The following is a 72,089-nucleotide window of genomic DNA, read 5'->3' on the forward strand; positions in this document are numbered from 1 at the left end:
TTAATAATTTAATAAATGTAATAATTTAAAAGTTAATATTAGGGGTATTAGTATACTGGCCTTTGAAATTATCGGTATCTATCGGAAACAAAGTAAATTAATTTCCATAAAAACTGCTCTACACAAACACTACGTCTTTTTTATGTTAACACAAGCTTAACAGTAATCTTCCAAACAACACTCACCCGTAGTCAAATTTTGAATAAATATTGTTATATCAACAGCCAGGACACAACCAATCGCTCTCCAGCAAAATCAGTGTGTTTTGCGTAAGTGCACAAACACAAACGTTTGCGCTGAGAAAAGTACCCTAAACTATTACCGACCCTGAAAATAACTTAAATTACACTTTCAGTTTTGATCGTAAAGATAAGAGCAGTACATCAATCGAATCTATAAAGGGTCTACTTTTTTGTATACAGACATACAGTAATAACAACAAAACTTTGTGCATTTATAAAATAAAGATAACAACAAGGTTTGCTGTCTGCAGCCTTGGTCTGCACTTATCTTCATTTACAAATGCGTCATTAAAATGAACTTTAACTCCGTGAATACTCAACACGGAGACATGAGAGAGATACAGTATCTATCTATAGATATATCGGTAGCACTTTATTTTACAGACCTGTTCCTCATGTACATACTATGTACTTATTATAGTAATTACAATAACTATGTAATAACTAGGTACTAACCCTGAACCTAACCCTACCCCATGTAGTTACCTTGTATTACCAGAACTTTCTTAAATAAATACACTGTAAGTACACTATAAGTACATGTAAGTACACGTACTGTAAAATAAAGTGCAACCGATATATCTATAGATATATCTTTTATTTTTTCACCAACCAGGCATAATTGTTTTTTTCTCAAAAACACAATCATGTACATACATGCTGCTCACATATTATTATAGCCCATATTATTTGTGCTTATTACAGTGAGATTAGACTTTAGCCATTTAGATATTTATAAGAAACTGAAAAAAGCACAAATGTCAGGGCATGACAAGACTTCTCCTGGCCCCAAAAATACCCTTAGACCTCAGAGGGTTAAAACAGCAACAGGTATCTGAGACACATTTATATGTTATAGCCTAAACCATATATCAATCCAATAGTTTGCCAATAACCAAGCATACATAAGGTAAATAAATCCTCATCATCCACATCAGTACAAAACCTAAAACATTACAAATAGTAAATATTTGAGTTGTCCTGTCTAAGCTACAAAATAATCCGTCTTTGTCAGAAGACCTCATCCCATGTACTTTCCCTTTACATTTGTACAAGAGAATTAAAACTCCAGCAGAGGGGCTAGAGCCATTGCTACAATATTTACCCATTGATTTTTCCAAAACTTTTACATCCATTTCACATCAGAGTGTTTCCTAAAAATGGATTATCAGACTCTCTGCTCTTACAAAATTATATGTATACCCAACAAACAAAGAGGATAAAGAGAGTTGTATGGTCCTGCCCAGCCTAAAGCCTTCTTTATATAGAAACTGATTTCTCAATGCCATAAATACTCAAATGCTCAGCTGCGATGTTCAAACATGAGCAGTGCAACAGATTCCCACGATAAGATACGATATTTACCATCTTGACCACCCGAGCACATAAATGACTGAATGAAAAGTCAACCGTGACATGATTAAAGGTGAAGCCATGACAGAGAGCCGCATGTGAACCATCCATCACTATTAAAGCGGCAGTAGGTAACTTTTGTAAAAATATATTTTTTACATATTTGTTAAACCTGTCATTATGTCCTGACAGTAGAATATGAGACAGATAATCTGTGAAAAAATCAAGCTCCTCTGGCTCCTCCCAGTGTCCTATTGCCATTTGCAGAAACTCCATCGCTCCGTTAAGAAACAACCAATCAGAGCTGCGGTCCGTAACTTTGTTTGTGTTCAAAATGTAGACATTTTTTTATAATAAGCGAGTACACCATGAATCCATTTTCCAAACCGTGTTTTTAGCTTGTCCTGAATCACTAGGGTGCACCTATAATAAGTGTTTATATTCTGACTATTTTAGATTGCTTCGGGGGTACCGCGGCGGAGTAATCCAGTACCTTTGTGATTCTTCATAGACATAAACAGAGAGAAGTAGTTCTGGCTACGATGTTCTTCCGCAAGACGCAAGCAGTTCTGTTTATTAACCGCTAGAGCGTCATAAGTTACAGACTGCAGCTTTAATCAGTTCCAGACAGAGATAAGTGGAGGTTACCTCAACCTTGGACACATTTACCGTCTGCTTTCATTTTACAGTTGATGGCTGCTCCCTGATACTGCTGACCCAAATCATTTTCCAATAAAGCATGAGAAAATCTCACATGCATGTCCTCCAGTAAGTAATATCGAATCTACTGAAATGCAGAAATGCAAACATTATATATCATGAAATCCATCTTTCTTTGCTGGTGCAGAAAGGCTTGGCAACTGATGATCACAGATGATGATAAATTTTCTCTTTAAAAAACTAATTTCTTTGCACTTGAGGTTGCGCATTCACAGGTTTGATTGCATCTTGTTTCCCACGCTGCATTGATTTGATCAGTAAATGCTGTGAAAATTTTCCAGCAGTGAAGGTTGAACTAGTGAAACAAACTCAATGTTTTGTGTACATTTTTAATTGTCATTTCCAACCTTAAATGATTTATTTGAAAGTGCCTCCAAACTGTTAAAATAGTACAATAAATATTAATTTTTACTTTCATTTTCAATGATTTTAACCTCATTTTTTGAATATTTTTTTATCTATCTGTCCTAACAACATGCTAATCATGCTAAAATCATGATAGCAACATGCTAGTCGCATGCTAATCATGGTAGAAACATGGTAGCAACATGTTAATCATACTAAAATCATGCTAGCAACATGCTAATCACATGCTAGGCATGCTAGAAACATGCTAATCATGCTAAAATAATGCTAGCAACATGCTAGTCAAATGCTAATCATGCTAGAAATATGATAACAACATGCTAATCATGCTAAAATCATGCTAATAATGCTAGCAACATGTTTGTCGCATGCTAGTCATGTTAGCAACATGCTAGCAATATGCAAGCAAAATGTAATTATGCTATAAAATGCTAGCGACATGCTAATCATGCTAGAGACATGCTAGCAGCATGCTAATCATGCTAAAATAATGTTAGCAACATGCTAGTCACATGCTAATCATGCTAGAAATATAACAACATGCTAATCATGCTAAAATCATGCTAATAATGCTAGTCATGTTAGCAACATGCTAGCAATATGCTACCAACATGCTAATCATGCTATAAAATGCTAGCGACATGCTAGCAATCATGCTAATCATGCTAGAAAAATGCTAACAACATGCTAATCATGGTAAAATCATGCTGGCAACATGCTAGCAACATGCTAGTCACATGCTAGTCATGCTAGAAACATTCTATCAACATGCTAATCATGCTAGAAACATTATAGAAAAATGCTAATCATACTAGAAACATGCTAGTCACATGCTAATCATGCTAGAAACATGCTAGCAACATGTTAGTAATGCTAGAAACATTCTAGCAACATGCTAATCATGCTAGAAACATTATAGCAACATGCTAATCATACTAGAAACATGCTAGCAACATGTTAATCATGCTAGAAACATGCTAGCAAACGTGCTAGTTGCATGCTAATCATGCTAGAAACATGCTAGCAACATGCTAATCATGCTAAAATCATGTTAGCAAACATGCTAGCCGCATGCTAGTAATGCTAGTAACTTGGTAATCATGCTAGCGTCATATCTAGTCACTTGCTAATTATGCTAGCGACATGTTAACAACATGCTAATCATGCTAGAAACATGCTAGTCACATGCTAATCATGCTAGATACATGCTAGTAACTTGCTAATCATGCTAGCAACATGACTACTTGGTAATTATGCTTGTGACATGCTAGATACCTTGTTAATCATGCTAAGTACATGCTAGTCACTTGCTAATCATGCTAGCAACATGCTAGCAACTTTGCTAATCATGCTAATGACATGGTTAGTCACTTGTTTGTAATGCTAGCAATATGTTAATCACTGTCTTTTTTAAACTTCTTAAACTTAAATCTTTTTAAACTTTTTAAACTTTTCACATTTTCAAACTTTTCAAACTTTCTAAACTTTTCAAACTTTCTGGTCAAGCTTTCTCAAGCCAATTTTTCTCAAGACAAACTTTTTTATCTAGTTCATATTTGCAGCACAAATTAAGACATTGACATTATTTGGTCAATTGACAAAAATAAGGCAGTAATGTTTAGATCTAAATTTAAGATTAATGAATTTAAATTGCATTGCAATGATTCATACTTTTAATTTTCTTCAGTGGGCAAACAATACATTTGATTTACAGATAATTAAATTATGCAAGCTGATTCTAAACAATTTGAATGAATGCATTTTGAAAACAGAATTATTTAAATTACATCAAATGCAAGTCAGATGCAAATAGTTAATAAACTTTGGCATGAACTTTTATAAGTCTAGCGAATATGAAAAAAAAAAAAAAAAAAAAAAATATATATATATATATATATATATATATATATATATATATATATATATATATATATATATTATGCATTTTATGCAATTGAACCTGACTTCAGTTCTCTCACAGTTGCATGAAGCCCATGCAGTTTCACTGTAAACCCCTTGTTGGGAAACTCTGCAGTGTAAAAACACTCTCAAAATAATGAAACACTCATGTGGCAATCTGAACACATCCGACCACTAATGAGAAGTTAAGGCTTGAAACAAACTCTACTCAACCCTTGTGCATCAATTTAAAAAAGTTACACATAGGTCCATAGTGGACAAAAATATCCATGTCAAAAAGTTGTCAGCACAGAGTTAATTTGGTCTCATTTTAAAGAAGACCCATGGCAAATTATTGTTGAAGTAAAAAAAAAAAAAAAAAAAAGATATAGAGGTTTAAATTTATGAAAATGGTTTATGAACAATATTTTATATAAAAAATATATTTTATGAAACATGTCAAACTCTATAACTGCTAGAAAATCAAATCCATTAATCTAAACAAGTTCAATTCCAAATTTGAAGTTGATATCTTAAAAAAATAGCTTTCAGTAAGATTTTGTTTGGGCGCAGTACCTAATTTTCCTCATTAGATGCCAGCAAAACTCTGCTGATGCACACAGTAGTTTGATTTGTGATTTGCAATAGAGTTTTTCATACACACGCACACACTTTTTTAAATATAATATAACACATACAAACCAACACACCCACACAATTGTAGCTGCATTATTTTTCCAATTGGCTCTATAATATGCAGAAAACAGGAACCAAGCAAGTATTTGCTTTATAGGCCAAACCTGAAAAAAATGAAACCATCTGGTAAAAAAGGTCCTGACGGGAACAATTTTGTGTACCAAGTGCAAAATAGATTTATTAAAGGAAATGGAACTAAAATAGTAAAATTCCCATAAAATATGCAACTGTGCCAAAATGTACGCAGTTGGCAAAAACACATGCAAAATGTTCAAAAAAAAAAAAAAAACAACCTGAAAAGCACAAAACTGGACAAAAGGTTGCACAAGTGTTAAGCACATAAAAGCAATGCATGTTATGTAATAGGAACTTTGATTCACTGATGTGTTTTATTGGCATTTTTGTATACCTTTCTGTCTGACTTTCTAATTGGTTCACCAGTAAATGCTACAAAGCAAAAGCCACATTTCATGATTTATTTTCCCAAAGGCACTCATTAGTACATTTGATGTCATGTTTTGCACAAGTATTGATGTGATCACCATGACAACACAGAGCATGAGTACGATTACCGTAATATCTTGGGATGTAATGTGTGTGTTTGTTTTTGTGACATATCAGGACACAACTCTGTATAATGACATGTTCATCATATTTTCAACACTAGATCAATCGTATAACCATTTATAATGGTACAAAGTTTTTGTGTGATGTTTTGTAAAAATTGCATCTTTCTTTACAATAAAAGACTTTTGTTGTGATATTTTATTTTTTATAATGCAATGATATTCACAAAGTTTTATGTGTGACTGAAGTGTGTCTAAATATTTTTGGGGGTCACTGTATGTCTTATAAAGATGCCATTTGTTCATCTTGTTCTAATACTTTGAGAAAATTGGGTTTCATTTTCATTTAATATCATCAGTATGGCTTTGATTCCAGTCATTTTGAGGGGGTTTGATATGTTGATAGAGTTCTGTGTGAAAGCAGTATTTTACGATCAGATAAATCGTTGTTGTTTAATCTCTGGCATCACAATCAATTTCACATCTCACATCTCACATCTCAATTTTCAACCAAATTCAATAAATTAGTGTTTCATAGAAGTTCATGATTTGCCATCGTAGATGACAGATTCATCTGAGCAGCAGTAGATATCCATGTTTTTCTTTCCTAAGACATCGTGATTTACAGTTTTCACACCTTCGAAAAGAGCAAAAGCCTTTGTTGACTGTCCTGTGATGAGTAATCAATCCTCATTAAACCCATTTGAGTTTCTTTATATGAGTTTCAATATGATTTCTGACTAAAGCAGATGTATTGCATTATTAATAATAATGTGAAAAAATTCATAGTAAGTTCCAAAAAAGTCGTTATTCACTGAAATCTTACTTTCCACCACAACTGTCAATCTCATTCAAATTGAAAATGGTATATAGCACCAAATGTAACATCAGTGAAATTTTTGTTGCTGTCTTTTTTGGAGCTTTCCATTGAAGGAGGAAATTCATGCAGGTTTGGAACAACACAAGTGTGAGTAAACAATGACAGAATTTACAGTTTAAGGTGATGTCAGTCTGTATTCCTTGATCTCTCTGTGTCTTTTCATATTTTTGGCAACTTGTCATTTGTCACAGTGAAAATCAGCTCCAGTTGATCGATAACGAGTCAAACCGCAGCTTACAAAACACAAAGGCACATGTTCACCCTGTCACTGTCTGCTTACGGTTGATGTTCTTTCTGCTCCAGTCTTTTATTTCGCTCTTGTTCTTTGGCCTGAGCCGGAGCGAAACCGTTCTGCTGTTTGGGTTCCTCGGGATAGTGAGGCAGACACGTGAAGCCAGTGTTGGCCTCCATTGCTGTTTTATCTTCCTCCATCTCCTCCTCGTCCTCTCTTCTCTCTTCTCCCAGAGTGACGTTGCTGCTGTTGCTGCTGAGGACATCGCTCAGCCTGCTTGTGTCCTCCGGGATGTTCCTGTGGAGATCTCTGCTCCTGTTGCGCTTGGCCAGTTTGGTAAGCGAACCTAAGCGGTTGAAGATGTTCTCCTCGGAGGACGCCTGCTGTTCACTGTGCTCCGCCTTCAGTCGCAGGTTGTTCAGTTTAGTGTCGATGCTCTCCTGTGAGGAGGTTTGAAATCGCCTGGTGTCCAGACTAGCGAAAACGGCACGCTTTTCAGGTGACAGCATGTCTAGCGACTGCGCCCGCTGCTCCAGACCCAGACGTCTGCGCTCCATGCTGCGGATGGTGGCCGCACGCTGAAGTTTGTCATGGATCTCGCCGCTGAGGCGTCGCCGTGTCTCGCGTAACTCTGCCCGAACATTTGCTTTCCATTCTGCCGCATGGGCCTTAAACTCTCCGACCTGCGTGAGAGTGACATTTAAAAACTTGACCTTACATTAAAACATCATTTGCAACTAAATTTACCATTTTAAAGCTAATCTTACTACTTGAATCAAATGTAAAACATTGCTTGAGATTACTAATTGTTAATTTATCATTAAAGTAAAGGTAAATTAGCATGTGCAACTAATCTTACCATTTAATGTCAACCTAAACCATTATTTGCGACTAATTGTGTCATTTAATGCCAATGCAAAACAACATTTGCTACAAATTTTACCATTAAAGTCAACCTATAAAATAATTTGTGCCTAATTGTATTATTTAAAGCCAATGTAAAACTGCAATTGCAACTTATTTTAACATTTAAAGTCAACATTAAAGCATTTATTAAAAAATAATCTATCTATCAATCAGATCTATCATTATTTGATATTATTGCCATGACCTTTATTGCACTAACCAGCATTAAATGAGTGCATTAATAACTATTGACTAGAAAGGTTGCATTAGCAACTCCAGCCAAATCAATGCCTTCTGGTTAGCATTAACCAATAGTTTACACACCCTAGTTATCATCAGCTGAAAAGGAAAGACCAGGATGTGTAGCACAAAGTAAATATGGCTCTGATGCTGTGAAACAATGCTGTATTGTATATTGGACATCATGTTTGAAATATCATACCTCTTCTTTTGTTTTCTTGGACAGAACTCTGAGCCAGTCTCCAATCATGCTCAGGACCGCTGCGAAATATGCCAGACCCACCAAAATCCAGAACCAGACCAGAGGCTTGTACCATTTCATGTATTCTATTTTGCGATCTCCTCCTATAAAATAATGAACGTTTTAATCCCCAATTATTCCATTGGAATGGAGTGTCCAAAGCATTCTGCCCAATTCCATTCCAAAAGGTCAAAACAAGGTCTGAACAGGGACAAAAGATGCAAAATTGCCAGGAAAAGTATTTTGAGAAGCTGTCAGGTAAAAATGACATTTACATTTATTCATTTATGTTGATGCCTTTATCCAAAGCAATTTACACTGCTTTTGATATGTTCATTTGATCAAAATGTGACTTCTCTAGCATTCACACCAATGATTATGGTGCCACTAGCACAATACTCCATCAAATGGGTTATCAAAATTTAGCGACTCTTGACAAAATTATGAAAATTACCATTTAAAACTTAAGGCAGCAGTTTAAACAAATTTGAACAAAGACTACGGAAAATGCCATTTACCATTTTAAAGTCAACAAAAAACTGAATTTACGATTTAAAGTCAATGTAAAGCGGTATTTTCAACTAATTTTACCATTTAAATATACATAAAACAGCATTTTAAGTCAAATTTACCATTTAAAACCAATATACTGTAAAACAGCATACTGCTTAAAAGTCGACTTAAAATAGTATTTGCAGCTGATTTTACAGTTTAAATTCAACTGAATTTACATTTAAAATCAACAAAGCAGCATTTGAAGCTAAATTTACCATTTAAAACAAATAAAAACTGAATTTACCATTTAAACTCAATGTCAAGAAACATAAGCAGCAAATAAATTCAAGATAAATCTGCATTTACTACTTAAAATTAAACTTAAAATAGCATATACCATTTAAATTAAGTGTAAAATAGCATTTAACTCTTTAAACTCAACATAGCATTTGCAGCAACTTTAACCATTTAAATTCAACATAAAACTGTGTGTACATTTAATTTCAACATAAAATAGCATTTGCCACAAATTTTACCATTTGAAGTCAATGTAAAACAGCCAGGACAACATAATATAGCATTTGCTTAAAAACTCTTGACTGTACAAAATTTATAGACAAAACTTACCATTGAAAGTCAACGTAAAACAGCATTTGCTATAAACAATTAAGCAACTCTTGACTATACTAGGCAAAATTATGTAAAATGCCCTCATCAGTGCTCCTACCTGCTACATAATCTCCAATGCCGATGGTTGTGAGAGTAATGACAACAAAGTAAATGGATTCTAAAGTACTCCATCCCTCGATGTGTTTGAAAATCACTGCTGGGATGGTGACAAAAATGATGCAGCCAGCAATGATGAAGAGTATAGTGGAGGTGACACGGATTTTAGTCTGACTGATTTGCTTGTGTTTTTGCTATAAAGGGAGGCAGAAGAAATTTCAGGTGAACTGAAGTATTTATATAACCAGTAAATAGTTAACTATCCTATAACAAGTCGACTCACCCTGAAAACTTTCTCCACCTTCAGAATGCTCTTCATAAACATGGTCCCTAGCTGATCACCGATCCCGGCCAAGAGGAAGCCAAACAGAGGGATGCCAAATATGGCGTAAAGGATGCAGAAAATCTTGCCGCCCTCAGTACTGGGAGCGATGTTCCCATAGCCTGTAGACGTAGGCGGAAAAGACAAGAGGTTATTTAATCGTTATAAAACAAACTGCTCTAGTTCACCCCCTCTATTAAAACCACATTCATAGATCCAGAGGGAGACAATTGGTGGCTTCTACTGAGAGAACATGGCAGTAATTATAGATTGTTGAACAAAAGGGAAGATCAGACAACGACAAACTAAACAGTTTCAGTAAGAGATGAGAACTGGGCTGAAAGTCTCATGTGTTGTGCAGTTACGCTTAGGAATGTCAGTGCAAATCTTGTTGGAAGTAAAACATGAAAAACAAATGTATTGTTTAAAGTAGGAAAAAAATTTTACCATTTAAAAACAATTTGCTGCAATTTTTACTGTTAAAAGTCAACACAAAACAGGATTTAGCATTTAAAGTCAAAGTAAAACAGCATTTGTTGTAAATTTTACTGTTAAAAGTCAACACAAAATAGAATTTAGCATTTAATGTCAAAGTAAAACAGCATTTGTTGCAAATTTACTGTTAAAAGTCAAATCAAAACAGAATTTACCATTTAAATTCAAAGTAAAACAGCATTTTTTGCAAATTTTACTGTTAAAAGTCAACACAAAATAGAATTTACTATTTAAAGTCAAAGTAAAACAGCATTTGTTGTAAATTTTACTGTTAAAAGTCAACACAAAATAGAATTTACCATTTAAAGTCAAAGTAAAACAGCATTTGTTGCAAATTTTACTGTTAAAAGTCAACACAAAACAGAATTTACCATTTAAAGTCATAAGTTAAACAGCATTTGCTGCAAATTTTACTGTTAAAAATCAACACAAAACAGGGTTTAGCATTTAAAGTCAAAGTAAAACAGCATTTGCTGCAAATTTTACTGTTAAAAATCAACACAAAACTGAATTTACCATTTAAAGTCAAAGTAAAACAGCATTTGTTGCAAATTTTACTGTTAAAAGTCAACACAAAACAGAATTTACCATTTAAAGTCATAAGTAAATCAGCATTTGCTGCAAATTGTACTATTAAAAGTCAACACAAAATAGCATTTACCATTTAAAGTCAACATAAAACAGCATTTTCTGCAAATTTTTAGCATGACTATGTCAAACCTTGTACTTCCGCTCAATTTCAGTCAAGAGTTTGGTATTACCAGTAAAACATGAAAAACAAATGCATTGTTTAAAGTAAGAATTTTTTTACCATTTAAATAAATTTGCTGCAAATTTTACTATTAAAAGTCGACACAAAACAGCATTTGCTGCAAATTTTATAAATGTAAACACAAAACAGCATTTAGCATTTAAAGTAAATGTTTAACAGCATTGCTGCAAATATTACAATTAAGAAGTCAACATAAAACAGCATTTGCTGACCATTTAAGATGTAAAAAAGTATTTGCAACTAATTTTACTATTTCTCATAATGTTCACATAAAGTAAAAGTTGAACTATTTCTCATAATGTGCAGTATTTTTAGAGGCATCAGTGAGATGCATTGCTGTTCTCTTCTGAAGGTTAGTTTATTTTACCTATCGTGGTGATGACGGTTCCAGCAAAGAAAAAGCACTGCTGAGGTCCCAGTGGCTGGAATTATAAGGACGTGTCTCCAATGGGACTCACGCCAGCGCTGACCGCATCTACTGCATGCTGGGAAAAGATGCACATACAGAAAAAGACTCAGACAGCCAGTCTGGAAATGCTTCATTGACAGTAAGTGAGCAAACAAAATTAACAAATCATTTCACAAAGCCATTTCCCCTGAGTCACCCCGCACAATGGCAGCCACTTTAAGAACATCACGTTTCTCAAAGTAATTCATTAGACTCGGATTTAATTATTAAAAGTGATGTCAATATGACGTCAAGCCACCCACTTTGTTTCATTGTCTAAAAATCCCGCACTGAAAATCAGACTGCTCAGTTAATTTGATCAGTTTGTGTGGCTCTTCTATTCTTTCTATTTAAAGAATAAGTAGTATAAATGGATTAAGCTGAGTAAATGTAGTCAATATATCGATAAGTCCTGTCTGAGCAGACTGTGGTGATGATGTTTTTATGTTAGTCACCAATCCTGAAGTAGTACAAGATATATCTGTACCCAGAGAAAGAGGGATATATGTAACAGAAAGGTAAAGGAGTATAAGTTAACGGTGAGCAATCGATCATTATAAACTACAGCAATAAATAAGTTAGATGATATGAAAGATAGACACAATAAACAACATGCTGTCAGCATGATAGGTTTTTTTTGAGTAATGTTTTTTCTGCTCCGATTGGATTCGACAAGCATCCTTGTGGGAAGATTTCTGAGTCATTCCCTCTCCCGGCCAAGAACAACAACACCGACAACAGCCAGCTGGTCTCGCACGACAGGACTGAGGCATGTCACCATGACTGAAACACCGTGCATCTGATTCCTTTCCACCGATTAAGTGTGAGTTTAAAGGCTTTTTTGAGCTGAATATTCAGTATAAACATCAGGGCTGTCACAATTCCTCGATTAAACTTGAGCACTTGAGTACTTGGTTGCCTTTTGTCTGTGTCAATGAAACGGCAAAATACCGGAAGTGGCACATTCCACGAACGAGAATCCATGAAAAGCATTACTGGACCGTTTTCTGTTTGCATGTTTGCATGTTGTCCACATGTTCGTGTATTATAGAGAAGTGGCCAAATATTAAATGATGTTAGATTGAGCTGTAAAGTGTAAAAACAATCGTTAAGCCATGGGCACCCTCTGCAGGCATTTGTTAAAATGCATAATGTACATTAGTTCCATTGTTTATAATACATTATGTATTTGACCAGTTTTGTTCAATAAAACTATATGCTTACTTGCTATAGTTTATTTGAACCAATTATTATTTCAATTATTATTATTATTATTATTATTTCAAACAATTATTATTGCATTATATATTAAGTTATTTTAAAAGTCAATTAAAAATATTTACATTTTAAATTAAATTACTCGATTAATCGTCAGAATAATCGCCTACCAAAATAATTGTTACAGACAGGCCTAATAAAGATGCTTTGCATGTCCTGCAAAATGTTCTTTTTGGAGTCAGTTATAGCACATTGTCTGAGTTGTTTGTCATAGATAACAGTTTGATTAAATAGATATTACCCCGTAATGCCTACTGTATCATAAATGAAATGCACATTTTGTGATCAAGACTTTGCTGTTAAACCTGTTTCACACACGATCTACTCCATGCCTTCTGTTTAGGGTTTTTTAAAGCTCTTTGGCTAATTGCACAAACTTCCAACTTCAGCTCAATCTTCAGTCTTTCTGCTGTCAGATCTCTCCTGATTGTGATCAAGTAAAGGTGAGAATAAGGTCAGTAATATCTCCAGATGAACTCTTCCTGGACTGAAGCAGCTCAGCTTTACTTGATTCTCCATCAATCATGTTTTAGAGTCTCAAATCTGATCCTCAGGATCTTTTGAGGAGCGTTTGTTTCCAGAAGCTTTACTTTCACTGTTCCTCAGCGGAGGAATGATCTTCACAAGCCTCCAGAACATCTCTCCTTTATTTCTCCATCTCTCAATCAGCACTGGATTACACTGCTTTATATGGTTGGATCATTTCAATCTCATTTTACTGCGAAATATTACTCGAGTGATGACTGATATTTTTATTTTCTCTACTGTTGTAAAGATCTCATTGATTTACATTACAAACAACTGAATTCAATCACTTTCTGTCCCTATATATATATATATATATATATATATATATCAGCATCTGAACCATATAGTATATTTTTGCTCAATTTGAGTCTCTGAATAAAACTGAGCAGTTTTTTCCTCCATATTTTCATTATATTATATGAAACAAAAAAATGAATAAATACTTAAAGGTTCAATGACCTGTTCCATTTCAAAACATTTGATTTTTTTACAATTATTTCATATGTCAGATTTAACAGGTCTGATCAGTTATAGCTTCATGCAGACTATGAAGATGTCTGAAGCTCCAGCAGGGCTTTGCTCTCAGAAGACTCTATTAAACTATTAAGGGGTCATATTATGTTTTATGTTATCATTATTTTTGTGCATTTGGTTTAACAGAATATGTTCATGCTTTAATATTCTAAAAACAAATTATGTTTCAAATCCTGTACATTATTGTAGGTCCTCTATGCCCCGCCTCTCTCAAAAACGTCATTTTCTACAAAGTCCCTCCTTCAGACAAGAGCAGTCTGCTCTGATTGGCCAACTGAGCCAGTGCACTGTGATTTGCCGAACACTGCAAGCAGTGTCAAAAATGTAATGCCCTTTTCCATAATCCTCTATTCCTCTATCACACACAACTTGCAAAACTCCACGTCTGAACATTCAATAGCAAATTCTTAAACTAATAACAAAACCTACTTACAGTAGCTGATTCAGAATGCGTTGCTGTTCTGTTGTAAGTAATCTTAAAGATTCCTAAATGCATCTACTTTCGGAAGAACAAATAAAGTGCTTTTGCTTTCTTCCAGATACACACACATCTCCCTGACATGACTGCTTCAACATTAACTGTGTTACTGAAACCATGCCTTCTTTCTTTGTGTCAGCATTTGGGCAACATTATGCAAATATTTCCACATAGTGATGTAGAGATGTGGGGGCGTGTTTAAACGAGGTGTTTTAGGGGGCGTGGACGAGATCATGAATATCTCTTTGGATTTGGATTACAGATCTTCTTTATACACCAAGAACATGTAACACTCCAAAGAGAAAGCAAAAATAGAAATTGCATCATATGACCCCTTTAATAATTGATCATCTCTGATCCTATTCCATATCGAGGGGTCCGTTTCAACTGTCTTGACTGGAAATGGAAAATGTTTCTTCTTTGGCGTGAGCTCAGGGCACACTTTGAGTCACAAAGGATGCTTGCGTGACGTAAAGAGGAAAAATATGAAGAAGGATGTAGGCGTACATCAAAGTGACATCTTATCACTTACGCATACAGTTATTGACAGATTTGACTAAACTTTGTAAACTGGGTCAGACTGCAGAATGATCACATGATGATTTAAAGTGAAACATTTAATGAAACGTGGTCATGTGACACTGTTATTTTAGTGTCTTTGATGTACTATTTCAGTTTGATATTTTATTTAGTATTCATTTTTATTATAATTGGGCCTCAGTTTTTTATTTTTTTATTTTAGTAAATTTGTTGCTTGTTTTTGAGTTTGTCTTTTTATTTTTATATTGTTCATTTTATTATCATTATTCAGTGTTAGTCATTTTATTACTTCGAATTAAACTATGCACATGCATGCATCGTGGTACTCTCGTGAACGCACATCAAAGACTGACACAGAAGAGAAGAAATTGTTGAATAAAATCATTATTTTTGTTTTCTTTGAAAAAAATAAATAAATCTTGTAGCTTCATAATATTACAGTTGATCCACTGACGTCACATTACTCCCTTTCTAGACCTTGAACGTAGTAGTTCCCTTGCTGTCTATGCAGGGTCAGAAAGCTCCTGGATTTCATCCGAAATGTCTTAATGTGTTTACATGAGGGTGTGTAATTAATGAAAGAATTGTAATTACCCCTTTAAAAACCCTGGTTTGGTATTTTACTATTTTAAACATTTACACATCGCATTCTGCTGCATATAAAGGCTAGTAATCATGCAGTAAAGTATTCAGTATACCAGCTTTCTGTATCATCTAATCTGTTTATTAGTGACCATCTGCTTCCTTATTATTACAGCTCCCTGGACATTTATTTACATGGAAACGCTTGAATCAGCAAGCCTCAGTTAACCTTGAGATGAAAGTCCTATTTAATTTCTTGATTATAAAGAACTAACCATGAACGATTTACAGCTTTTATTAATATTAAACATGAACTTAAGATACATACAGGACTAAGAATGTCTTCTCAGCTTGTTATAAAATGAAGTGTTTCCTAACCATCTCATCGACCCTCCCAGTATTTCCAGGCTTACTATGAAGAATGTACTGCTGTGAGAAATCAATGCAAAGCTTTAATTGATCGCAGCACATTTGCTTCCATATATATGAGATATATGTGTTCTGTGTTATGTAACAAGCAGTGCACAACATTCAGCCTAAAGTGAGTTATGCTGGGAAAAGTGAGAGCTGGTAATCCTGATGATGGCTAAAGGAATTCATGCCTTTTTCAGAATGACATTTACTGATCGATTAGAGCTCGGCGTCAGCCGGAGGAGATGTGTGGTTGAGGAGGATGTTGCTGATGGCCACCGTAGCTGGAAAATACTCATTTTGCGTCTTTAGATATCCTATGATGCAAGTGTCACCAAAAAATGCTGCTTTAAATATCAATCTACTTTATGACACTGAATGCAGTCTTTATAGTTTAAAGCTTCAGCTTTCACAACTAAGGGTTAAAGCTGCAGTCGGTAACTTTTGACGCTCTAGCGGTTAATAAACAGAACTGCTTGCGTCTTGCGGAAGAACATCGTAGCCGGAACTACTTCTCTCTGTTTATGTCTATGAAGAATCACAAAGGTACTGGGTTACTCCGCCGCGGTATCCCCGAAGCAATCTAAAATAGTCCGAATATAAACACTTATTATAGGTGCACCCTAGTGATTCAGGACAAGCTAAAAACACGGTTTGGAAAATGGATTCATGGTGTACTCGCTTATTATAAACATTTTGAACACAAACAAAGTTACGGACCGCAGCTCTGATTGGTTGTTTCTTAACGGAGCGATGTATTTCTGCAAATGGCAATAGGACACTGGGAGGAGCCAGAGGAGATTGATTTTTACACAGATTATCTGTCTCATATTCTACTGTCAGGACATAATGACAGGTTTAATAAATATGTACAAAATATATTTTTACAAAAGTTACCTACTGCAGCTTTAATTGCTCAAAAACTTCATATTTTGTGAAATTGATTCCAGGAGAATCAATCTTATTTTACTGCAAAAATATCATTACAGTTATGTTAAATAAATAAATAACTTAAAAACAAAATTGTAAACACTATGACTGAACTTATAAATTGTAATGATTTTTTACAAATTGTGGTAATATCTATTACACTGCCTTTAATTGAGGCTGATATAAAAAAATACATGTAACTGTTTTATATAAAGAAAATGTGTAGATATCATGGTTTTTATAGTTATAAATATAAATATAAACCATGAAAAAAATTCCTGGAAGTAAAGTAAATTTTAAATAAAAAATATACAAAAGTAGTGCAACAGGGTTTGAAACTTTTTTCATTTTCATTTAATTTAAATTATATATATATACACTGCTGTATATCAAGACTAAAAAACCTACAACTAAAGTTTAAATAAAAACTTATAAAAACCATACAGACATGTTTCTAATGAACAACAACTAATATCAATTACAAAAACACAATGATATTACTAAAACTAAAATGTAATTTTATATTCTTTCATTATTTCTCAGCGGAGGAATGATCTTCACAAGCCTCCAGAACATCTTTCATTTATTTCTCCATCTCTCAATCAGCACTGGATTACACTGCATTATGTTTGGATCATTTCAATCTCATCTTACTGAGACATATTACTGGAGATATAGAGAATTTTAGCCTCTCGTGAGTAGAGTATTTCTCTGATCTCATGATCTCACCTTGATAAGGGCCTCGAGCTCGGCTGGAGAAACACAGGGGTTCCTCTCCAGGAACAGGGCCTTCTCCTGCGTGATGTTGTCCTTCTGGTTGCTCTCGAAGGGTTGCTCCAGCGCGCAGAAGACCAGACCTCCACACACCAGATACATCACCACCACCACAAACACGGCCACCACCGTCTTACACTTCATGACCGAGTGCGGCGCAGCACCGTCTGCATCCATCCCAGTCACCACGCTGGCCGAGCGGGACGAGATGGAGAGGCGCGGGAGAGCGCAGTGACCGTTAGCTTTGACCTCACAGCCCATCGGGTTCTGCATGGCTGCTACGCTGGCCTGGACCAGACTGGACTGCACCTTCTTCGGAGGGACGATGTTTGTCTGGACAGCCACTAAATAGAGACGGAGACAGATGGAGAAGATAAATGAGATTTTTTGAAATTATTGCAACCAGAATGAACATTATATTACGTATCTTTTAGCTTTAATTACTTACAAAGACCTAATAAAGAAAATAAAAGACATGACTTGAAAAAAAAAAATATATATATATATATATATATTGCAAAAGTTTGCCTTCCCATTCAGGAATGCTGCAGTGAAATGGTTAATATTCTGCGGGGGAATTTAGACACACTCACAAACTTCTCTAAGCACTTCCCCACGGGGGAATCCCCACTGACATTTTGAAGTGCGTTCCACTTTACGAAGTGACAGACCCTCGACCCCTAGATTTTGACTGAGGAGGGAGTGAGTCTCCGGAATAGGACGGTGTCACTATCCCGGAAGAAGAGTCTCTTGGATGGAACAAAATCTGCTGCTTATATACCATTGATCCTCAAATCTGGCTCACGAGATCCACTTCTTCTCGAGTTTAGCTTCAACATAATCAAACAAGATTAGATTTGAGGATCACTGTCAAATACGGTCGAAACGATGATTGGCAGGACTGGTTTTGATTAGGCTCCTCCCGAAGTTGAAGTTGATGTACTAAAATAACTAAAACCGAAATAAAAATGAATGAGAATTACACATACATTCAAAAATAAAATAAAAATTGAATTCAAAATATTAACAAAGATTATAACATAATGCTAAAATAACACTGGTCTCTATTGTATTTATTAAAATACACACAAATGAGACAAATATTAGTATAGAGCTCATTTTATGTTGATAGCATGTTGAAAAATGTTCATTTCAGTAATATGAAAAAAAGCAGCTAATATTGAAAGTATTATTTGTCATGTTGCCTTATTTATTCAAGCTTTTAATGTTTAAAAATATTTTTAAAAAAAAAATAAAAAATTATAATCACCATTGAGAGTAATGAGTAATTATTAAATAAAAGAAATAAAAAGCATGTACACATTCCAACTTTGAAAAAAACATTTTATATATATATATATATATATATATATATATATATATATATATATATATATATATATATATATAATGCTTTTTCAAAGTTGGAAATAAAGAATATGGAATGGAATATGTTTTACAAGAAAATACTATTTCAGTCTTTATACTTTTTTCCAGTGTATATATGATACTGTTATTATATATTGAATTATGTGGTATTTTTTTACCATGTTAAACAATACAGAATGCAATTGCATAACAGTTCATAATCACAGAGCGCTCATGCATGAAGAGGGTGTAATAATTCAGTCCATTAGTAACGTAATAGATCCTGAAGTGATCTTCTGTGAGTCTCCTGAGAAGCTTTAATCTAATCGTCTGGTTAAACACCACTCAGAGAAGCACTCCAGGTTATGTCTTTACCACTGTAGAGAGATGCTCTTCTCTAAGGTGTTATGGCGTGTTATAGTGTGCTCTTATCGCTCATGAATGGGGTGAAGCAGCACAAGGTGAGACAGATGATATCCCGAGAAGGACAAAGCCATGAGGGGTCCCTACTGAGAGCCATTCATGTGTTCATACGAGCACAGCTGCGTTCAGTCGCCCCCTTTAAACATTCACTGCTGCCTTTGTGGGGGACAGTGGGCGGAGTCTCTGAGTCATAATGATGTCATGCTCAAACCACCACCACATGATTTATGCAGGCCCCGCCCCTCAGCATGCTTCAGTAAACTCCCTTTGTAAAAATGAAACAGAAAATGTTGCAAGTTGGGGATTTATGAAAGATCACATGGATATCGAGACTGAATTTGCCCAAACAACCATAATCTTTGACTCTGAGTGACTCAAGGACTCCTGTGTCACTATATCTGAGACATAAAAGCTCTCTCCAATCCATTTCCAATTTAAGTATAAATATAAACACTGAGGATATATGTGTTGATTACAATATATGACAGAATAATTTAGTGATTTTTTAAGTGCTCAGAGAATATGAAATGGTACATGTCTGCAATTTATAACAATAGATAGATAGATAGATAGATAGATAGATAGATAGATAGATAGATAGATAGATAGATAGATAGATAGATAGATAGATAGATAGATAGATAGATAGATAGATAGATAGATAGATAGATAGATAGATGGATAGATAGATAGATAGATAGATAGATGGATGGATGGATGGATGGATGGATGGATAGATAGATATACTTTATATAAATAAATTATACTTATGAAGTACAAATATACTTATAGAATATATATTATATTATATGTGTGTGTGTGTGTGTGTGTGTGTGTGTGTGTGTGTGTGTGTGTGTGTGTGTGTGTGTGTGTGTGTGAAGAAAAAAATAAATAATAAATCCAATGACGAAAAAAGACTTGTTAATCTATCAGACCATATTGAAATTAAAGATGTTTTCTCTGATTTAAAAGTGCAACAAACCCGCAAATGTTGTAAATAAATGAGCTCAACTTGAGTGAACACAACTAACCTTGTTCAGGATCCCAGTTCACCTGTTTCCTCTGATTCTCTGACGGGAATTTCATGATGATCACGCCTTTCCGTGTCAGAGTAAAATAAAACTATCCTAACAGTTTGGAGAGACGAATCTGTTACATTCTCGCTTCTCTCAGAGTGTTTCTGCTCCTTTAGAGAAAGCGAACGCTTCGGACCCGAGAGCGCGCCGCGCGCACTGATGAGGATGAGGACGAGGAGAGATGCTCGTGCACTCCTCATTCTCTCGACACTGTCAGTCATTGTGTGAGACCAGCCAACATCCCACTCTCAGCAGCTTCTCACTGGCATTACTTTTGAGGAAAGCAAGTAAAGCGCTAAACATCTGCTGGGAAGCTGCACGGGAGCGTCTCGGGATCGCGCCTTTGTTTCAGCGTCTCATCCTTTGTAGCTATCACGATTCCCACAGGCTTTAAGTCATGAAAACAGATCTTTAATCATTCGTGCTCGTTATAATAACTGACATATGATCGTGTCGGGTTGAGGTTGACAGATAGAAGTGATACTCACTGATCATCGGGTTTTTTCCGGCGTGAATGCGGCACAGAAGCGCCACAGAGCCGGCTCACATGGAGAGCAGGTGCAGAGGGCTGGACTCACTCACCAGCAGCAAATCAACGACTACACACCAATGTGAATTATTCATTTCGACTGTGGGTTGTATTCAAGCCATGAAAACCCTTGTGATAGCGTAAAAAAAATATTTTAGAGAGAATTAATCTCTACTTATTGCTGCTAATAGGATCACAATAATATTATATAATATTTAACAAATAATAATAATAATTTAGCATTGCATATTGTGAAATTATATTATAATAATAGCTATATTTATTTAATAATAATATAATTTATATTTAATTATTTTTAGCCATAGCTAATTATTTAATAATTACACAATTTGTTTCATTTTTATTCTGACAACAATATTATTATTATTATATTTACAACTGTTAAATTATATATATCCATATCTATATTTTTTATAATCTTTATAATTATTTTAAATATGATTTAAATATGACAATAACGTTTAGCTACGTTATATATTGTTCGACATAATAATAATAATATTCATTAAGTTAGCATTAGCTAATTATTTAATGTATTGTAAATCATATATGCATTTTTTTTGTCAAACGGAATGTATTTTAATAGTTTAAAATTTGAATACAATTTTATAAAATCTAATATATCTGAATAAAAAAAATAATATTCACTCATAATAAAGATGTTCAAGCCATACACTCACAGAATGATGCATAAACAGAATATATTAATTTACACCATTAGGATACTTTGTATTAATAAATTAATACATTTATTATTTTTATTTTGACAGTAATATTATTGTATAATATTTAACACAGCATGCATGATATACATTAAATATAATGCGTATTCTAATATTACTTTTCTGTATTACAAATGTGATTTGATGTGATTTTTTATTTAAATGTGAAATGTCTTTGAAATGCTCATTATGCTGTCTCATGCTTAGCTCTGTGAAAACATTTACAGGAAGGATGAATTTCTTCGTCATCATTTGCTGATGCATTGAATGCTTCATTGATGCATTGAACAGGAACCACCCAGAGATTCCTCATTAAATATGGATGAAACTACAGCCTCCTTAAGACTCACATCTATTAGTAATGACATCATAACCACATGTGCATTTGTGTATATAAAATATTCAGTATCAGATGAACACAAGTCATTGGACCTTTTTAGACTTGAACTAGTGGCTCGTATTTTGTGTTGTGTAGTATTTTATAGAAGAGAGAAAATTGTCTCTGCAGTGTAAATAGTCTTTTTTTATGTGATTTTTCATTTATGTATTATTCCTTAAACTGCATTTTCAATCTTACTTACAGGGCAAGGTTAGAATTTGGTGGAGTCTATGACTCTGGGAATTTTGTATTTATCTGGTTCTCTCATTTGCTCTTTTTGCATGCACTAGACTAATACAATCAGCAACAATAATCTCTCAATTATTTATTGGAAAGATTGATATTTTCGTGGTAGACATCACACTTTTTTTCGCTTGTTTCAAATGTCATGAAACTAGCGAGCTGACGCTGTGAAAAGAGGAACAGACAAACCGAATCAATCGAGTGAGTCGTTTACACTGCAACCGCTCCGATTGATTCACACTCAAACTCGATTCACTGGCAAAAACAGATCAAAGAGCCTTTTTTTTCTACATCGCTTGTAATGATTATAAAATGCACTTATAGTGATGGTGAAACGGATCCTTTTGAAAATCTGAATCAGTTAAACCATCGCATCGCAAAAATGATTCACTGTTTGAAGCGCTCCAATCGGATCGCGAATCATTTGATTCAGATCCGGACTTCGAAGCGCATATCGCGATTTTTTTTTCTTTATCAAACAAGTAAAAAAACATCAAACAATAAAGGTAATGCAGTTCTAAAAGCAAAACAAAGAAAATGAAATAAATTATAAAAACCTGACCAAACACAGACGATTATTATCTCTTCAAAATCTGCGTTTAAGAGAGATGCGTTAAATCATATGTTGTACAACACGTTTTTTTAATATGTAACGTTACTATGGTAAAAGCAAAGTAATGCCATCTGAGATCATTTGATTTGTTGTTTTCTGATGGGCATGTTAATGTATAATGTCATTAAGTGTAATTACTCTTATAGTCTGTAATGGCTTTAATAATCTTCTTTCAGGTTACAGTCTTGTCTCAACAGCAAGTGTCTGAACAGGAGCAGACCAGAGGAGACATCAGAGATGATGAGGTTTATCTCACTGTAACACTGTAATTATCAGGAGGTCAGATCTCTGTTTTTTATGTTATTTTCCTTTTTTGTTTTTTTACAGAAAAGCCATGTGTGTTTTCAATGAAGTGATATTTATACAGTATTTTCAGCATGCTATGTACAGTGTTGAGTACTTTAATGATTTTATTCTGCTCTTAATTTTCGGTGTTTGTTGGTTATCTAGATTGGTTAGGATTCAAAAGCCATGCTGTGTCGTATTTTTGAACATGCTAAAGAAGCCTAGTTTGTGATTTAATTCTTCTATACTTAATTTGTTTAACTTTATGTAACATACAGTTGCAGTATTCATATTTCAGTAATATACTTGACTATTTAAACTGGAAGAAAAACGTCTTGATTGCACTACAATATATGCATAGTGTGTGTGTGTGTGTGTGTATGTGTGTATGTGTGTGTGTATATATATATATATATATATACAAATGACTTTACTATTGTATTTTTTGTTTTATAATGGTTATAGATAATACAATTTTATTGCAATTATCTTTGGTCAATGTTTATTGTACACCTTAATAAGTCCTTGAGAATTAAATCATATCAGCAAAAGTTAAATGTGCAATAAACATTTAACTTAAGGGTCATTCCTGGGGTTGCAGTTACCCTTATTTTCTAAAGTTGTGGTCCCCAAAAATTAATTGTTAGAAGCTTTTCGCAACATTTTGGTATGCCCATTATAACGAATAAATCGAATTATTGTATTCTAGTATTTTTTTTTTTTTTTTTTTTGCATCAAATAATGTCATATTTATTTTAAACCAAGCATTTTGTCATGTTGAAAAAACAAAAATTTGGTTTAAATGTTACCGAATCCTATGAATGACCCTTATAAAGTTTAACAGATGACCAGACATAAAAGATGACAACACTGTGTTTTATTGCACACCCGCGAATTCTCAAGAGCTGATAAATGCTTGCTTATCACAGAGTTTTATTGTGGTAAATAATGTGCAGTTCTTCACATGGCTTTACAGCAGCTGCTCTCATTCCGCGCATTCCAGGCGACTGACGTCATGCGACCTGTATCGAGCCGCACCACAGTTGCGCCATTGATTAATCCTATCTAACATTTCGATTAGATATAACCTTGCTTTTCTACTCCAAAATATAAAAATAATAATGCAAAATCAATTTCTACGCGTTCTGCATCAAAGTCAGTTCTCGTGACTGTGGCAAATCCAAAAACGACTTGAAAAATAGTGCCGCGGAAGAATCCGCGTCCCGGCGGTCTCCTTTCCTCTGGTATTCCGAGCGGATGTGACGCAGCAGCAGGAGTGTGACCCGAGGAACCTCAAACATGCGTCAATCCCGAAAAAACAAACTCCACCAAGTATCGGATTATCATCACAAACCGTAATTTCTACTCCGGAAACTATTCATGATATAACTCGAGGATATAATAAATCAGATAATCCATCAGGTGAGCTTCTGAAATAATTATTTTCCACAGTTTTACTCAAAAGTGTTAGCAGCGCTAGCCAGCGCGCGCGTTCTTAAACTCTAAATAAAGATAAAACTCAGTCATTTTAATAAATCGCATCTATTTATACATTTAACTGTGTGTTTGGAGACTTTAACGTTTTGTTTCATGAAGTGTATACGTCCCATCTGGATGTGTGCGGTTTTGTGGTCACTTGTTGCTCCAAACGCTAGTCAGACATTTTTTGATGTTTGTTTATATTTCGCAAAAGCAGAAAAACTCCTCTATTTCTTATAGAATAACAGCTTCGATGTACTTTTATATAATCAAATTATTATATTTACATATTCGAGGACCTTAAGTCTAAATCACAGTTCTTTATTGTTTTGTTTTTGTTGTTTAGTTTTATTCGTTCCATTTTATTTACAGTCATAGTTGATATCATGAATGTATTTATAATAAATATGTAATATTATTAATAAATATAAGACGTACAACTATATGTGTACATATTGACTTTTAATAATTCATAATAAATCATTATACTATTGTGATTGATTTATAACGGTATGAATTATGTTATTGAACTGTATTTTGAGCTTCCGCTGTCTGACAGATTGCGTGAATATTCTTCATGTCATGCTTCAAAAATAGATTTTAATAAATGTATTTTATCTGTAGTGGTTCTCAACTGGTTTTGCATAAAAAATAGATAAATAAATAATACATTTAGAATTGCATATTGAGTGGTGACCTGAATTGTTTATCGTTCAACAGTAACAAAATGTCCCTAAAATCACAGATTTATTCATATTAATAAGCCAGCCGTTTTGTATAAACACCCAGTTTTGTCTAATATAAATTAGTGCACTGTACCAATAAATATATTTCAAGTTAATTTTTTTATCTTTCATAAAATTACATTAGGTTTTTGTCTACTCCGCGTGATAATTTACTGTTAGAGTATTTATTTATTTATAAACTTAATACATTTTATTTATATAAATATATTTGTGCATTTATTTCAATATTTTATTAATTAAAAATATAATTATATTGTTTTATTAATTATAATATTCTATTAATATATTTTACACTGGTTTTCAGTTTAAAAACCCCTTGTGTGGATTAGATTAGATTAGAATAAGTTTATGTAAATGTCTTTTATTGACTATTTTGCATATTGTTAGTATACTGTGTCAATTAAAAATATATTTTTATTTTTATAAAGCTAAATTAACTTTTTTCTACTCTGTATAGTACTATACTGTTAGATTATTTTTCTATTATGTATTTATTTATTTATATACTTGTTAATATATATATATATATATATATATATATATATATATATATATATATATATATATATATAATTTATCTAAATATATTTATGCATTTATTTTAATATTTAATTAATTAAAATATAATTATATTATTTTGTTGTTTATAATATTCTATTAATTGTTTTCCCCACTGTTTCTCAGTTTAAAAACCCCTTGTGTGCATTATATTAGAATATGTTTACGTAAATGTCTTTTATTTAATATTCTGTGATTGTTAATGCTAACACTTAAGTTACTATTGTACTATTGTATTAGTCATACTACTAAATTACAGATGAATTAAAATACGAAATGCGCAAGAAATGCAGAAAGCGTTTTTTCCTCCACGGTAAAAATTGATAACCATCTTTATTTCGCTTCCTAATTATGCATGATTGCATGCTTGTACAGTTTTGTTCTTGTAATCTGAGACCGTTTGTATCTGTGAATGCTAATCTGTTTGGCGGTGGTCTGTCTTTATCCAGGGACTCATGTGTTTGTCTTGTGGAGCCCTGTATAATCCAGCACCCCTCCATGGATTAACCGCAGAGAAAAGCTGAATCCAGTCGTTCTCGCCGTCTCGGTGCAACATGCCCCTTCCGTTCGGATTAAAGCTCAAGAGAACCAGAAGATACACGGTGTCCAGCAAGAGCTGCCTGGTGACCCGCATACAGCTGCTCAACGGCGAATATGTGGAGTTCACGCTTTCGGTGGAAAGCACGGGACAGGAATGTCTGGAGGCAGTCGCGCAGAGACTCGAGTTACGAGAGGTAGGATTGCCGTCGTTTTTTGGTCTAATCTGGTCTAAATCACACATGGGCGTGTGTTTATTTTAGCTCGCTGGTGCCGTCTGGAGTCTCGCCTATTCTAGGACCGCTACCAAAACGCTGTCAAACACCCTAAACGCATGTGTGCCAACAATTCGGCCTGGACTCTGAGTGCTGCGTTTGCATGCAGTCAGCTGCTCGTGAGAGTCTGAATCAGATTATGGTGTCGGTATGACATCCATACCTAGCTATAGATGACCGACCGTGTCTTTTCAGATGTGTTTTATGAGTCTTGTTACCAACCGATGTGGCTTTGTGTGTATGAAGCTGCCAAATGTCATGTCCAGGTCAGCATCAGGATTGTAGGATTGATGCATAAGTTAGAGATGCTGTAATAGATCACCATTTCGTTTCAGTTTCCGCCCATTTTAATGAGCATTTAGCTGTTTGTGCAGGAAATTAGTTTTTAGACATACACAGATTTAATGCATGTAGTCGGTGACTTGACTATGAGTCGTAAAACTACTTGCATAATCAAAGTTTAATAAAGGAATTTGGAAAATGTTGATTAAAGTAGTTTGGTAGCCCTTTGGTTTCAGTTTTTCACCCATATTCATCATCATTTACTCTTACATTTTGATACGAATTTACATTTAATGCAAGAAGTGTGTGAGAAAAACAGCTTGTTCAGTAATTGTGTAAAGGAAACTTCAAAAACATGTTGAATACAATATTTTATTTAGTTATAAGTACAGCGTGTTGAAATGTGGTGTTTAAGTTTTTAGATAGTTGTATTATTATTTAGTAGAATCAGTATTATTAATTGGAAAAACATATGAAGTTGACAAATATTATCAAAGTGCATATTTTAGGGTTTGTAACGAGACACTCTTCCTTTGCAGGTTTTCACTTGTTTTAATTACTATGTTTCTTATTTTTGATAGTCTTGTGCTTTAATATGAACTTTTAGAAGTACAAATATCCAATGCTTGTAGTTTAGAGCTTAATATGAATCAAACAAAAAAAAAAAAAAATGAAATAGTTAATAAAAACAGTTTTAGCCTGGAAAGTTGACACGCATAACGTATTTCATTTTGTTTGTTTGTTTAACATTAATATTTTCGATTAAATGCGTATGAATGCATGAAGTGATGCTGTTATTCGGGTTCAGTTTTTCACTTGTTTTTAGAGATCAATAACCATCCCTCAGATCTCATAATGTGTAATTATATAAATTCATTTTTCTTGATGTCACACCTCTCCTCTTTGGCTAAAAGCGTTGAGAATATGCCCAGTCTTCACCTCCAGGAATACCGATTTGAAGTTAAACACGAGGTCCGATCAGTGAACTACTCCTCATTCCCCAGATAACGTATTTCAGCCTCTGGTACTGCAACAAACAAAACCAGCCGAGATGGATAGATCTGGAGAAGCCGCTGAAGAAGCAGCTGGACAAGTACGGACTGGAGCCGACCGTTTACTTTGGAGTGGTGTATTACGTGTCGTCTGTTACACAGTTACAGCAAGAGATAACCAGGTGAAGAACGGGAATGTGTTTCTAACGGTCGGTGCTTTAAGGACGCTTCTAGTCACTTCCTGTTTTCCACACAGATATCAGTATTATCTCCAGCTGAAGAAAGACGTTCTGGAGGGGAAGATCCCGTGCTCCATTGAGCAAGCCATTCATTTGGCCAGCTTGGCTGTGCAAGGTGCTTTTGTTTTCTTCTGTTTCCGGTGATTTACAGTGGGGCTCGAAAGTTTGGGCACCCCTTGCAGAATCTGTGAAAATGTGAATAATTAAAAAAATAGAATAAGAGAGATCATACTAAATGCATGTTATTTTTTATTTAGTACTGTCCTGAGTAAGATACTGTACATAAAAGATTAAGTCCACAAGACAAAAATTGCTGAAATGGTTGTTAATACAGTGTGTGGTCACCTGATGATCCATGAATCTCATACAGTTACTGGACTGCAGTGAGACTCACTGTCACAGCCAGATCAAAGAAATATTTCTTCACGTGGTTTGTGTCATTTCGATGAGGCCACACATATTCAGTGGGAGTTATTTTTATGCACCAGCATTGCTTCACGCGATGGTAATGTTTCGGATTGATTTCTAACGGCTGGTTAGACATGCTACTACAGTTTCAAAGCTAAATCGATTCCTTCCATAACAAAACGTCTAAGGCTTTTCTAAATTTAGATGTGTGATTTCTATAAATGATCTTGATGATTTTGCAGGAGTGTCATCTCACACTTTACGTTTTAAACCCAACATCAAACCCATAAAATCAATGTGTCTCCATTCAAAATGAGTATGTAAAAAAAAATATATATATATTTGAAAATATATTGAATAATTTTTAAAAATAAAAATACATTTGTAAAATAAATGCTTAAAATAATTGCCAAAATTAAAAAAGGAAACCAATAAATTAGTAATATTAAATAAAAACAATAATATTCTTTGTAAAATACAATAAAAATAAGTATATTTTTTGTAAAATAAAAATAAAATAATTTGTAAAATCTAAAAATGAATGTAAAGGTATAAACAAAAAAAATAAAATATATAAAATTAATTCATTAATTGAAAATATATTAAATAATTTGTTAAAAATTAATTTGTCAAATACAATGAAAATAAATGCTTAAAATATTAAATTAAAATATTTTAAAATAATTTTTTAAATAATTAAATAATTAAAATACAAAATTAAAAAGGCAAACATTAAATTAATTAGTCAAATGAAATAAAATACAATAAAAATAAGTACATAATTGGAAAATAAAAATAAAAGGATTTGTCAAATAAAATCTAAAAATAAATAAAAAATACATAAAATTAATTAATGATTGAAAATACATTGAATAATTTGTAAAATAAAATAAAAATACATTTGTAAAATAAAAATAAATGCTTAAAATATTCAGCAAATTTAAAAAAGGAAAACTAAATTAGTCAAATTAAATAAAAATAATATTCTTTGTAAAATACAATAAAAATAAGTAGCTACATCATTTGTAAAATAAAATAATTTGTAAAATAAAATCTAAAAATAAATGTAAAGGTATAAACTAAAATACATAAAATTGTAAAATGAAATACAAAAAAAAAGTAAAATAAAAATTTGAAAAATACAGTTCTAATTTAATTGTTGTTTGCAAAGTCAAATTCATCTCTAATTAATATTGCTCATAATTAGAGATTAGAGATTTGAATGTACTTCATGTGCATCTTCAGATATTGTATATTTAGTACATCTAGTTAAATAAATAAATGATATATCGCCCCATGTTTCTTCCTTGGAGGAATCAATGTCATTATGTGTTATTTGGAGGCTTTTTTTAATCAAGCACTAAACTTGTATTTGTCTGTTGGTTCCAGCTGACCTTGGAGACTTCAACCGATATGATTCCCAGGAATTCCTTCAGAAAATTGTGCTTTTTCCAATGGTACGTAATCATTGAAGGTTTAGATGTCTATTCCAGGAATAAAGACGGCAGGATATTTAACGAGTCCGTTTCTTTTCTTTTCTCAGCCGTGGATACAGGACGAGAGGGTTGTGGAAGAGGCCACTCAGAAAGTCACCATGCTCTATCAAAAGTACCGGTGAGAGGCTGTAGTTGTTGGCCAGAGTTTAAGTGAGGTTCAGTGATTATCAGATGTGTTCAGATGCTTCCTGTTAGAGGATTTCAAAGGGTGCTGCCAAACCCCTGACGTGACTCATGACCAGACTTTCAGCAACTTAAACGCTCTTCAATGTCCTGCAAAAGTTCTGCTTCTGAAGCTCTGTGATGCATGAGGTTTTTTTTTTTTATCTTAAATGTGAACTTAGAGGGTTAGAAAGTCAAATTCATAGTCATGGCATTAAATGTTGCATGCAATTAAAAAAAAAAATATCCTCAGTATTTGTGTGTTATCTTCTAATACACACATCTAAACAGCTCTAAATCAAGATGCATTTGCATAAAATGCTAAATGGAAGTAGTTATAATGAAAAATTAAACCAAATTAAGTTATGCATAAAACAAGATTTAAAAAAAATCTCAGTCTGGTATGAAAACATTTTCCAATCGAGTTGATTTTTCTTTGCACTGGCTGATATTTGTTCGTGTTTTAATCATAAGCTCACTTCATTTTGATCAGTTTCTCAGAAAACAAGACTTTGTTACTTTGCGTCTCTGTGTATATCTAAAAACTTTTGGACGGGAAAATGAGACAAAAACACTGGGGAAGACATCACTTTTTTGCAGCATGAAAACAAATCGTGCCAAAAAAATCTAAATTTTGAGAAAATCATCTTTAAAGTTGTCCAAATGAATTCTTAGCAATGCAGATTACTAATCCAAAATTACGTTTTGAAATATTTACGGTAGGAACTTTACTAAATATCTTCATGGGACATGATCTTTAATTAATCTCCTAATGATTTTTGGCATAAAAGAAAAATAATCGATAATTTTGACCCATGCAATATATTGTTGGATATTACTACAAATATCCCCCAGAGACCCGAGACTGATTTTGTGCTCCAGGGTCACATTTAGAGCTGTGTGTGTGTGTGTGTGTTTTCTGTCCCCAGAGGTGTGTCCGCAGCGGAGGCGGAGTTACTCTACATGCAGGAGGTGGAGAAGATGGAGGGCTACGGGGAGGAGAGTGTCCAAGCAAAGGTAAAGCTGTTCTTCGTGCAACTCCTGTTCCTTTTCATGGTGTGACAGTGTAAAAGAGTGAAATGCATGCACCTAAAATATCACGAAACCATGCACATGAATATAAATCCTACTGTTTACTTATAAAACTTTAAGCTTGCCTTATGATAGATTCCCCGGACACATTTTGCATTATGCAATAAAAATGTTTTTTAGACTTTGGTGTGAATTTGCTTGAAAATGCAGAGAAGAAAGATATTATTTGATATTAAAAATGCAGAGAATTTACTGATGTTTGTTTGTTTCTTCATCAGATTTGTAGAAAGGTAGAATTGCATCAATGGGAGTGAATGGGTGCCGTCAGAATGAGAGTCCAGACAGCTGATACAGTAGGAGTGGTGTTGGATTACTTCTGGTTTACTGTGATGTTTTTATTCAGCTCTTACATTGGACTCTCATTCTGACGGCACCCATTCACTGCAAAGCATCCATTGCTGAATTAATAATTAATTTTATGTTATTTCACGATGCTATATTTGAAGATTTCCTTCCTTGTGTCTAAACAGGACGCTCAGAGCACAGATGTGATCATCGGCTCTTGTCTGGACGGGATTTTTGTCAAGCACAAAAATGGGAAAGCACCTCTCATGTTTCAGTATGTGCGCGTGCATTACAGCTTGTGGAATGCATTCAATATTTGTGACACATTTATGATGTTTAGCAATCCTTAGTTTTATTTTGCATTGACTTTTTTTATGCATCTATATTTAAAGATGTCTGCATCAGTGAGAAGTCTCTGCATGGCATATGAAAATGTTTTATATCGCAGCATATGAATTAATATGGTTGTTCTTGTGCTAATGTAGTGAAACAGGCATGCATTGATAATGTAACTAGATTTATTTCCATGCTTTACTTAGCTAGAAACATCTATGCATAGAGATTTATGTCGGATATTGTCAAAAGGCTTTCACTCGTGCACTTCAGAAGTCTGTTTATCATCCAGCGTATTGTGTTTTACTGTCATGGGTCTGACTCCTCTCTCCATTGTTTCTGCAGGTGGAATGACATTAATAATATGACTCATAATAAATCTTTCTTTGCCCTGGAGCTCGCCAACAAAGAAGACACAATCCAGTTCCAGACCGTGAGTCAGATGCTTCTCTTTCTTTAGACTTACATTAAGCTGCAGTTATTCCTTCACATATGTGCCTCGATGAATGTCCTTTCCTATTAGTGAATAGTTCAGGCCCTGAGACACATGAGGCTGATTTGATTGAGTAAAAATGTTCTGGCTTCGTTTCAGGAGGACATGGAGACGTCCAAATATGTGTGCAGGATGTGGCTGGCGCGGCACAAGTTTTATAAAATTAACAACAGCAGTCTGTAAGTGTGTGTGTGTGTGTGTGTGTGTGTTAGGGATGCACTGGTTTTGGCCAATACAATTTAAGGAACTCTGTAGCCTGCTAAAGATGCCAGTTATTAATCTTTTATTTCCCTAAATTAACCATTTTTAATGTTGTGACTAAACAATCTGTCTTTGGTGGATGGATGTATAAGGAAACATCATATGCACAATAAAAATAAAATAAATAAATAAATCATAATTTAGCAAATAATTCAATTCAGTGTGTGGTCCGTGCGGTTATTTATCGTGTTTGTCTCTCGTGCTCACCCAGAGCTGCATTTATTTAATTAAAAATACTGTAAAAACAGTGAAATAGTATTTTAATTTAAAATAACTGTTCTCTATGTGAATATTTTGTTAATTGTAATTTATTCCTGTGATGCAAAGCTGTATTTCCAGCATCATTCCTCCAGTCTTCATTGTCACATGATCTTCAGAAATCATTCGGATTTATCAAGAAACATTTCTTATTATGGAAAGTTATTTTACTTTAAGCTTTTTTAAACCAAAAAGTATTAAAAAAAAGGTTAATTTATCAGTAATTAGCTGATTAATATTGTTGGCTTCTTGATCAGTGCGTCTGTAGTTTAGTGTCTCCTCCTTGTCTCCAGAGCGCTGTCTGACGGCCCAAACTCTGCGGGCTCCCAGAGGTCCTTTCTCTCTCTTTCTTTTCCTCGTCTCCCAAACCTCTCTCGTCCCTCTGTGCCCGCTGACAAGGGGTGAGCCTGACTGCATGAGGCGTCGATGCATTACTGCTCAGAGAGACAGAAAACTCCCGAAAAATCTCCAAACGAATGACATGACAACATGTCCAGCTCACATTTCACAGTGAAAAATACAATTAAAATTATAAGTAAAATGCAAGTAAAATTTTATTTTAAGACAAATTATAGACAGTAAATCAAATGCTACTTTAAATACAATATATATATTATATAGAGAATGTGGCTGAGAGTTGTCATGAAAATGTCACAATGCAAAAATTAAATGCTTTGTGAAATGCAAACCCTGACTTTGCACCGTAGTATCACAGTGCATGTGACATAAACGCTGAGCTTTAATACTCTGGTTTCTTTAACACCTGTCTTTGATTGTTTTGTGTTTTATTACAGACAGACGCAGCCTGCTCCAGTAAACACCGTGAGGCGACGGTCCTCGACGAGAATGTCTCTGGTCAGCATTAATCCGGTTATTCGATGACTGTCACAGTTTTGCTCATCAATATGACTTGTGATGCTAAGTCTAGAGGGGCAGCTCACTGGGTTTGGGACAGAGTTAATGTGTCCAGCTGAATAATGCTGCTTTTGTTCTGTCTTCTGATGCAGCCAAAACCACAGCCCTACATGATGCCACCTCAGATGCACTTTAACGGCCATTACACCGAACCCTACACATCTTCACAAGGTAGAACATGTCCCATCAGCAACAGGCCAGAAATGCTTTGTCTGTTCTCAAAACAAGTATTTTCTTATTTAGTATTTTGCATCTAAAAATTCTTAAATCAAGAGCATAGTCCGACAGATATTGGTTCTCGTTTCAAGCATGTTTAATAATAATCTTGATGCATTTTTCAGAAAAGAAGACCTAATATAATATTTAAACATTCTTAAATCAAAAAAGCAAAGTAACTTCAGATATTAAGTCTTCTCGAGGTAATACATCTTGATTTAAGAGTTTATATATTTATACTTGAAAACAAGACGAAAACAATTAATTTATATTAGTTAATAAATACTAAGAAAACCATTATTGTGTTATGTAAAATAAGGTAAATTGTAGAGAGTAAATAATAAAATTGCAATTTCAATAAATATAAAAATATGGTAAATGATGAAAAAAAAAAAAAAAAAAAAAATATATATATATATATATATATATATATATATATATATATATGTATATATATATATATATATATATATGTTTATTTATTTAGATTGTAAGCTTGTATTGGAAAAAGACAAAAGTGCTAAGTATAAGAAATTGTTTATTTTATATATATATATATATATATATATATGTATGTATGTATTCATTCATTCATTCATTCATTCACTCATTTTTTATCAAGAAATATTATATCCAGTAAATTAAAAACAAAACAAACAAACAAAAAAAAATATATATATATATATATATATATATATATTTTTTTTTATGTAACTTAACCATAGTTTTGCATCCTAATGACTTGCTTCTCAAGTGAATGTGTCTCGATGAAAGAAAGTTTAGATATTTGTATATAATAAAATTATAATAAACCAGAACTGACGCACGTCTCTTGTACATCCCACAGATAATCTGTACATCAACAACCAGAACGGTTTCTACTACCATTCCCAGACCAGTCTGGACCGCTCTCCGCACGAGTACAACGGCCGGATCCGTAACGGCAGCGTTTACAGCGCACAGAGCACCAGCTCCCTCAACAACCCTCAGCACTACCTACAGCCCTCGCCCATGTCCTCCAACCCCAGCATCACAGGAAGTGACCTCATGCGGCCCGACTACGTGCCTTCCCACCGGCACAGCGCCCTGATCCCGCCGTCCTACCGCGCTACGCCTGATTACGAGAGCGTCATGAGGCAGAAGAACCACGGGATGATCCCGCCAGCTGAGCGCCAGAGCCACTCCATGAGGAACCTGAACATTGGGAACTCGTACGCCTACAGCCGCCCCGACCCGCTCGTGTACAGCCAGCCGGAGATCCGGGAGCACGGCACGGGCCAGTACCCCTTCCACCTCAACTACAGCTTCCACAGCCCCTCCCCGTACCCCTATCCCACCGAGAGACGGCCTGTCGTAGGAGCCGTCAGCGTCCCCGAGCTCACCAACGTCCAGCAGGCGCAGGAATATCCTCCGCCCAACATCATCAGGAATCAGGTTTATTGGCCGCCTCCGCCGTATCCCTACCCTCACCCTCGACCCGCTAACAGCACCCCGGATCTGTCCCGCCATCTCTACGTCAGCAGCAGTAACCCGGATCTGATCACACGCCGCGTCCATCACTCGGTGCAGACCTTCCAGGAGGACAGCCTTCCCGTGGCTCACTCGCTGCAGGAAGTGAGCGAGCCGCTCGTCACGACCCGACGGCCTCACATGCACAAACGCAACTCCATCGAGATCGCCGGGCTAGCATACGGCCTGGAGAACATGAGGCTGAAGGAGAGGAAGGTGTGATGATGATCATATACACATCTAAAACCATTTCAATAGTGTTTGCACCTTCAACTGATGCACCTTTAGTTATATAAGAGTCCCAATTCTGTAATGAATTATTATAATGTAAATTAAACTCTGAATCTAGATTATGCAATAAAATAATTGTATTGGAATCCTAATAATTTAATATTTTATAATTACAAAGATATATAGTTACATATATATATATATATATATATATATATATCAACCTGTGATGAATTATATTTAAGATAATTGTTTAGATTGTGTTTGGATAATTTTTTTTTATAAATCCTGCTAATTATAACATTTTTATATAATTATTAGCATCATTATATGATTAAAATATATATCAAATTATGTGTATATTTATGAAATTTTTTATTTGTGATATTAAACACATTTTCAATTGTTTTCAGCAGTATTTTGCTGATTCTTATATAATTTCTTATATAGCTTCAATAATTGTAATTATTTATAATTAATATCTGATACTCTAGATTGAGCTATTTGAGATTAAAAATGTCACAAAATATATTTTATGTGACTGTACGCATATTCTATATCAATAATATATTTGAATAATCAATTTTATTATATATCAGTGTCTTCGGTGTGATGTTATAGACATTTAAACAGGATTTTGCCAATTAATAATATATAATGAATAAAATAATTCCTGCGTAATTATTAATAATATAAGACTCTATTTTCTATATTGAATGAATTCATGAATATGCATCAAACACCCATGGATGTGCATCTTCAGTGTGATTTATAGCTCTTTTCATCAGCATTTCGCAAATTCTCTAATAATAGTTCATTAGGAATGATTATAATTAATTCTTATATAATTATTAGCAGTGATCTCAGATTCTAAATTAACTTTATTTAAGAAAATGCATTATTGGTTTTAGTATTCATGGACATTTTTTGCATCATCTCCCCAGGTATCCGCATCTGCAGCCGAGACCCCGCCCCCTGGTGCCCAGACGATGCAACCTGCAGCATCCGGCTCGGACATCAACATCGTCCTGGAGGTCACAAAGCCAGAGGACGCGGTCATCAAGGAGGACGTCATCTACGGGCACAAAAAATCCCTGTCCGACGCCACGATGCTGGTGCACAGCAGCGGTGAGGAGGAAGAGTTCGAAGACGACAGCGGCAGACACACACCTCAGTCTCAGGATGCTGTGGGCGGCCCCGAGCATCACATGACCCAGATGGGACGGCCCCTCGTAGATCCACCCGCTTATCCCTTCAGCCACAGTATGGAGACGGTCCCAACATCCCCTCTGGTGTTCCCCATCCCCATCATCCGCAAACCAGAAGACATGGTGCAGCTGCCGCCTCTGAGAGAGCCCGGACACATGGTGCCTTCAGTATCAGACGGAGACCTGAGCGGACAGGGACGCTTCAGACAGAAGAGGGACGTCTATAAGAGACCCGTCTCAGACGTGCCACCTCCCAGAAGAAACATCGATGGTCTTCCACCGGCCGTAAGTTCACTTAGACATTTGCAAATGCAACCTACACTAAGTTGAGATTTATTGTCATATGCACATAATGTTAAAACCTTAAGAGTTTGAATGTTTGAAAATAAAAATGCAAAGATGTAAACGATACACACTTTCGTACTGAACCGCTTTTAAATAGATTGTAAATGCTTGCACGCATTTTACGCTCACTTTCGAATTGCAGCAACAGCTGACGTCAACAAAACAGTACGACAAACTCACATTAAAATAATATATAAAATATATAAATAACAAATATCTTACACAAAGTTTATAAATATAAAACACGGTGGAACCAAAGAAATAAGAAACAATTGATAAAAAAAAGCTTCCAAAAATGGCAAAATTCCTTCCAAATTATTATTTTTTTAAGATCACATGATTATTTGAATAAACTAAAAAAAAAGAATAAAAATCATAATTGAAAATTGTGACATCCCTGTTGTATCCAAAACATGAATTTTGCGAACGCTTACACTCCTAATAAATATTATTGTAACGAGTAATGAGTGCTAGAGATAAATTATAATTATACAAATTATTTTATATTAAGCAGTAGAATTGTAATGTATTTTGAATTTTTATAAATATATATATATATATATATATATATATATATATATATATATATATATATATATATATATATATATATATATAAAATAGATATCATTTCAAAGCTTTAAATCCACTTTGAAGTCCAACTTCAAAGTCAAAATAAAACTCTAATTTTACATTTTTATGACTTCACTTAAAGATCAGAATTGAATCAGAAATCGTGAAAAAGAAAAACTGAAAAGCAAAATAGACATAATTATTATTGTAACCTGTAGTATAAAATAAAATGTATTCAGTATTTGTTGTTGTAATTATTATTTAAAAGCTTTGCACCCACTTAAGTCCAGTTACAAAGTCAAAATAAAACACTTTAATTTAAAATATATTAAATATTGAATGTATTATTACATGTATGCCATTAACCAGATTCAGAATTGAATATGCAAATGTTTCATTCAATTATTTAAATATTAACTTTAAAAATCTACTACAAGTAACAATGTTATGTAGAGTTTTTGGACTAAAAAAGTTTATGAACCTTACTTAAAGATCAGAATTAAATCACAATCACAAAAAAACAGAAAAACTGGAAAATATAAGATTAAATATTCAAAAATAAATTACTGTAACTTGTAGTGTAGCATAAAATTATCATAACATTTGTATTACAATTATAATTATGTTATTAAGTATTTAACAAAATTGTAATTTACAGAAATGATATATATATATATATATATAAGTATTTTTATTAGTTAAAATAATAATAATTATAATGTATTACAATCGTGTTATATTTTAATGTAAAAAAAAAAATTATTACATATAATTTATACAAATTTGTAATTAATTTCCCCTAATATATTGTTTTCTGTTTAGTCTGTTTGAGGGTTATTTTGCTGTAGAATTTGTGATGTGTCATGTAGAAACGCAGGGTTTTTATTAGCCCAAAGTATAATAAACACAATGTAAGGCGTCAGTATTTTGTGTAGCCACCCAGATGAGATCATTACGTCATCATGTGAGCATCTCCAGGAGTGTTTTCAGGCGTTCACTAAAGAAAAGCATCACAATTAGATGCAGTGTCTCTTCTAATGAGCTTTAACCAGGAACTAAATGCTACTTCCTCCTTCCATTAATAACACATTTAAGTTATGCAGTTATACATATGTGTATGTATGTATATGTATGTATATATATATATATATATGTATATATATATATATATATATATATATATATATATATATATATATATATATATATATATATATATATATAATATTATTATTATTATTTTATTTTTATTTATTTTTCTGGTGACAGGAATCAGAATTATTTTTATACTATTATAATTATTTATATTTAATAATCATAATATTATAATGATTAATTTTCTTTTTTTTTGTCCTTTGTTACAAACACACACACACACACACACATATACAAATAATTTATATATGTGTGTGTGTGTGTGTGTAAGATATGATAAATCTTTTATAAATAATTATAATAGTATTAAAATAATACTGATTCCTTTCACCCTACTAGTAATTCATCGAGTTTTAGTATTTATGCAATAAATATATATTTTTCTCTCTAGTTATTCATTTTAATATGTACTGCTGTACTGTTTTTTTCACATACTTAGTTTTGAATTTAAAATAACCTTAAAATAAGATGTGGAGCATAAATCCAGATGTTTCTCAGAATGTTGCCGCTGCTCGTCACAGAGACACAGATATAGATCAGTTCAGCTCAGCTGTGAAAGGAAATGTGAACCGACTTGTGATTGCTGCTTGGTGCTGCTTTTATTTTCATTTGGGGTGTTTGTTCACTGGGCGAGGCCGAGCACTTGACTTCATACGTGTGCTCTGGAGAATGTGACCCGACCGGTCGTCAGACCCGAACGACTGCATTCTGTGTCTCTGCTCCACTGAGTCTCTCAGACGCTGATCCTCAGACTCTCTCTCTCTGTGTGTGTGTGTGTGTGTGTGTGTCTCTCGCTCGCTCCGGGGATGAAGGGGATGAAGAAAGGACGCTCCGAGGTCAAGAAGGTGGGTCCCCTGAAGATGGCGGCTCTCAACGGCCTGACCCTGTCCAGAATGCCTCTGCCCGATGAAGGGAAGGACGACCCGGAGAACGCCTCTAATGATGAGCGGGTGAGTGCTGCTTTCTGGTTGGTCGAAGAGTAGTTAGTTAGTTTGTTTTTTAATGGTCAGTGATGTTGGGTTAACCAGGCTTGGATCTGCACAGATTTGATTATTGACATTTTTCCCCTTTTTAGTTAAAAAAAAATCAATATTTAAGAATTAGTCCTTTTAATAAATACATGTATTGAATTTTTATATTTAAACAAGAAAACTGAAATATGTTTTAAATGTATTAATGTATTTAATAGTTATAACATTTATAGTAGAGTCATCAAAAATGTGTGTTTATATATATATATATATATATATATATATATATATATACTTATATATATACAATATATATATATATATATATATATATATATATATATATATATATATATATATATATATACACAATTTACTATCTAAATATATTACTGTGTTAGAAAATTTTTATGATTGTTACTAGTGTAACATATAATATTCATTTTTCTAGGATTTTTTAAAAACTTAAATATTTTGAGAATATATATATATATATAATATGTGTGTGTGTAGTTTAAATTTATTACTGTATCATTACATTATTATAACTTTTATTATTGTACATTTTATTAAAAGCATAATTTATATTGATGTCATCAAAAATATCAGTGCATATATAATATTAATATTAATATTTTTGTGTTTAAATATTTTTATATGTTAAAATTATTATATTATAATTTATTGTTGTTGTTAGCGTATACAATACTAAACATTTATATTGAAGTCATCGTAAAAATTATATTATAAATTATCATTTATTTTCTAATATTTAAAAAATGTGTTAATTATTCAGAGTTATATTTTTAAATATGTTAATATATTTATTATTATTATTACAATTATTGTTAATTAATTAAATCAATCAGATCTATGAAATATAACATCTAGTTTTGATTAATCCTCATCGCATCGAGCAGAATCTCAGTTGAGGACAGATTGTTTATTAATGTGAAATACTAACTGGCTTCTCAGACACATCTGCGCTCGATGTTAGCATGCTAACTGCTAACACACCTCACGTCCTGTGTGTTTCCTGCAGTGTAAGATCCTGGAGCAGCGTATGGAGCAGGGGATGGTGTTCACCGAATACGAGCAGGTGCCCAAGAAGCGTCCCAACTGTGAGTGCACTTTCGCTCTGATGCCCGAGAACAGCGACAGGAACCGCTTCCAGGACGTCCTGCCCTACGACGACACGCGTGTGGAGCTGGTGCCCACCAAAGAGAACAACACGGGCTACATCAACGCCTCGCACATCAGGGTGAGCGCGAGATCTGTGATGTCTAGAGACTTATTAGACTGATAGAGAAAAAGATTCTTAAAATAAGAACAATATCACTTCTGTTTATTTATTAAGATTAATAATAACTATGTGTCCCAAAGCACTGTAATCTTAGAAAAAATTATCTTATAATAAGTTTTATAGTAATAATATTAATTATAATTAATAATGTTTTGTAATAATAATACTAATTATTATTATTATGCCCTAAAATTGTTTGTTATAATGTAGTTTAGGATTATAATAATACTTTTTGAACCATGTTGAACTAAAATAAAATAATATAAATATATATAAAATAATAAATGAAGAAAAATGCAATTATTTTTTTTCGTTAATTTTAAGTTTAATTTATTATGATTATTATTATTACTACAATTGAAACAAAAAAAATGTTAATATAATATAAATATGTAAAATAATTATTACATTTAAAAATATAAATATTTTTAAGAAGAAATGTACAATTACAAGTTAAAAATATATTCTTATTCTTAATATTATTATTATTATTATGCATGTTCATGCAGCATCAAAATAATCATAGAGATCTGATATAAAAATGTGCATTATTTTTTGAAGAATTCTAAAATAAATCATTGAACGTCATGAAATTAGGAAAGCACATGCATCTTATGACCCAAAAAAAGCATGCAAAAAAATATGTATTCTAATTATCTAAATTTTAATTTATGATTTTGGTTCATTGTTACTTGCTAAATTTTACATATATTTTTTTATGCATGCACATAAAAGTCTTAAAGTCCTTGAACACCAATAACTGCTGTTTGCAGCTATATTTGAGCTGCTTTAAATCAGTTTTGTTTTTTTCAGTTGTGTTTTCTGCTGCTGTGTTGATCAGGTTACGGTCCGAGGGAAAGAGTGGAGTTATATCGCGTCTCAGGGTCCGCTCTCCAACACATGCCAAGACTTCTGGCAGATGGTTTGGGAACAAGGAGTCTCTATCATCGCAATGGTTACAGCAGAGGAGGTGACGATGGAGAGATCATTAACGGAGTGTCACTCTTGAATCTGAAGTGTAAGTCATTGTTTTGTGTGCCGTCCTGCAGGAAGGGGGTCGAGAGAAGAGTTTCCGCTACTGGCCTCGTCTGGGCTCTCGTCACAACACGGTTACATACGGGCGATTTAAGATCACCACACGCTTCCGCACAGACTCGGGGTGCTACGCCACAACGGGGCTGAAGATCAAACACCTCCTGACGGGACAGGAGCGAACCGTCTGGCACCTGCAGTACACCGACTGGCCCGACCACGGCTGCCCCGAGGACTTCAAGGGCTTTCTCTGTGAGTACAGCACAGATACCGGCCTTTCTTTATATCAGATGTACTGCTTTGGCACACAGGACATCACGGTGAAATGGTGTTAGCATCTGCGTGTGAAAAGATAAAGACATTAGTGTCTGGACAAACTACTGAACCAGAAAGAAAAGAGAAAGTATTCTCTTAAACTCTTTAATTATGCAGTTGGTAAAGCGGGTCACAAAACATCTTCATCTTTTTTTCCCAGGTCATATATACCTAAAATATGTATACCAAAAAAAATATTTAATTGTGCATTTATACATGCAATTATATTTAATCAGTATATTATAAAGAAAAACATAATGCATATTTTTCTGAATGCAATTTTTTGTAGCATTATACTTAAGAGCAATTTATATATTATATATATATATATATATATATATATTCAGAATAATTGCTCTTTAATGTAATGATGATGATGATAAAATACTAAACAATTTGCATACACACACACACACACACACACACACACATATATATATACTAATCTTTCTTGACACTGTGCCTAAAAGTATTGTCACAAAATCTTGTTTTATTAAAATTTTTGTACATTATACATTAGTTTTATAATTAACTAACATTGCATATTAATTCTGAGCATAATAATGTCAAAAAAAATATTTATTTTTTTCAGATTTTGGTGTAAAACTTGACTGGTTGCGTTTGCTTAAGCTCATCCCAGCAGTGTTTTTCAGCACCATTATAATGATTCAAGATACATTATTTTGATGATGTTCGTATCATGCATGACTTTAATCTTCGAGAAGAGTGTTTTCTTGCGGCGTGTCCCTCGGCTGACCTCTTTCTGTTGTGCAGCGTTGTGTTTTCTCTCCTGGCGTGGCTCTCTAAAGCGCTCTATTTCTGTGTCTCAGCGTACTTGGAGGAGATCCAGTCTGTGAGGCGACACACCAACAGCTCCAGCGACCCAAAGAACACAAACCTTCCCGTCCTGGTGCACTGCAGCGCAGGGGTGGGACGCACTGGTGTGGTCATCCTGTCTGAGATCATGATAGCTTGTCTGGAACATAATGAGGTACATGTGTCCTGTGCTTACAGTGGCAGGAACGCATGAGAGATTTAGTGCATTTGACCAGCTTTTTAGGGCAGAATGGTGACGGTTACCAGGGTAAAGGACACACACTGCACAGAAATTAAATTGCTACACTTCTGCTAAGCTTACAAACACACAGTTGCTAGTCTCTGCAGATGTCAGGATGTGACTGATGGACAGGTTTATACTGCACTTAGACCTAGTTTACACATTCAATGTGGCGAAATCACAGCCGAGAGGCATGGAAGGACAGACAGTGGTCCCGTTATGCAACTCGGGCACAGTCATTTAGCCATTAAAAAACACTGAAAATGCCATTTCACAATTTTCTTAAGACGGAGACATTAAACAGACTGTACTCGAATGCCTCATTTACATCAAAATTAAATATGGTGTATGGGGTCGCTTAATTAGTTTCATTGGAATTACAATAGAAAAATATTTGTGTTTAATATTCTTTTTATTCTTTATTTATGTTCTTTTTAACAGTTAAAAAGAACTGTTTTAATGTCTTTATTAATCTAAAAAGAAATGAAACTTGCAAATCAAATAAAACATTTATTACAATTAATTTAATAATTATTAAATATTTTAATAATTTATTAAAATGATTTCATTAAATCTTAATTTGAAAGGTGATTAACAGAAATAAAAATCTAATTATTTGTGTGAATTACTAAAAAAAGATTCATGTTACGAAACACTTCAAACCTAAAGACTTGTTTTTCCATTATTATTTATTTTAATTATTATACTTTAATTTTAAATGTTATTTATTTTTTACATTTATATATTTTTCTATTATGTTATGTACCTTTTTAATACAACTTTTAAATCGTGTAAATTATGAATGAATGAATCAGTGTGAAAACAGCTTTGTTACTAAAGACTTGAGTTCAAACTTAAAGATTAAAAATTATTTATTAAATTTTAATTATTTAAATATTATATTAAATGCTGTGTAATAAGTAAAATAATTAATGTAATCTAATATAAAGTATACAATATTTATATATTTTATTTACCTTTTTGTATACATATTTTTTAATCATTTTTGTATAAATGATTTTTAGCAAATAAATGAATCAATCTGATATCAGTGCAATAACAGCTTCATGTTATGAAACACTTAAGTTAAACTTAAACTAAATTAGTGGTCGACCGATATGTGTTTTTTGACAGCCGATGCCGATATCTTGGAAAGCAGGGGAGCCGATATAAAGCCGATATAATTGTTTTAATTATTATTATTAATATTTAAGAAATTTGAAATAATTTAACAATGGATTAAAAAATAAATGTGTAACAGAAACATATTTTATATGACAGTATTTTTCACAAATAAATATTTAATAAAAAATATAATTTATCAACAGGGCACTCAGTATTCTGGGAAGTCTGTGTGCACTGGGAATCATATTTTTCAAATACAGCCAGGGTAACACTCACGAGAAAGTATTATAATGTTTGCCTCTCTATTACTAATAGGCCTAATATAATACTTTATGTATACATTAATTGTTTAACCGTTCTATTTGATTATTAGATAGACTTCTGTCTGTATTAGACAGAACTATTAACGACGACGAACAAGAGAGAGATTGTAAGCACTGTGTGCACTCAGACACTTCCGCTCTCAGCGCTGTCAAATAAAAGTCCTGCCTCAAACACATCTGCCAAATAGAAAAATGTATCTGCCATTGCCGATATTTGAAAAATGCAAAATATCGGCCGATATATCGGTCGACCACTAGACTCAATTATTTGGTTATATTCTAATAGCCATTTACAATTTTGTAAAATTTTATAAACATGGCGTACTTTGCTTATTAAATATTTCATAATTCAGAATCTAAATTTGGATTGGCCGCATTCAAAACTGCTGTGAAATACTCCTGTTTTAATACTGATGTGTCGATGTTTCCTGACAGATGCTGGACGTCCCGACCGTTCTGAACTTGCTGCGGCAGCAACGCATGATGATGGTACAGACGCTTTCACAGTACTCCTTCATTTACAAAGTCCTCATTCAGTTCCTGAGAAACTCCAGACTGATCTGAGACCAGCGCTGGCACAGACGAGCCTCTCACAAGCCCTCGGTCCCCGTCGGAGCTTCCTCACGGGGCAGTAATGAAGGACGCCGCGGCGCGCTCTGCTTTACCAGTATTATTCACTGTGGACTTGTACACAGATGTCATCCAGCACTTTTATTTTGCTGTAAATAGACGCAGCTCTGTTATTTAATAGGATACGCTGAACTGCAGTGGTTCTTTTATACCGGGTTCCTCGTGGATTTTATTAGTTTACGCATGAAGTTTTAGCAAGCAAAAATTATAATAGCGGACACAGTGTTTACCGAGATGAACTTCAGTCGATGAATCTCATGAAAAGCCCAGATTTTGTGTCAAAATGTGCTTAATATTATGCTGAAATGCAAAAAAGGTTTGCTTTTCTGTATGCCACGTGTTCGAATGCTCTTGAGATTCTCTCATTTGCATCATGGGATGGATATAACAGGACTCTGGGAGTTTGAAGTATCATGTCCAGTGTTACGCGACATGTTCAAGCAATGTTTTACAGTTTAACCCTACGAACAGGGTTTCACCCCCGGCTAACGCATCTCAAGTTTGAATGCTGCCAAAGACGGGACAGGTTTCTTTTCTGATCGCAGACACAACCTATGGTTAATTTACAATATGTATTAAAATTGTATATGAAAACTGTATTCTAAATATAATAATCAGAAAGGCTTTCTCGTTGCATTAGGGATGATTTTGTATTTTTGCAGCTCTTGTGACTTTCCACCTGCATCCGACAACCAGACGCACCAAAGAGCATCACGACTCGACTTTTGCATTGGAGTGAACAATAGTGTGGGTTTATTGTGAACGGTTAGTGAGATCATTATCTTAGACACACCAGCTATGATGGTTTACCAAAGAGATTTCAGCATATCGAGTTCTTTAAGTCTTAAAACACTGTGAAACTGCATAACCCATTCTGTTATGTGCAGTTGAATTGCATTCTGGGTATTTACGATAAAGCAGTACAGACAGATGCTACATTCCACCATAATGGTGCTGTTGCATGTTCTGAAAGAAATAGTTCGGCCAAAAATGTACATTCGCTGAAAATGTACCGAATTTGGAACCAAAAGCTGTTTAGACACTCATTCTGACGGCACCCATTCACTGGGTGTGCAAGTGACGCAATGCTAAATTGCTCTAAATCTGATATCTTGGATGACCTGAGGGTGAGCACATTCTAGCTAATTTTCATTTTTAGTAAACTATTGCTTTAAACCCAAACATACATGCAGCGTCCTGCCAAAATATTCCATGGGAGAGTCAAAAATCTAAAGAAAAAAGCAGTGCAATTTAAGTAAAAATTTAAAATAAAAAATACATTAGTAAAGTGGAACTGAAAGTATTTGTTGTACTGAATTTTATTTATTGTGTGCAGAAAGGACGATGTATTACTGAATTTTAGTAATGATAATGAGATTTATTTCACCTGTCCATAATGAAAATTTGAGGCAAAATAGTTGCTTAATTGTTCTGAAAAAAGGCAGAAATGTTTAATTGTCCCAGAATCGGCTAAAATATAAAATTATATATATATAAATATATTTTTCTATTGAATTCGGGCTGAAATATGATAAAAAAAAAATGGTCTTGTTAAGAGTCACTCTCTCTATTCAGTTCTGACTTGTGCCTAAAACAAAAGCAATGTGTTCTTGTTGGGTTTAGGCTAAACTGTAAATTAAAATATTTTTTTGTTGCGAAGAACAATCACTTTTTCACATTATACTGTGCATCTGAATATCATGAAACATTCATTTAAAAACTGAACCTATCCACAGGTTGAGCTCCTTCAACGATGGTTTAATCCGCATTTATCCGTCATTACTATGAGGTAAAAGTCATTTAAGTGTTTGGAGTAAATGGTTGTAAAAGCAAACCTTTTCATAATTCATGTTGAGTTTTGTTGGGTTAGCTTCAGACGAACTGCTGCGGTGTTTGAGGTTTGCTGATGTGAGTGGACAAGTGTTCATCTGAACTGGAAAAACAAACTTAAAGACAATTAATGAACAAAGCTGAAAACTGGACTGGAAAAGCCCTTCTCAGAGCTGCTTTTTGGAATACATGTATATTATTTAGCAGATACTGTTTATATTGGTGACTTTTAAATGTTAGTAACTTTTTTAACCACATTACATTTTTGAGGCTGTTCACCCCAGATGGACTCTCATCTGTTTTGGTTTTGTAGAGTGAGATCTCATTCTCAACCATTGCCGCCATCATCATGAGTGATTTACAGCTGACAGAAGAGCTAAATTATATCCCATTGTAAACAACTATATTTTTCATTCAGAAAATAAATGTTCTAAATTGTTTAAGTAATGATTTGTGATTCTATCCTTTTGCAAGTTTTTACATAGTACAGATATGACAGCACTGACAAACTTACATTATTTTTATTTTTTTGTATTATGCTATTATAGTATTAATTTAAAATATTTATTTATAATTATTTATATTTATAGTATTGATTTTTACATAGCTTTTTCTTTTAAATTTTAGTATTTTCTATTGCTTTAATTTATTTTCAAGCATTTATTTTTAGTTTAGTTTTAGTTGCTTTAGTATTAAACAAGTTTTGACGATTGTTTTTAATGAAAAAGTGACTACACGTATCTGTTTATGTTTCTTTAAAGTGTTAACAATTCAACTAATTCTGCAAATCAACCCATTTTATTGTTCTAGATGTATCATTTGTTAGGTAAATAATTCCTTTATTTCACTTACATCTCCAATGTATCCCAGCAGCCACAAGAGAGCGTCATGTTTCATGTGATGGTTTTGTGGATGCATCAAAATGTATTTCTGGAATAAATCGTGAAGATGGATGGATTTTAAGAGAATCACAGTGTTGTCTCAGAACATCTAAAAAGTTTCAGCGACTGTTAGATGTGGAGACTTAATACATCTAAATATATCTAGTTCCTCAATCTTTCTAAAAAATGAATAAATGTTGGCAATATACTGATGAATATCTCTCAGTATGAAATCTCCATACATTACAAGGATTGACATGCACTGAAGTAAAAATAGTAAAAAAAAAAAAAAAAAAAGAAGAAGAAGAATGTTCCGGGCTGCTTAGTCCCTCCCATTTTGCCAATTTACTAATATTTTCCTTTCTACTCATTTATATGAGTATTTAGGTATACATGATGTTACCATTACACATGTGATTAGACTAAAAACTAAAACAAAAATTAATTAATATTTATGATTATTAATCAATAATTTATGAATTCTTTAGATGCCATTAACTATCTGTAATGGACAAAATGTTTCTTATTATAAAATAGCGAGCAAATGAAGATTAAAATCTCAGATTCACATTTAGCTTTCTATTGGTTAGTGATGTTCTTGACTTTTCTAAATTTGGGATGAATAAACTCTACAAGCCCAGAGGAGAATCAAAGTTAATCAATTAAGCTGAAAGGGGAGGAGCCACATTAATTCAAAGCTCTACTAAATAGCAAAGCCAACACTGATGTGTATTGTAGCATTGTGCCAAAGTTTGTTAGGATGGGGTTCTTGCAAGGTGTGTTAGTGTTGGTTGTGATTGTGGCTTTTGATCTGAAGAGTGCATTGGGAAGTTTGAAACACCGTCAAAGTCCAAGCAGCAGAAAGCCGCAATCAGCTCCAGCTTCCAGAGTTCCTGATCTTTCTTCTCAAGGGTTCTTGAATCCTTTCCAAAAGGCTTCTCAGCTTCCGAGTCTTGACTCTAGAAAATTTGCACAAGACCCTCTTGGTCTTCAGGAGAAGCAGCTGTTGCAGGGTCCAGTCAAGCCTTTGTCCTGGAAGTTTCCCGTCGTTCCAGAGGTGCAACGTGAGTTGGCGGTGAACTTCCAGTTGAGGAAACCTGTGAATCCCAGTAGTGTGGCTGTTCAATGCAGTGAGGACCGGGTTCATGTGGAGGTAAAGAAGGATATGTTCAGCAATGGTCAACTGATCCAGCCATCTGGTTTGTCTATGGGAGGCTGTGCTGTTGTTGGTGAGGATTCTGCCTCTGGGGTGCTCATCCTCGAATATGCACTACAGGACTGCAATAGTGTGCTGATGGTAAGAATGGTTACGTCTTCCTGGATTAACCAATAAAAGCAAGGGTTGTTCACTAGTATTTGTTGAATGTTAAATCTCCACAGAACCTTTCAGTTTCTGAAACCTGATAACTGACAGCTGCTTTGGGGAACTGCTAGAAACACCCTTCTTGAACCTTATTTTTAAGTGTAGTTGAACAGAACCCATTTGGTAACCACTTCCGTCTCTTACAGATGACTGCGGATGAGCTAGTCTACACCTTTGCTCTTACCTACACCCCTGTGGCATTTGCTGGCACGCCGATTACCCGTACTGAGGGTGCAGTTGTTGGCATTCAATGCCACTATCAAAGGTAAGTGACTCAATGGATGTCTTCAAGCAGTGTCTTATGGTGTTGTAACCAGAAAACGGTTTATTTGGTATCCCCTTGAACGACAGGCTCCATAATGTGAGCAGTAATGCTTTGAGGCCAACTTGGGTTCCTTATGCTTCAACGGAGGTTGCTGAAGATGTCTTGGTGTTCTCCATGAAGCTCATGATGGGTTTGTCTAGTTTATTTAGCTCTTAAGCCTTGTGAAATGAGGCTGTGCCTAAGCTGTTCTTTCCTCTTGCAGATGACTGGGCCAATCAGAGGCCTTCAAATGTGTACTACTTGGGTGACATTATTAATATTGAAGCATCTGTGAAGGTGTACAACCACGTCCCCCTGCGTGTGTTTGTGGACAACTGTGTGGCCACCCAAGTACCTGAAGTGACTTCTGTTCCGAGATATTCCATCATTGAGAATCATGGGTAAAGTCCTGTTACTTCTCTAGAATGGTTTCAGTTTGTTCAGTGAGCACTCGATCCCTGAGAATTAGGTTGAGTCAAGTGACCATCGGTTTAGCTCTTTTTGGTAAGTGCTTTTGGCATCGCTGAGAGTGACTGTCCCAATGTTCATCCTACTGAAATGGTATGAGAGCTTTAAAATTCGTCTGAAGCGTAGCTTGGTGTTTCCGTTTTTGGTTCAAGTGTGGACTTGTGCGCACTCTAATGGCTTATGTTGCCCACAATCTTTTGTGCTCTGGCTAGGAATTGGTTCGATCCACGAACCCCTACTACAGCGTTAACCACAAACATTGATGCGGGCAACTGGCTGTAAACCTCTCTTCACCCACTCTTTATCAGGTGCCTTGTGGATGCCAAGGCTACGGCTTCCAGCTCCCACTTCTTGCCTCGGACCCAGGAAGACAAGATCCGGTTCCAGCTGGAGGCTTTCATGTTCCAGGGAGGATCCAGTCCTTCTGTACGTACTATATTGACTGAATCTGCGTTCTCCCATCTGCTTTGGTTTTGTGAACCCTTACCGGTGTCTCTTGCAGATCTACATAACGTGTACCGTGAAGGCCACTCTTGCTTCTGCACCCAGTGACGCTCTCCACAAATCCTGTTCCTTTTCCAACGGGTATGTTCATGCTGCTTAAGAACACGATGAAGCTGCCGCGTCTGATTGTTCTTGTTGCAGGTGGCTTGCTGCTGATGGGAACCACCAGGTTTGTGCTTGCTGTGACTCAACTTGTGGTCCTGAAGGGGGACGTGATGCTCCTATTGGGGGTAGGTAGCTGCTTAAAGATTGCTTCTGACACTTCACATGCTCTACTTGACTTGGGTATTTACCTTTCTCTAGGTGTTCATTGGGAAGGCAAGGCCTCACTCGGTCCTGTAATGGTTCAAGGACGACAGAAGACTCTAGCAAGACTTCAATAAATGGGTGTTGGAAACCCTATTGCTGACTTTCAATAAATGCACAACCTTGTTCTTGCTTCTGCTCTTCTTGTCTAGTTTAAACGCTCTGGGTTTGTGCTCTAAAGATTAGATTCATCTCATTGCTAGTTTTACTTGATCTTAGTGCTGCATTTGGCACCTCAGACATGCTCAGATTACAAAACTATACAGGTATTCAAGGGCAGGCTTAAAGATTTAGTCCTCATTTATCTCCGGCAAAATATGGAGTGCCACAAGGATCCATCCTAGGTCCTCTATAATCCCCCCCCCCCAGTACCCCAATTTTACAGTGTTTGCATTGGCTATCTATGTTCCATATCAGTCACAAATTACTACTCCCCTGTAAGACCCTTAATGGTTTAGCTCCTGTATACCTAACTAGCCTTCTACCCAGGGGGCAAGGAAGTTGAAGTCGGGTGGGGGCTGCTATCTTTTAGCAGAACTTCACTTGCGTTAGCATTCCCATTGACTCCCATTCATTTTGACAGCGAATAACTTTACATCTGAGGCGTTTAAAGACTCTTTGTCCATTATTTCTAAAGATACACGAGAATTTAAAAAGGGCTCTGTTACATTATTGCCCCGTAGAAAACAGTTTTTGTAAAAATAGGCTAACGATTTCGTCATAACCACTCGACTCTGTCGCATTACCGTACAGACAGGAGGAGAAGCTCGCAGGCAATTAACTTAATATGGCGTACTGGCGTTACATTTTAAAATACTATACAAAATAATTAATCAGAATACTTACTCCTGCTCACTCACGCCAAAGAACTCCGTCTCTGCAAGATTAACGATGGCAGTTTGCACGCACAGCTACTAGAAGATTTACAGCTGTCAGACAGGTTGCTGATGTCGTCAAGCTTCGTTTGAGTCTGCGCGTCAGAAACGGAAGTGCTAAAAATGGGCTTCACTTGTCTCAGTTGAGTTCCAATGGGGTTGCTGTGTCCATTTCTTTTACTGTCTATGCTTCTACCACACTACAATCCATCACACTTCTTGAGGTCACAAAAAGCTGGACTTCTGGTAGTTCTTAGGATGGCAAAGTCCACTAAAAGAGGTAGAGCTTTTTTTTTTTTTTTTGCATTTGGCTCCCAAGATCTGTAATAGCCTCTTTGATAATGTTCAGACACACCCTCTCTGTTTTAAATCTGGATTTAAAAAACCATCTCTTTTGCCAAGCTTTTGAATTTTTTTTTTTTTTATAGCCAAATAGGTGTACTATGGACAGCTGGATTGTGCAATGGGCATTTAAAATGTCCCTACAGGACAGGTCCTCAGAAATGGTAGTTCCCAGGAACTTGAAGCTGGAGACCCGTTCAACCATCCTGTGGATGGGGTCATGTGTGCTTTCTTTTTCCTAAAGTCCACAATGAGCTCCTTTGTCTTACTGGTGTTAAGGAGCAGGTTGTTGTCAAGACAGGAGTTGTGTCTCCTTCCTAAATGTGGGGAAATTGGTAGTCATTCTGTCCCTTCTCACTAGGGAAGTTAACTTAACCTTTGAAGAGAACTACTGTGAACTTGGTTTAAGCTCAGTTTAAAGAATTATGTTGAATCTGTTGCCCATGATGCTATAAATTCTTCTGCCAATCGGAGTCTCTGCCCCTAGGGTTCCACATGAACACCCACTTCCCAGAAGCTCTGCAGATATTTTGTATGCATCTTATGTTGTGAACTAATTGCTTTCTATATGTTGGCTAAATTCAATTGGACAATTTTATTTGTCCTCGCATCACTGAATATAATTTATCATTTTTAGTGTGTTTCCCAATATGCCTTGACAGTCCATCACAAATCCATCACTTGCTCCGCAATGAAACCACTCTCATTCTGATGGTACCCATTCACTGGGTGAGCAAGTGATGCAATGTTACATTTTTATAAAGCTGATGAAGAAACAAACTCCTCTACATCTTGGATGACCTGAGGGTGAGCACAATTTTCATTTTAGTAATTTATTGCTTTAATCCCAAACATATATGCAGCGTCCAGTTCAAACAGAGAATTGATGTCATTGTTTTTGTTGTTGTTGTTATGCAACATGCATTTTTTTCCATGGGTGACTTGGACAGAAACATCCATAATCAAAGAAAAAAGCTGTGCAATTTAAGTAAAACTAAAAAATAAATTTTTCAAGTCAAGCCACCTTAATTTATATAGCACTTTATACAAATCAGATTGTGTCAAAGCAACTGAACAACATTAATTAGGAAAACAGTGTGTCAATAATGGAAAATGACAGTTAAAGGCAGTTCATCATTGAATTCAGTGATGTCACCATTCAGCTCAGTTTGGTTTAAATAGTATCTGTGCATTCATTTGCAATCAAGTCAACGATATCCTTGTAAAAGAAGTGACCCCAACTGAGCAAGCCAGAGGCGACAGCAGCAAGGAACCAAAACTCCATCGGTGGCAGAATGGAGAAAAAACCTTGGGAGAAACTAGGCTCAGCTGGGGGCCCAGTTCTCCTCTGACCAGAGGAAACCAGTAGTTCAATTCCAGGCTGCAGCAAAGTCAGATTGTGCAGAAGAATCATCTGTTTCCTGTGGTCTGTCCCGGTCCCCACTGTCTTTCAGGGCTGTAGAGGTCCTTTCTAGATGCTGCTCCACCATCTGGGCTGGATAAGTACTGGATCCGGGTGACTGAAGTGACCAGCTGATGGGGATACAGACTTGATCTGGTGGCTACAGTGACCTTGGAATAAGAGAGAAACAGACTAATATTAGTGTAGATGCCATTCTTCTACATTGGGTGTTATGGGAAGTGCCCCTGGTTCCAGTTTACCTAATTAATGCAGCCTAAAAATGCTTTAACGGATTTGGATTTTAGAAGCGTATTAGTGTGTTATGTGTAAGTCAGGTTAAAGAGATGGGTCTTTAATCTATATTTGATCTGCAAGAGTGTGTCTGCCTCCAAAACAATGTTAGGTAGGTTATTCCAGAGTTTAGGCGCTAAATAGGAAAAGGATCTGCCGCCCGCAGTTGACTTTGATATTTTAGGTATAATCAAGTTGCCAGAGTTTTGAAAACGCAGTGGATGTGGAGGACTATAATCTAACAAGAGCTTTTTTTAAATACTGAAGTGTTGAACCATTGATGGCTTTATAAGAAATAAGCAAGATTTTAAAAACTATACAATGTTTAATACGGAGCCAGTGCAGTATTGATGCAGGCTAATATGGTCATACTTCCTGGATCTAGTAAGAACTCTAGCTGCTACATTTTGGACTTGCTGGAGTTTTCAGAATTTAGCAGAAAACTTCAGTATGCAGTGTGTTTAACACAGTCAGGTTCAAATGTGGGTGCAAAAAATCCATTAAAACTCTAGCAGAGGTTTGTCAGAACGTTTCCATTATGCTGTTGCCTTGTCGGCAAGTGAGAAATGTTAAACAAAGCAATATGCTATCTGTACTTTTACTCAAGTAATGAAGCTATGTGCTCTGTCCGCCTCTGGTTAGAATTGACCTGCTCTCTTCATCTGATTGTGGTTGTATCTCTCTATTAACGCTTGTCATCCAGTTTTTTTATATCGACTATGCATTCCGTTAGTTTTTCAAATTGGTATGTTTTGCTGGGCCAAGAAGAAATATAGAGCTGAGTATCATCAGCAAAATAGTGAAAGCTAACACCATGTTTCCTGATGATATCTCCCAAGGGTAACATGTAAAGCGTGAAGAGTAACAGCCCTAGTACTGAGCCTTGTGGTACTCCATGCTGCGCTTGTGATCGATATGAAATCTCTTCATTCACTGCTAAAAAATTGATGGCGGTCATATAAGTATGATTTAAACCATGCTAATGCCCTTCCATTAATGCCAACAAAGTTTTCTAGTCTATGCAAAAGAATGTTGTGGTCAAAATTGTGGAACGCAGCGCTAAGATCCAATAGCGTTAATAGAGAGATACAACCACAATCAGATGAAGAGAGCAGGTCAATTCTAACCAGAGGCGGATAGAGCACACAGCTTCATTACTTGAGTAAAAGTACAGATACCTCTTACTCAAGTACAAGTCAGATGTCTACTTAAGTAAAAGTAATGAAGTACTTGTTTTTAAAAGTACTTTATTATCAAGTGTACAAGAGTACATTTTCTGAAATATTCCATTACTACTGCCACAGTGCTTACATTTATCTACGGAAATGTCCTACAAAGAGTTATGAAAAATGTTAATGTTAATACCTTGGATAATGTAAAAGGAGTTGAAAGTAAAATTAAGTCATTTTCATCTTTTAGCATATTGCTTTGTTTAACATTTCTCACTTGCCGACAAGGCAATAGCACAATGGAAACGTTCTGACAAACCTCTGCTAGAGTTTTAATGGATTTTTTGCACCCACATTTGAACCTGACTGTGTTAAACACACTGCATACTGAAGAACGAAGCAAATGCTCAGCTTACATTAATGTGTAATATCAGAAAAGAAAATTCACCTAACAATTGTGTTTCTCTGTTGTTTTCATCAATCAAATCAATAAACCTAAACCAGCAAAGAAGACAATATAGCAAAGTTCTGACACACCTCTGAACCTGACCATGTTATACACGCAGCATAGAAGAGAAAATACTATAATTTTAAATAATACTGTGCTGCACAGTAATATAAAAATAGACAATAAAATAAAATAACAACTGTTCAAATAAACACCTAGTACAACACTACAACTATAAATTCCATAAAACTTCAATAACAAACAAATCATATTGTTAATTAAAAGCTTGTCTAAAAAGATGAGTCTTTAAGTGTTTTTTAAAAGATTCCACAGAACTCATAGATTTCAGAGCTAAGCCACAACCCAGAAAGCACGGTCACCTCTTGTGTTAAGATGTGTTCTGGGAACAATTAAAAGATCTTGGCCTGAAGACCTCAAAGACCCACATGGAGTATTTATATGCAATAGATCCTGGATGTAAGAGGGTGCTTGACAATGCAAGGCTCTGAAAGTAATGACCAGAATTTTAAAATGCACTCTATATCCACATGAACACATGATCTGTAAAAATTGGTAGCCTGAATGCACTGTAAGTCGCTTTGGATAAAAGCGTCTGCTAAATGCATAAATTTAATTTAAATGTAATAATTTCATATCCAACAGGAAGCCAATGAAGGGCCTTACGCACAAGACTAATGTGTGATCTCTTGCTGGTCCTAGAAATAAAAGGATGAACAAGCATCTTCCTCTCTTTTTTAAAAAACCATAGATCTAACCTTAGCAATGTTCCTGAGGTGGAAAAAAACAGGTACGAACCACAAACTTAACATGACTGTTAAAACACATCGATCTGTCAAAAATGACACCCAGATTTCTCATGTCACTACAGTCAGATGATGATAGACCCTCAAGGACCTGCCTAATCTTAAGGGTAATGTTGTCTGGGGCAAAAATCATCACCTCTTTTATCTGTATTAAGCAGATAAAACGTTCTTAGCTTCCTATTGGGTAGTGATGTTCTTTACTTTTCTAAATTTGGGATGAATAAACTCTACAAGCCCAGAGGAGAATCAAAGTTAATCAATTAAGCTGAAAGGGGAGGAGCCACATTAATTCAAAGCTCTACTAAATAGCAAAGCCAACACTGATGTGTATTGTAGCATTGTGCCAAACTTTGTTAGAATGGGGTTCTTGCAAGGCGTATTAGTGTTGGTTGTGATTGTGGCTTTTGATCTGAAGAGTGCATTGGGAAGTTTGAAACTCCGTCAAAGTCCAAGCAGCAGAAAGCCGCAATCAGCTCCAGCTTCCAGAGTTCCTGATCTTTCTTCTCAAGGGTTCTTGAATCCTTTCCAAAAGGCTTCTCAGCTTCCGAGTCTTGACTACAGAAAATTTGCACAAGACCCTCTTGGTCTTCAGGAGAAGCAGCTGTTGCAGGGTCCAGTCAAGCCTTTGGACTGGAAGTTTCCCATCGTTCCAGAGGTGCAACGTGAGTTGGCGGTCAACTTCCAGTTGAGGAAACCTGTGACTCCCAGTAGTGTGGCTGTTCAATGCAGTGAGGACCGGGTTCATGTGGAGGTAAAGAAGGATATGTTCAGCAATGGTCAACTGATCCAGCCATCTGGTTTGTCTATGGGAGGCTGTGCTGTTGTTGGTGAGGATTCTGCCTCTGGGGTGCTCATCCTCGAATATGCACTACAGGACTGCAATAGTGTGCTGATGGTAAGAATGGTTACGTCTTCCTGGATTAACCAATAAAAGCAAGGGTTGTTCACTAGTATTTGTTGAATGTTAAATCTCCACAGAACCTTTCAGTTTCTGAAACCTGATAACTGACAGCTGCTTTGGGGAACTGCTAGAAACCCTTCTTGAACCTTATTTTTAAGTGTAATTGAACCGAACCCATTTGGTAACCACTTCCGTCTCTTACAGATGACTGCGGATGAGCTAGTCTACACCTTTGCTCTTACCTACACCCCTGTGGCATTTGCTGGCACGCCGATTACCCGTACTGAGGGTGCAGTTGTTGGCATTCAATGCCACTATCAAAGGTAAGCGACTCAACGGATGTCTTCAAGCAGTGTCTTATGGTGTTGTAACCAGAAAACGGTTTATTTGGTATCCCCTTGAACGACAGGCTCCATAATGTGAGCAGTAATGCTTTGAGGCCAACTTGGGTTCCTTATGCTTCAACAGAGGTTGCTGAAGATGTCTTTGTGTTCTCCATGAAGCTCATGATGGGTTTGTCTAGTTTATTTAGATCTTAAGCCTTGTGAAATGAGGCTGTGCCTAAGCTGTTCTTTCCTCTTGCAGATGACTGGGCCAATCAGAGGCCTTCAAATGTTTACTACTTGGGTGACATTATTAATATTGAGGCATCTGTGAAGGTGTACAACCACGTCCCCCTGCGTGTGTTTGTGGACAGCTGTGTGGCCACCCAAGTACCTGATGTGACTTCTGTTCCGAGATATTCCCTCATTGAGAATCATGGGTAAAGTCCTGTCACTTCTCTAGAATGGTTTCAGTTTGTTCCGTGAGCACTCGATCCCTGAGAATTAGGTTGAGTCAAGTGACCATCGGTTTAGCTGTTTTTGGTAAATGCTTTTGGCATCGCTGAGAGTGACTGTCCCAATGTTCATCCTACTGTAAATGGTATGAGAGCTTTAAAATTCGTCTGAAGCGTAGCTTGGTGTTTTTGGTTCAAGTGTGGACTTGTGCGCACTCTAATGGCTTATGTTGCCCACAATCTTTTGTGCTCTGGCTAGGAATTGGTTCGATCCACGAACCCCTACTACAGCGTTAACCACAAACATTGATGCGGGCAACTGGCTGTAAACCTCTTTTCACCCACTCTTTATCAGGTGTCTTGTGGATGCCAAGGCTACGGCTTCCAGCTCCCACTTCTTGCCTCGGACCCAGGAAGACAAGCTCCGGTTCCAGCTGGAGGCTTTCATGTTCCAGGGAGGATCCAGTCCTTCTGTACGTACTATATTGACTGAATCCGCATTCTCTTCCCATCTGCTTTGGTTTTGTGAACCCTTACCGGTGTCTCTTGCAGATCTACATAACTTGTACCGTGAAGGCCACTCTTGCTTCTGCACCCAGTGACGCTCTCCACAAATCCTGTTCCTTTTCCAACGGGTATGTTCATGCTGCTTAAGAACACGATGAAGCTGCCGCGTCTGATTGTTCTTGTTGCAGGTGGCTTGCTGCTGATGGGAACCACCAGGTTTGTGCTTGCTGTGACTCAACATGTGGTCCTGAAGGGGGACGTGATGCTCCTATTGGGGGTAGGTGGCTGCTTTAAGATCGCTTCTGACACTTCATGTGCTCTACTTGACTTGGGGATTTGCCTTTTTTCAGTAGGTGTTCAGTGGGAAGGCAAGGCCTCACTCGGTCCTGTAATGGTTCAAGGACGACAGAAGACTCTAGCAAGACTTCAATAAATGGGGTTGGAAACCCTATTGCTGACTTTCAATAAATGCACAACCTTGTTCTTGCGTCTGCTCTTATTTAGTTTATACACTCTGCGGTTGTGCTCTAAAGATTAGATTCATCTCATTGCTATTTTTACTTTATCTTTACATTGGGTACCATAGATCATGACCTGCTCAGATTGACTAAAAAACTATACAGGTATTCAAGGGCAGGCTACAAGATATTTAGATCCTACCAGTCCGATCGCTACCATTTGTTTATTTAAATGGGTAGTCCTCATTTATCTCCGTCAAAATATGGAGTGCCACAAGGATCCATCCTAGGTCCTCTCCTATTTTCAATATACATGTTGCCCCTTTGGCAATATTAGAAAATATGGGATTAGTTTCCACTGTTATGCTGATGATTCTCAATGAGACCAGATGAGGCTTCTAAATTAGTTAAGCCAACAGATTGTGTTAGTGTAAAAGATTAGATGACCAATAAGTTTCTCTTAAAGTAGTCCAAAACAGATATTGCTTACTAGAGGAAAAACAGTGCACAGAATTTAGTAGTTTACAGCTAGGCAGATGTGCTGTTACTCTAGTCAAAAATCTGGGTAGTATATTAAGCAGCAGCTTGTCTTTTGAATAATCAGGGCATCTTCAATAAACAAGCTACGGGTAGTCCAAAATGCAGTGGCTAGAGTCCTTACCAGGTCCAGAAAATTTGATCCTATTACCAGAATTTTACAGTCTCTGCATTGGAATTTAGTAGTTAGCCATAGAAGTTACAAATTGTTACTACTTGCCTATAAGGCCCTAAATGGTTTAGCTTTTGCTAGTAGTTAGGAAGGCGAAGTCCACTAAAGGAGGTAGAGCTTTTTTGCATTTGGCTCCCAAGCTCTGGAATGGCTTTCCTGATAATGTTTAGGGTTCAGACACTCCGTTTAAATCTAGGTTAAAAACGCCTCTCTTTTGCCAAGCATTTGAGTAATGCATCTCATAATTTGTGATTTCAGTTGTCGCTGATCAAATACACGTTCTTTAGCAGGGGTTAAACTAATTTTACTTCGATAGAACAACAGCTATGCTAATTATGTCTCTATTTGTTTCTCTGTTTGATAGACAAATGATAGACCGATAGGTGTACTATGAACATACTGGAAAGCTGGATTGTGTGATAAGTCTATGTACATTATAAGCAGAACTATGAACACTTACACTAGTGCAATGGACATTTAAAAAAAAAAACCTTTAAAGAGACCTACTGTGAACTTGGTTTAAGCTCAGTTTAAAGAATTAAAGCTGCAGTAGGGAGTTTTGACGCTCTAGCGGTTAATAAACAGAACTGCTTGCGTCTTGCGCAAGAACATCGTAGCCGGAACTACTTCTCTCTGTTTATGTCTATGAAGAATCACAAAGGTACTGGGTTACTCCGCCGCGGTACCCCCGAAGCAATCTAAAATAGTCCGAATATAAACACTTATTATAGGTGCCCCCTAGTGATTCAGGACAAGCCAAAAACACGGTTTGGAAAATGGATTCATGGTGTACTCACTTATTATGTTCATTTTTCTACATTTTGAACACAAACAAAGTTACGGACCGCAGCTCTGATTGGTTGTTTTTTACCGGAGCGATGGATTTCTGCAAATGGCAATAGGACCACTGGGAGAAGCCAGAGGAGCTTGTTTTTTTTCACAGATTATCTGTCTCATATTCTACTGTCAGGACATAATGACAGGTTTAATAAATATGTAAAAAAATATTTTTTTTACAAAAGTTCCCTACAGCACCTTTAAGTTGAATCTGTTGCCCATGACGCTATAAATTCTTCTGCCAAGAGTTCCACTTGAACACCCACTTCCCAGAAGCTCTGCAGATATTTTGTATGCATCTTATGTTGTGAACTAATTGCTTTCTATATGTTGGCTAAATTCAATTGGACAATTTTATTTGTCCTCGCGTCACCGAATATAATTTATCATTTTTAGTGTGTTTCCCAATATGCCTTGACAGTCCATCACAAATCCATCACTTGCTCCGCAATGAAACCACTCTCATTCTGATGGTACCCATTCACTGGGTGAGCAAGTGATGCAACGTTACATTTTTCTAAAGCTGATGAAGAAACAAACTCCTGTACATCTTGGATGACCTGAGGGTGAGCACATTATCAGCAAATTTTCATTGTAGTAATTTATTGCTTTAATCCCAAACATACAGTATATGCAGCGTCCCGTTCAAACAAAGGATTGATGTAAAAAAAAAAAAAAAAAAAATTTTGTTGTTGTGCAGCCAATGTTTTCCATGGGTGGCTTGCACAGAAACATCCATAATCAAAGAGAAAAGCAGTGCAATTTAAGTAAAAATAAAAAATAATTTTTCAAGTCAAGTCACCTTTATTTATATAGCGCTTTATACAAAACAGATTGTGTCAAAGCAACTGAACAACATTAATTAGGAAAACAGTGTGTCAATAATGAAAAATGACAGTTAAAGGCAGTTCATCATTGAATTCAGTGATGTCACCATTCAGCTCAGTTTGGTTTAAATAGTATCTGTGCAATCATTTGCAATCAAGTCAACGATATCCTTGTAAATGAAGTGACCCCAACTGAGCAAGCCAGAGGCGACAGCAGCAAGGAACCAAAACTCCATCGGTGGCAGAATGGAGAAAAAACCTTGGGAGAAACTAGGCTCAGCTGGGGGCCCAGTTCTCCTCTGACCAGACGAAACCAGTAGTTCAATTCCAGGCTGCAGCAAAGTCAGATTGTGCAGAAGAATCATCTGTTTCCTGTGGTCTGTCCCGGTCCCCACTGTCTTTCAGGGCTGTAGAGGTCCTTTCTAGATGCTGCTCCACCATCTGGGCTGGATAAGTACTGGATCCGGGTGACTGAAGTGACCAGCTGATGGGGATACAGACTTGATCTGGTGGCTACAGTGACCTCAGAATAAGAGAGAAACAGACTAATATTAACGTAGCAATTCTTCTACATTGGGTGTTATGGGAAGGTTCCCGGTTCCAGTTTACCTAATTAATGCAGCCTAAAAATGCTTTAACGGATTTGGATTTTAGAAGCGTATTAGTGTGTTATGTGTAAGTCAGGTTAAAGAGATGGGTCTTTAATCTAGATTTAATCTGCAAGAGTGTGTCTGCCTCCAAAACAATGTTAGGTAGGTTATTCCAGAGTTTAGGCGCTAAATAGGAAAAGGATCTGCCGCCTGCAGTTGACTTTGATATTCTAGGTATAATCAAGTTGCCAGAGTTTTGAGAACGCAGTGGATGTGGAGGACTATAATCTAACAAGAGCTTTTTTGGAGGACTATAATATAACAGGAGCTTTTTTTTTTCAAATACTGAAGTGTTGAACCACTGATGGCTTTATAAGTAATAAGCAAGATTTTAAAATCTATACGATGTTTAATAGGTAGCCAGTGCAGTATTGATGCAGGCTAATATGGTCATACTTCCTGGATCTAGTAAGAACTCTAGCTGCTACATTTTGGACTAGCTGGAGTTTTCAGAATTTAGCAGTAAGAAAACACTTGTCATCCAGTTTTTTTATATCGACTATGCATTCCGTTAGTTTTTCAAATTGGTATGTTTTGCTGGGCCAAGAAGAAATATAGAGCTGAGTATTATCAGCAAAATAGTGAAAGCTAACACCATGTTTCCTGATGATATCTCCCAAGGGTAACATGTAAAGCGTGAAGAGTAACAGCCCTAGTACTGAGCCTTGTGGTACTTCATGCCGCACTTGTGATCGATATGATACCTCTTCATTCACTACTAAAAAATTCATGGCAGTCATAAAAGTATGATTTAAACCATGCTAATGCCCTTCCATTAATGCCAACAAAGTTTTCTAGTCTATGCAAAAGAATGTTGTGGTCAAAATTGTGGAACGCAGCACTAAGATCCAATAGCGTTAATAGAGAGATACAACCACAATCAGATGAAGAGAGCAGGTCAATTCTAACCAGAGGCGGACAGAGCACACAGCTTCATTACTTGAGTAAAAGTACAGATACCTCTTATTCAAGTACAAGTCAGATGTCTACTTAAGTAAAAGTAATGAAGTACTTCTTTTTAAAAGTACTTTATTATCAAGTGTACCAGAGTACATTTTCTGAAATATTCCATTACTAATGCCACAGTGCTTACATTTATGTACGGAAATGTCCTACAAAGAGTTATGAAAAATGTTAATGTTAATACCTTGGATAATGTAAAAGGAGTTGAAAGTAAAATTAAGTCATTTTCATCTTTTTAGCATATTGCTTTGTTTAACATTTCTCACTTGCCCACAAGGCAATAGCACAATGGAAACGTTCTGACAAACCTCTGCTAGAGTTTTAATGGATTTTTTGCACCCACATTTGAACCTGACTGTGTTAAACACACTGCATACTGAAGAACGAAGCAAATGCTCAGCTTACATTAATGTTTAATATCAGAAAAGAAAATGCACCTAACAATTGTGTTTCTCTGTTGTTTTCATCAATCAAATCAATAAACCTAAACCAGCAAAGAAGACAATATAGCAAAGTTCTGACACACCTCTGAACCTGACCATGTTATACACGCAGCATAGAAGAGAAAATACTATAATTTTAAATAATACTGTGCTGCACAGTAATATAAAAATAGACAATAAAATAAAATAACAACTGTTCAAATAAACACCTAGTACAACACTACAACTATAAATTCCATAAAACTTCAATAACAAACAAATCATATTGTTAATTAAAAGCTTGTCCAAAAAAGGGAGCGAGTTCCAGAGCCTTGGAGCCTCAACACAGAAAGCACGTTCACCTCTTGTCTTAAGATGTGTTCTGGGAACAATTAAAAGATCTAGGCCTGAAGACCTCAAAGACCCATATGGAGTATTTATATGCAATAGATCCTGGATGTAAGAGGGTGCTTGACCATGCAAGACTCTGAAATAATGACCAGAATTTTAAAATGCACTCTATATCCACATGAACACATGATTTGTAAAAATTGATAGCCTGAATGCACTGTAAGTCGCTGTGGATAAAAGCGTCTGCTAAATGCATAAATTTAATTTAAATGTAATAATTTCATATCCAACAGGAAGCCAATGAAGGGCCTTACGCACAGGAGTAATGTGTGATCTCTTGCTGGTCCTAGAAATAAAAGGATGAACAAGCATCTTCCTCTCTTTTTTAAAAACCATAGATCTAACCTTAGCAATGTTCCTGAGGTGGAAAAAAACAGGTACGAACCACAAACTTAACATGACTGTTAAAACACATCGATCTGTCAAAAATGACACCCAGATTTCTCATGTCACTGCAGTCAGATGATGATAGACCCTCAAGGACCTGCCTAATCTTAAGGGTAATGTTGTCTGTGGCAAAAATCATCACCTCTTTTATCTGTATTAAACAGATAAAACGTTCTTAGCTTCCTATTGGGTAGTGATGTTCTTTACTTTTCTAAATTTGGGATGAATAAACTCTACAAGCCCAGAGGAGAATCAAAGTTAATCAATTAAGCTGAAAGGGGAGGAGCCACATTAATTCAAAGCTCTACTAAATAGCAAAGCCAACACTGATGTGTATTGTAGTATTGTGCCAAAGTTTGTTAGGATGGGGTTCTTGCAAGGTGTGTTAGTGTTGGTTGTGATTGTGGCTTTTGATCTGAAGAGTGCATTGGGAAGTTTGAAACACCGTCAAAGTCCAAGCAGCAGAAAGCCGCAATCAGCTTCCAGAGTTCCTGATCTTTCTTCTCAAGGGTTCTTGAATCCTTCCCAAAAGGCTTCTCAGCTTCCGAGTCTTGACTACAGAAAATTTGCGCAAGACCCTCTTGGTCTTCAGGAGAAGCAGCTGTTGCAGGGTCCAGTCAAGCCTTTGGACTGGAAGTTTCCCGTCGTTCCAGAGGTGCAACGTGAGTTGGCGGTGAACTTCCAGTTGAGGAAACCTGTGACTCCCAGTAGTGTGGCTGTTCAATGCAGTGAGGACCGGGTTCTTGTGGAGGTGAAGAAGGATATGTTTAGCAATGGTCAACTGATCCAGCCATCTGGTTTGTCTATGGGAGGCTGTCCTGTTGTTGGTGAGGACTCTGCCTCTGGGGTGCTCATCCTCGAATATGCACTACAGGACTGCAATAGTGTACTGATGGTAAGAACGGTTACGTCTTACTGGATTAACCAATAAAAACAAGGGTTCTTCACTAGTGTTAGTTGTATGTTAAACATCCACCGAACCTTTCAGTTTTTGAAACCTGATAACTGACAGCTGCTTTGGGGAACTGCTAGAAACACCCTTCTTGAACCTTATTTTTAAGTGTAGTTGAACAGAACCCATTTGGTAACCACTTCCGTCTCTTACAGATGACTGCGGATGAGCTAGTCTACACCTTTGCTCTTACCTACACCCCTGTGGCATTTGCTGGCACACCGATTACCCGTACTGAGGGTGCAGTTGTTGGCGTTCAATGCCACTATCAAAGGTAAGCGACTGACTGGATGTCTTAAGCCGTGTTTCTTGTGGTGTTACAACTGGATGACCATATATTTGGTATCTCTTTGAACTACAGGCTCCATAATGTGAGCAGTAATGCTTTGAGGCCAACTTGGGTTCCTTATGCTTCAACGGAGGTTGCTGAAGATGTCTTGGTGTTCTCCATGAACCTCATGATGGGTTTGTCTAGTTTCTTTAGGTCTTAAGCCTTGTGAAATGAGGCCGTGCCTAAACCGTTCTTTCCTCTTGCAGATGACTGGGCCAATCAGAGGCCTTCAAATGTGTACTACTTGGGTGACATAATTAATATTGAAGCATCTGTGAAGGTGTACAACCACGTCCCCCTGCGTGTGTTTGTGGACCGCTGTGTGGCCACCCAAGTACCTGATGTGACTTCTGTTCCGAGATATTCCTTCATTGAGAATCATGGGTAAAGTCCTGTCACTTCTCTAGAATGGTTTCAGTTTGTTCCGTGAGCACTCGATCCCTGAGAATTAGGTTGAGTCAAGTGACCATCGGTTTAGCTCTTTTTGGTAAGTGCTTTTGGCATCGCTGAGAGTGACTGTCCCAATGTTCATCCTACTGTAAATGGTATGAGAGCTTAAAAATTCGTCTGAAGCGTAGCTTGGTGTTTCCGTTTTTGGTTCAAGTGTGGACTTGTGCGCACTCTAATGGCTTATGTTGCCCACAATCTTTTGTGCTCTGGCTAGGAATTGGTTCGATCCACGAACCCCTACTACAGTGTTAACCACAAACATTGATGCGGGCAACTGGCTGTAAACCTCTCTTCACCCACTCTTTATCAGGTGCCTTGTGGATGCCAAGGCTACGGCTTCCAGCTCCCACTTCTTGCCTCGGACCCAGGAAGACAAGATCCGGTTCCAGCTGGAGGCTTTCATGTTCCAGGGAGGATCCAGTCCTTCTGTACGTACTATATTGACTGAATCTGCGTTCTCCCATCTGCTTTGGTTTTGTGAACCCTTACCGGTGTCTCTTGCAGATCTACATAACGTGTACCGTGAAGGCCACTCTTGCTTCTGCACCCAGTGACGCTCTCCACAAATCCTGTTCCTTTTCCAACGGGTATGTTCATGCTGCTTAAGAACACAATGAAGCTGCCGCGTCTGATTGTTCTTGTTGCAGGTGGCTTGCTGCTGATGGGAACCACCAGGTTTGTGCTTGCTGTGACTCAACTTGTGGTCCTGAAGGGGGACGTGATGCTCCTATTGGGGGTAGGTAGCTGCTTTAAGATCACTTCTGACACTTCATGTGCTCTACTTGACTTGGGGATTTGCCTTTTTTCAGTAGGTGTTCAGTGGGAAGGCAAGGCCTCACTCGGTCCTGTAATGGTTCAAGGACGACAGAAGACTCTAGCAAGACTTCAATAAATGGGTGTTGGAAACCCTATTGCTGACTTTCAATAAATGCACAACCTTGTTCTTGCTTCTGCTCTTCTTGTCTAGTTTAAACGCTCTGGGTTTGTGCTCTAAAGATTAGATTCATCTCATTGCTAGTTTTACTTGATCTTAGTGCTGCATTTGGCACCTCAGACATGCTCAGATTACAAAACTATACAGGTATTCAAGGGCAGGCTTAAAGATTTAGTCCTCATTTATCTCCGGCAAAATATGGAGTGCCACAAGGATCCATCCTAGGTCCTCTATCCCCCCCCCCCCCCGCCATTACCCCAATTTTACAGTGTTTGTATTGGATATCTATGTTCCATATCAGTCACAAATTACTACTCCCCTGTAAGACCCTTAATGGTTTAGCTCCTGTATACCTAACTAGCCTTCTACCCAGGGGGCAAGGAACTTGGAAGTTGAAGTCGGGTGGGGGCTGCTATCTTTTAGCAGAACTTCACTTGCGTTAGCATTCCCATTGACTCCCATTCATTCTGGCGTCATTTTGACAGCGAATAACTTTACATCCGAGGCGTTTAAAGACTCTTTGTCCATTATTTCTAAAGATACACGAGAACTTAAAAAGGGCTCCGTTACCTTCTGTTACATTATTGCCCCGTAGAAACAGTTTTTGTAAAAATAGGCTAACGATTTCGTCATAACCACTCGACTCTGTCGCATTACCGTACAGACAGGAGGAGAAGCTCGCAGGCAATTAACTTAATATGGCGTACTGGCGTTACATTTTAAAATACTATACAATGTTTAATACGGAGCCAGTGCAGTATTGATGCAGGCTAATATGGTCATACTTCCTGGATCTAGTAAGAACTCTAGCTGCTACATTTTGGACTTGCTGGAGTTTTCAGAATTTAGCAGAAAACTTCAGTATGCAGTGTGTTTAACACAGTCAGGTTCAAATGTGGGTGCAAAAAATCCATTAAAACTCTAGCAGAGGTTTGTCAGAACGTTTCCATTATGCTGTTGCCTTGTCGGCAAGTGAGAAATGTTAAACAAAGCAATATGCTATCTGTACTTTTACTCAAGTAATGAAGCTGTGTGCTCTGTCCGCCTCTGGTTAGAATTGACCTGCTCTCTTCATCTGATTGTGGTTGTATCTCTCTATTAACGCTTGTCATCCAGTTTTTTTATATCGACTATGCATTCCGTTAGTTTTTCAAATTGGTATGTTTTGCTGGGCCAAGAAGAAATATAGAGCTGAGTATCATCAGCAAAATAGTGAAAGCTAACACCATGTTTCCTGATGATATCTCCCAAGGGTAACATGTAAAGCGTGAAGAGTAACAGCCCTAGTACTGAGCCTTGTGGTACTCCATGCTGCGCTTGTGATCGATATGAAATCTCTTCATTCACTGCTAAAAAATTGATGGCGGTCATATAAGTATGATTTAAACCATGCTAATGCCCTTCCATTAATGCCAACAAAGTTTTCTAGTCTATGCAAAAGAATGTTGTGGTCAAAATTGTGGAACGCAGCGCTAAGATCCAATAGCGTTAATAGAGAGATACAACCACAATCAGATGAAGAGAGCAGGTCAATTCTAACCAGAGGCGGATAGAGCACACAGCTTCATTACTTGAGTAAAAGTACAGATACCTCTTACTCAAGTACAAGTCAGATGTCTACTTAAGTAAAAGTAATGAAGTACTTGTTTTTAAAAGTACTTTATTATCAAGTGTACAAGAGTACATTTTCTGAAATATTCCATTACTACTGCCACAGTGCTTACATTTATCTACGGAAATGTCCTACAAAGAGTTATGAAAAATGTTAATGTTAATACCTTGGATAATGTAAAAGGAGTTGAAAGTAAAATTAAGTCATTTTCATCTTTTTAGCATATTGCTTTCTTTAACATTTCTCACTTGCCGACAAGGCAATAGCACAATGGAAACGTTCTGACAAACCTCTGCTAGAGTTTTAATGGATTTTTTGCACCCACATTTGAACCTGACTGTGTTAAACACACTGCATACTGAAGAACTAAGCAAATGCTCAGCTTACATTAATGTGTAATATCAGAAAAGAAAATTCACCTAACAATTGTGTTTCTCTGTTGTTTTCATCAATCAAATCAATAAACCTAAACCAGCAAAGAAGACAATATAGCAAAGTTCTGACACACCTCTGAACCTGACCATGTTATACACGCAGCATAGAAGAGAAAATACTATAATTTTAAATAATACTGTGCTGCACAGTAATATAAAAATAGACAATAAAATAAAATAACAACTGTTCAAATAAACACCTAGTACAACACTACAACTATAAATTCCATAAAACTTCAATAACAAACAAATCATATTGTTAATTAAAAGCTTGTCTAAAAAGATGAGTCTTTAAGTGTTTTTTAAAAGATTCCACAGAACTCATAGATTTCAGAGCTAAGCCACAACCCAGAAAGCACGGTCACCTCTTGTGTTAAGATGTGTTCTGGGAACAATTAAAAGATCTTGGCCTGAAGACCTCAAAGACCCACATGGAGTATTTATATGCAATAGATCCTGGATGTAAGAGGGTGCTTGACCATGCAAGGCTCTGAAAGTAATGACCAGAATTTTAAAATGCACTCTATATCCACATGAACACATGATCTGTAAAAATTGGTAGCCTGAATGCACTGTAAGTCGCTTTGGATAAAAGCGTCTGCTAAATGCATAAATTTAATTTAAATGTAATAATTTCATATCCAACAGGAAGCCAATGAGGGGCCTTACGCACAAGACTAATGTGTGATGTCTTGCTGGTCCTAGAAATAAAAGGATGAACAAGCATCTTCCTCTCTTTTTTAAAAAACCATAGATCTAACCTTAGCAATGTTCCTGAGGTGGAAAAAAACAGGTACGAACCACAAACTTAACATGACTGTTAAAACACATCGATCTGTCAAAAATGACACCCAGATTTCTCATGTCACTACAGTCAGATGATGATAGACCCTCAAGGACCTGCCTAATCTTAAGGGTAATGTTGTCTGGGGCAAAAATCATCACCTCTTTTATCTGTATTAAGCAGATAAAACGTTCTTAGCTTCCTATTGGGTAGTGATGTTCTTTACTTTTCTAAATTTGGGATGAATAAACTCTACAAGCCCAGAGGAGAATCAAAGTTAATCAATTAAGCTGAAAGGGGAGGAGCCACATTAATTCAAAGCTCTACTAAATAGCAAAGCCAACACTGATGTGTATTGTAGCATTGTGCCAAACTTTGTTAGAATGGGGTTCTTGCAAGGCGTATTAGTGTTGGTTGTGATTGTGGCTTTTGATCTGAAGAGTGCATTGGGAAGTTTGAAACTCCGTCAAAGTCCAAGCAGCAGAAAGCCGCAATCAGCTCCAGCTTCCAGAGTTCCTGATCTTTCTTCTCAAGGGTTCTTGAATCCTTTCCAAAAGGCTTCTCAGCTTCCGAGTCTTGACTACAGAAAATTTGCACAAGACCCTCTTGGTCTTCAGGAGAAGCAGCTGTTGCAGGGTCCAGTCAAGCCTTTGGACTGGAAGTTTCCCATCGTTCCAGAGGTGCAACGTGAGTTGGCGGTGAACTTCCAGTTGAGGAAACCTGTGACTCCCAGTAGTGTGGCTGTTCAATGCAGTGAGGACCGGGTTCATGTGGAGGTAAAGAAGGATATGTTCAGCAATGGTCAACTGATCCAGCCATCTGGTTTGTCTATGGGAGGCTGTGCTGTTGTTGGTGAGGATTCTGCCTCTGGGGTGCTCATCCTCGAATATGCACTACAGGACTGCAATAGTGTGCTGATGGTAAGAATGGTTACGTCTTCCTGGATTAACCAATAAAAGCAAGGGTTGTTCACTAGTATTTGTTGAATGTTAAATCTCCACAGAACCTTTCAGTTTCTGAAACCTGATAACTGACAGCTGCTTTGGGGAACTGCTAGAAACCCCCTTCTTGAACCTTATTTTTAAGTGTAATTGAACCGAACCCATTTGGTAACCACTTCCGTCTCTTACAGATGACTGCGGATGAGCTAGTCTACACCTTTGCTCTTACCTACACCCCTGTGGCATTTGCTGGCACGCCGATTACCCGTACTGAGGGTGCAGTTGTTGGCGTTCAATGCCACTATCAAAGGTAAGCGACTGACTGGATGTCTTCAAGCAGTGTCTTATGGTGTTGTAACCAGAAAACGGTTTATTTGGTATCCCCTTGAATGACAGGCTCCATAATGTGAGCAGTGATGCTTTGAATCCAACTTGGGTTCCTTATGCTTCAACGGAGGTTGCTGAAGATGTCTTGGTGTTCTCCATGAAGCTCATGCTGGGTTTGTGTAGTTTCTTTAGATCTTAAGCCTTGTGAAATGAGGCTGTGCCTAAACCGTTCTTTCCTCTTGCAGATGACTGGGCCAATCAGAGGCCTTCAAATGTGTACTACTTGGGTGACATTATTAATATTGAAGCATCTGTGAAGGTGTACAACCACGTCCCCCTGCGTGTGTTTG

At 36.0% G+C, this 72,089-nt stretch overlaps 5 protein-coding genes and 1 pseudogene across 8 annotated transcripts in view; 5 read left to right on the forward strand and 1 right to left on the reverse strand.

Annotated features, from left to right (window-relative positions):
* Positions 1-5,738: 5,738 nt before the first annotated feature.
* On the reverse strand, positions 5,739-21,003 carry LOC113079057 (potassium channel subfamily K member 10-like; annotated as a pseudogene).
* Positions 21,004-24,563: 3,560 nt separating this feature from the next.
* Positions 24,564-48,390, forward strand: LOC113079056 (tyrosine-protein phosphatase non-receptor type 21-like). Its single transcript, XM_026251245.1, has 20 exons — positions 24,564-24,735; positions 26,546-26,830; positions 28,195-28,364; positions 28,439-28,536; positions 30,219-30,286; positions 30,373-30,443; positions 31,417-31,504; positions 32,050-32,138; positions 32,543-32,630; positions 32,790-32,869; positions 34,004-34,064; positions 34,217-34,295; positions 35,188-36,065; positions 37,025-37,573; positions 40,174-40,311; positions 41,375-41,593; positions 42,477-42,605; positions 42,685-42,919; positions 43,813-43,973; positions 45,923-48,390. The coding sequence occupies exons 2-20, from the start codon at positions 26,651-26,653 to the stop codon at positions 46,049-46,051; spliced, it is 3,510 nt and encodes a 1,169-aa protein (XP_026107030.1). The 5' UTR covers positions 24,564-24,735; positions 26,546-26,650; the 3' UTR covers positions 46,052-48,390.
* A 1,158-nt stretch (positions 48,391-49,548) lies between these two features.
* On the forward strand, positions 49,549-51,905 carry LOC113079062 (zona pellucida sperm-binding protein 3-like). The gene is made up of 8 exons (XM_026251254.1): positions 49,549-50,125; positions 50,338-50,456; positions 50,543-50,646; positions 50,719-50,896; positions 51,272-51,389; positions 51,466-51,548; positions 51,609-51,697; positions 51,771-51,905. Exons 1-8 carry the CDS (start codon positions 49,589-49,591, stop codon positions 51,848-51,850), a joined length of 1,308 nt encoding a protein of 435 aa, XP_026107039.1. The 5' UTR covers positions 49,549-49,588; the 3' UTR covers positions 51,851-51,905.
* A 5,534-nt stretch (positions 51,906-57,439) lies between these two features.
* Positions 57,440-59,803, forward strand: LOC113079061 (zona pellucida sperm-binding protein 3-like). 2 transcript variants are annotated; one of them, XM_026251252.1, is made up of 8 exons: positions 57,440-58,019; positions 58,230-58,348; positions 58,435-58,538; positions 58,611-58,788; positions 59,159-59,276; positions 59,356-59,438; positions 59,499-59,587; positions 59,661-59,803. In XM_026251252.1, the coding sequence occupies exons 1-8, from the start codon at positions 57,483-57,485 to the stop codon at positions 59,741-59,743; spliced, it is 1,311 nt and encodes a 436-aa protein (XP_026107037.1). In that variant the 5' UTR covers positions 57,440-57,482; the 3' UTR covers positions 59,744-59,803. The 2 variants fall into 2 exon arrangements, with proteins under 2 accessions (XP_026107037.1, XP_026107038.1); XM_026251253.1 differs by having other exon boundaries at positions 59,664-59,803.
* A 5,495-nt stretch (positions 59,804-65,298) lies between these two features.
* LOC113079065 (zona pellucida sperm-binding protein 3-like) lies at positions 65,299-67,654 on the forward strand. Of its 2 annotated transcripts, none has more exons than XM_026251258.1 (8): positions 65,299-65,869; positions 66,082-66,200; positions 66,288-66,391; positions 66,464-66,641; positions 67,018-67,135; positions 67,212-67,294; positions 67,355-67,443; positions 67,517-67,654. In XM_026251258.1, exons 1-8 carry the CDS (start codon positions 65,339-65,341, stop codon positions 67,597-67,599), a joined length of 1,305 nt encoding a protein of 434 aa, XP_026107043.1. In that variant the 5' UTR covers positions 65,299-65,338; the 3' UTR covers positions 67,600-67,654. The 2 variants fall into 2 exon arrangements, with proteins under 2 accessions (XP_026107043.1, XP_026107044.1); XM_026251259.1 differs by having other exon boundaries at positions 67,520-67,654.
* A 3,159-nt stretch (positions 67,655-70,813) lies between these two features.
* Positions 70,814-72,089, forward strand: part of LOC113079060 (zona pellucida sperm-binding protein 3-like) — a 2,928-nt gene continuing 1,652 nt past the window's right edge. For both annotated transcript variants that reach the window (XM_026251249.1, XM_026251250.1), the window contains exons 1-4: positions 70,814-71,391; positions 71,604-71,722; positions 71,809-71,912; positions 71,985-72,089. The exon at positions 71,985-72,089 is cut by the window's right edge and continues 73 nt beyond it. In XM_026251249.1, the coding sequence (XP_026107034.1) occupies positions 70,855-71,391; positions 71,604-71,722; positions 71,809-71,912; positions 71,985-72,089 (865 nt within the window). In that variant the 5' untranslated portion in view covers positions 70,814-70,854. The remainder of the gene's footprint in view (positions 71,392-71,603; positions 71,723-71,808; positions 71,913-71,984) is intronic.

Source organism: Carassius auratus, unplaced genomic scaffold, assembly GCF_003368295.1.
Source record: "Carassius auratus strain Wakin unplaced genomic scaffold, ASM336829v1 scaf_tig00027103, whole genome shotgun sequence".
Classification (NCBI taxonomy): Eukaryota; Metazoa; Chordata; class Actinopteri; order Cypriniformes; family Cyprinidae; genus Carassius; species Carassius auratus.

Coding starts and splice junctions, on each gene's coding strand:
- LOC113079062 (XM_026251254.1), top strand. CDS start 49,589: ATGGGGTTCTTGCAAGGTGTGTTAGTGTTGGTTGTGATTGTGGCTTTT. Junction 50,126..50,337: donor ACTGCAATAGTGTGCTGATG/GTAAGAATGGTT, acceptor CGTCTCTTACAG/ATGACTGCGGATGAGCTAGT. Junction 51,390..51,465: donor AGGGAGGATCCAGTCCTTCT/GTACGTACTATA, acceptor TGTCTCTTGCAG/ATCTACATAACGTGTACCGT.
- LOC113079056 (XM_026251245.1), top strand. CDS start 26,651: ATGCCCCTTCCGTTCGGATTAAAGCTCAAGAGAACCAGAAGATACACG. Junction 34,065..34,216: donor CCTCGACGAGAATGTCTCTG/GTCAGCATTAAT, acceptor CTTCTGATGCAG/CCAAAACCACAGCCCTACAT. Junction 36,066..37,024: donor TGAGGCTGAAGGAGAGGAAG/GTGTGATGATGA, acceptor TCATCTCCCCAG/GTATCCGCATCTGCAGCCGA.
- LOC113079065 (XM_026251258.1), top strand. CDS start 65,339: ATGGGGTTCTTGCAAGGTGTGTTAGTGTTGGTTGTGATTGTGGCTTTT. Junction 66,392..66,463: donor CTCCATGAACCTCATGATGG/GTTTGTCTAGTT, acceptor TTCCTCTTGCAG/ATGACTGGGCCAATCAGAGG. Junction 66,642..67,017: donor TCCTTCATTGAGAATCATGG/GTAAAGTCCTGT, acceptor ACTCTTTATCAG/GTGCCTTGTGGATGCCAAGG.
- LOC113079061 (XM_026251252.1), top strand. CDS start 57,483: ATGGGGTTCTTGCAAGGCGTATTAGTGTTGGTTGTGATTGTGGCTTTT. Junction 58,539..58,610: donor CTCCATGAAGCTCATGATGG/GTTTGTCTAGTT, acceptor TTCCTCTTGCAG/ATGACTGGGCCAATCAGAGG. Junction 59,439..59,498: donor TCCTGTTCCTTTTCCAACGG/GTATGTTCATGC, acceptor TTCTTGTTGCAG/GTGGCTTGCTGCTGATGGGA.